Genomic DNA, 72,089 nt, shown 5'->3' with positions numbered 1-72,089 from the left:
CAGTGCTACAGTGTTCTGGCCCAACTTTACCAAACATCTTGATTATAAAAAAAAATAAAAGAAAATACAGCCGAACACCAAAAATTAGATTACCTGACAACTTGAATGCATGGGGTCCTAAAATGAGAACAACATGCGTTCTGCTTTAGCAAATGATATATTTTTTGCGTTAAAATGTTTTATTTATTCAACATACCGTTCAGGTAAACATCCCAAAATAGTATACTTTTATTTTTATATGGTCATTCTAATTAATGCGTGACACAGGTAAGGTAAAAAAAAAAAAAAAAAACACTGCAAGCTTTTTTTTTGGGGAGGGGGGGGGGGGGACTCATTGAACAATTGATTGAAGTAAACCGGTTGACGTCTGAACGCCAGGGTTGGACGAATCGGGGGTCGGGAGTGTTCTAGACGACGCCGACGGCGAGTGCTTCGACGAGCGGCGACATGACGCTCGGGGTGCACTTGTTGAGAAAATCGTCCAGGTCGAGGTCGTAGACCACGACGGGGGTGTCGCCCATGCCGTCCTCGTAGGACATCGCCATGCGCCGCCAGAGCTGCTGGGGCCCCGCAAAGGCTGCCACCTGCAATGCACCCACATCCGGGACTCTGAAGGGACACCGCACTGGTGTCGAGCGCAACAGGTAAGTACATGACCACTGCGCCATCAGCACTTCCCTTTATACGGATATTCACGAGACGCCAGACGTCGTTGTTGGCAGCGCATGCTCGGAATTAGCTCGGATTCATTGTCTGCCAAAAATTCCCCTGCGCATGCGCACACCCTTACCCCTCTTCCCGCTGTCGCCATTTTCAAAGGGTCCCGCGCGACCAACATTGATCCATGTTTGCGCGTGTTTGACGTATCTTCTTTGAGAATCGATAGTATGGGACATAAAAAGCAATGGAAACTGATGGTGCGATGCCAAAGTGTTCTGAGGGGCACAGGCATGATGGGATGCCCTTCATTTAGCTCGTGACTCGAGAAAGGACCCGTTCTCGCTAACCGAGAAAGGGACTCTCCCGTTACCCGAGAAAGGGAGTCCCGGACCCCTGCGGGCTCCGGTGTAGATGAAGTTGAACTAGGAGAAGTGCCAAAGAGTAAGCGACATAGAAAGCGTAAGAGCAAGATACTTCGGTGCAGAGGTAGAGCAGACATAACATCCATAAACATGGAGGGAGGTAGGAACAAGTTGAAATGGGAGGAGACGGAAGAGAAACTGAGACAGGAGGATTTAATGGTATTTGGGTTAGTTGAAACGCATCTTAGAGACTCGGAGCAACCCCCTTGCAATCCTGATTACGTATGGAAACGATGCGATAGAACGGAGGGTAGCACGAAAGAAAACAAGATCAAGGCGTTTTCTTAGAAAAAAAAAATTCAAGTTGGCATAGAGTCAGAAGAATGCACGGAACATTTGTGGCTAAAAGGTGCTTTATCAGGAAATTGGTACTCTTTGGATTTGTGTACCTCTGGGCAGGAGTAAATGCTAAATAGGAAAACAGTAAAATGGTAGAATAAATTTCAAAATACATTACTGAGCTTGGAGAACATGACGAAGTAATTATCATGGGGGACATGAATGCCCATTTAGAGGCCCTGGATAGGTACACGGATTCAACAGGAAACATGCTACTGGAGATGTGTGAAAGACATGACTTATGTTTATACAATACCGGTGAAAAGTGTGACGGGCAAATGACACGGGAAACGGCTAGTTTACATTCTACAATAGATTACGCACTGATGTCACATAGGATGTGTAGCAGACTAGAAACAATGGAAATAGCCGAGAGGGTTCAAGAAGCCAAGGTAGTGATCACAAACGAATTAAACTGAGCTTTACTTGGGAAGGTAACGCAGGGATAGAGCAAGACAAACAATCCCACCAAACATTTTATACATAGAAGTTGGAAATAGCCGTTAAGCAAATAGAGGAGGTAATTTCTGGGGATACTCAAATGGATTAGAGTTACTCAAGGCTAACTAAGCAATTAAAAAAAGAGCTGCCTAAAGCTTGCAATAAAAGGAGGGGGAAACGAAGAAGCAAACCTAAGAGCTGGTGGAATGATGACGTAAAGAAGGCAATCGAGAAACGCCAACAAGCTTCCAGAGAGCACAGATATTCTATATGTAATGGAGAACCAAGAAGTGCGATAGTTTTATTAAAGGTAAACGGGAAGCATCCTGCTTGATTAATGAAAAGATCCCGAACGAGGGGTCACAATGGCTGTCTAAAGTAAATAAAAAAATAGAAAGGCAGCCAGGAAGTTTTGGAAGCACTTGAATTCACCAAGTCATAAAACAAAGACGGAGCATAAGTATATTGTCATGCCTGAGGGTAATCAGCTTGAAGGGGATGAGACAATGGAATATATAAGAACAGTAATGACACAGAACTTTAAGCAGCAAGGATGCATAGGAAGCGCCTCACCAGTGGAGGAAAGTTCATGTACTGATGCAGAGGTTATCGGAGAAAAAGAATAGGAAGGAGCAGAACGGAGAGTTCGAAAGGGGACATCAACAGGTGCAGGTGGTATACCAATAAAATTGATAAAACAGGACCAAAATCTGAGGAAACGTTAAAGCCCGTTCACACACTTGCAACTGAGTACGACCGAGTGAGACCAGACCGGTTTTTAAGCCTCTTGCGACGGTGTAGGACAAGATGCGCTGCTGCGGAGCTGATCCTAAGCCCTCACAAGAGGCTTAAAAACCTGTCTCGTCTCAGCCGGTCCTACTCGGTTGTAAGTGTGTGGAGGGGCTATTAAGGAAAGCAGTAAGTAGCGTTATCATAAAGAGAACTTTCCAGGAACAATGGAGGCTAAGCAGAATAAGTTTAATATACGAAGGAAAGGGACAAACCTTACATGAGCAACTATCGTCCCATAACATTAACGCCAGTAGTCTACAGGTTGGCAATGCTGATTCTCAAGGATAGCTACAATTTGGGTTTCGGAAAGAAAAAAGAAAGAAAGTTGGAGGACAATTTATTTTCATTAAAACAATGCATCGAGGTATCACAAAAGGAAAGTAGATGGTTAGTATTCTTAGATATAAAGGGGGGTTATGACAATGTCAATCGAGGCAATTTGTGTAACACAATGAGGAGCTTAGATGTGGACGGCGGAATATTGAAATAGTTAAAAGATATTTACAAAGATAACATGGTACTAATAACATTGGAAGGAAGGAGAACAAAGCCAATAGAGGTAAAACGAGGTCTTAGACAAGGATGCCCTTTATCGCACCATTGTTGTTCATGTTGCATCTCCGAGGAATGGAGGGAAAACTTTTCATACGACAGGCAAGGTTAAAATGCAAACAGTCATTATCATGTCTGTTGCATGCTGATGCGGTCACGGTGGCGCTCGTGAGCGCGCCTGTGGTGGAGAGAGCGAAATTACGCACGCGAGCTGTTCTCTAGAGGCGCGGGGAGGACACGAGAAAGGAAGCTGGGCGGCGGCGGTCGGGAGGCGAGGGAGCGTGGCCACACAGCCGCCGAACCATGCACATCATAACATTATTTCTGACCTATTTGATCAGAGGTGTACAACATGCACGCAGAATATTAAAAATTATAAAAGAAAATTTCTACGCAAAACAAGGCTACGAATCACATCAAGTAAACGCGTTTTAGAGGCACTTTCACAAATTATTTACAAACAACTTTATATGAAATGACGCAAAATGTATCAAAATGAGTATCTTTAAATGTATACCACGAATATGTAGAAATATATGCTTAGACAATATCGTAGTTGCGTTAGTAATGCAGAAATACAGCGAATATATGTCTAAATGTAAAAACAAAAATTGCACGTCAAAACTCAGTCTTATTCGATGTAAACTTTCCCTAATCGTCTGCAGTGCATTGAACTCATTTGTGTTGTGATACGAAATATTCAGAAACATATGAGCTCCAAATGAGAAAAACGAAAACGCAAATTGAGCTAGCTTGTCTGGGTACTAGAAGCTTGTTTGCTCCGAAGGGACATTTTCTAGAACCGCCAAATGCTGTACAGCGGTTCTGCTCTATCTTAGGGTGTAGAAAGTCGTGCTGTATAGGTTATCTTTCTATTTGTGTTTCACTGCGTTGCTTCCTGCCATGAGTGCCCTACAGGCTACCGCCTCCCAGCCCCAGTTTCCGTCTATCCTCCTGCGCGCCCGCGAGCCGCCACTTCGTTATGTGCACATATTGAGCTTATCTTTGCAGAAGTTATTATAACTGCTCGTGTTACGTGCCCCATAGGGCTGCTCAAAGAACCAGAGAAAGGGGAAAAAGCAAAAACAGCTCGAGGCTCCTTATCAAGCGAAGAACAAGAAGAATCTCTGTCATCTTGGATGTTGGTTTTGCGCAGTTTGTTTGTGCAAATTAACGACAACCGGCAACACGCTTCGTGTGTTGAAGGCAGCACGTGTGACATCCGCAGCCCGCTAGCCCGGTAAATTTTGTAGGCGAGCGCGTATCAGCCTGGCAGTTGTGTTGTGTACCTTATAGCATTACCTCGGCACCTCAGTGTGTAGAGCAACGAAATTTGGCGGTCTAACAGCATCGTGTGTGTTTCCAGTTTAACAACACTGCCGGGAAGTGGCTTTGCCGAGTATTGAACATTTCATAATTTTCACTTAAAACGCAGATGTTTACACTGAGTTTTGTACTACAGCTGTCTCGAACCTTTCGACGCTGCGGCTACACGTGCCAGAGGCAGCCGGTTCTCAGAACACCGGGACGTGGAATGGGGCACCCAGTGATGACGTTAAAGAGGAAAAGGCGCAGCATTCTGGGTGGTATTGCGCAAGCGGATGTCGAGGCATCCTTTCACCTAGAAGACAAGGCCTCCCACAAACGTCATCAGAAGCGCCACCTAGCTCGCATCAGCCCCGCCACCAGCACCGCCTCGTCGAGCTTCGGCGTGTTGGACGCTTAGCGGGGGGTCTGAGGTCCACTAACGATGAGGTAATGAGCAGGCCTTATCTTCCATGTGGCTCTGGTGCACGACTTTACCTTGAAGTCGCCGCTTCTCCTGGATCCCTGGTAGGCGACGGCGCACTCGCGGTCGGTCGTCTGCTGGACCACGTCCAGCTTGCAGACCTGGTCGTAGGACGTCCTGCCCTTCTGCCTCACGGGCCAGTCGAACACGGAGTGGTTCTTGCTCGTGGCACCCAGCTGCGGCGAGCTGTCCGTCCGGTATGTGTACGGCGCCACCTGGGCGAACCACGTGATGAGAGTGGCAGACCGCGCAGGGCGAGTCGTACAGTTCTCCGTCACGTATTCAGTGACTCACGTTGAACGACGAGTTTTTTTCGAACGAAAGGCAGTCGCAAGCTTGGAAAGGGGTAACAAGCTTTTCGCCCGTTGTGCGGCAGCAGCGATTTAATGCACTGTAGACACCGACTCAACTAACCTCTTCCGAAAATTCGTTCGTTAAACCTGCCGTACGAATTGCAGGGTAGAAAAGCTACCACCTACGACAGAGTTTGAAGGTAAAGGGTAGGGCAGGCAGGGGTTAACCCATTTCCGTAAAGACTATATCCGAACGCAATCTTGGAATTACGAAGTTAATGACGCACCATTCTGAAGACGCAGCGCTTCTATCGCCGCCATTAGTACGGAAGGGCTGCCTCCATGATCGTCGGTGCGAAGCTCTTTTCCGGCAGTGATATCAGCATCAGGCATGGCGCGTGAGCGCTGCGCGAACGGGCACTCATTTGCCCGGAAGCAGCTTTACAAACCGACCATCTAGGAGGTCATGGAGGAAGTTTTAAAGTTCCCGTGTCTGCCATTAGCTGGTACTTGTCAGCGGGAGCGCGCGAAGTTGATGATGGAATTTAATTTACATTCAGTTCTGGGGAGCCATTTACAGTGTACTCTTAAAAAAAAGGGTCTATGTATTTCTCCATTAAGGGAAAGATCTTGTAACCTGTGTTCCTTGAAAATTTCGTCCATGTAAGCAGAAAGCAAAGCTCCTCTTACGTCTGCATTTCATTATGGCGGCTCCAATTGGAGTGAATTTCGTTCAATGAGGCTTAATGGGGACGCTACGTGTAAAAGGTGTTTCACGAAAGGTGGACAAATTCGATATTGTGAAAACTACGCGTCGCAACAAAAAAGGCTTGTGTCGTTTTGGTCCTGGGCCAGGGGCCCATTTAGGAAAATTACTAAAGACCGGGATATTTAGATTGTTAATTATTTTTGCGTAATTAACTTTTTAATATTGTGTTTAAAAGCATGGTTTCAATTAAAAAATTGCTCCGCATTATCGTAAAACACTAAATCAACAAATTGCAGAACGATAGAAGGCAGGCGATGTGTTTTACGGCTTTCTGGAAAACCGCACAAATTCGACGGGTTTTTAAGTTTCGGTTTGCAATCGGAGCGCATCTCGGCCACAACGGCACCCCCCCCCCCCCCCCCCCCCCCCCCCCTGAAGTGGTGGCAGGGAGCTGCTGCGTTTTTGTGTTGCCGGTATCTGAAGAGTGATTGTTTTTGGCTCATAGCTCCCTGCCAGAGCCACGTACCGCGTGCCGTGATCTCGGATTTCGTAATATTTGTTCACTGTCTCTCGCCACTGGCCCAGTGCTTTTGCGTTTCCGCATTACATTTCGAATCTATATGGCCGCAGTTTTCTTGATTCACCTAGATTTAATTCGTCGATACCGAATGTTTTGGTGGACTCGCCTGGCGTATCTTTCCCCGAGCAGGAATGCCAGTCGCCCCAAGTAGTACGATTTTGCTCTTGCCTTTCGGATTTCGTGGGTCAACCAGCCCATCTTTTTTGTCACTGCAGCGTTGGCTTTGCAGCAGTTGGCGGCCATCGAGCCACATTCCAATCTCATTTTGGTGTCTCTCGAGGAGTTTCAGGTGATCTCGCCCAACGACTGCTGCCTCATTCGCGTGTGCTATCACTGGGACCGTCAGAGTTTTTCACAATGTTCAGGGCAGGGTCAAGCAGAGTAATTGTAAGTAGATAGGCCAGGTGGCGCTAGGTACAACCCAATTCATAAGTCAAGAATATTTTGCTCGCTCGCGCCACCATTGCACTTCGGGCACCTTTATTGTACACGCATGTGCATACATTACGCGTATCACAACACGCGTAGGTATCAGCTGGACACCACACACAACAAGCACATACACATACAGCATAACATCAGCATGAACGCACACTATCCCGATTACTCCGAGCATTGCGTTTCTGCTTTTTATACTCGTCGTGTTGAAAGCACGGATTTCCTCGGTGAGCACCTAAGCAATAAATAATAATACCAGTATCTTGATTTCTACTCACTAATGCCATTCGTCGGAAGGTATTTGCAACGGACCAAGAAATTAATTTCTAAGTAGAAAGTAAACGTTCAGGCCGTAATTATTTGCGACAGCCGATAAAACAACCCGCTAAACTGCGGTTCATAGCAGACATGTGTTCGCTTCCCCGCAAAGCATGTCGAAAATTGGCTCGAAGGTCGCCAATTTTTATATCGTAGTATTTGGTTTTGTTTTTGACTCTATTTGTGTGAGGCTGCATTGGTAGTCTCGAATTAACCTATGTAAAATAGGTATTTACTCAGCTGGAAGCCGTACTTCACGGGCAGCGAAATCGCACTTCGGCCAATACGAAAGCGGCCAGATTTGCGATTTGCGGCAGCTGCTGTGTACGGCTATAGCCACGGCGTGGTGAATTCGAAAGTGAGCTCCTCGGCTGCAGAAGCCGACTGTCTACCAAAAGCTATCCGGCTATAGCGCAACGTAAATTCACCTGGCACCACATCGGTCTTTCTGTTTGATTTCGTTTAATGTTAATACTATACCCAACTGTACATGCACGTACTCTCCGTCATATTTCAAGCCTGTTCCGCCCTTCCCCGAGGGCTCAGTCGCTCTCGAGGACGCGCCAACAGGACACAGCAGCAGACAACAATTACCTTGACTCGTGCGATGGAAGCTACGGTTCAGATGAGCGTTTTAACATGACCGGCAGGTCGATCGATTGCACGTAATCGCTCAAGCGGTCTTCTTACACTCTTTAATGTAAAGCAGAATGTCAACCTCCGACGGTACGAGTATACATCATCTCATCTTGCTGTTACACCACTGGTACGCGAAACGTAGGGTGACAACGGCGAGTCGACGAGTCTTCATTCACTACGCACAACACTGTCATGGCGATGTTGGTGACGTGCGGAAATACAAAACCGCGGCGATCGTCGCTGGCACAGCTGGCACTCGGTAACAGGAAACGGAACCTAACGTAGTAGCAGAGAAGACGAGAAGGCATGTAACGCAAAGTTGGTACAACGTTGTTGCCAACTTTGTTGCGGAGGTTGTGGACGTCACCGGACGCTGCGCATGCATTGTGCGCATCACGCGGAGCAAGGAGGTGCGGAGTTACAGTGTAGCGGAGACGGCATCACCTCAGTTCACGTAGCACTGTTACGCACACTAATCTCGTCTGTGCTACACTACGTACGCTTGATCGTACACTTGCTCGTTTAACAAAATCAGTGTTTGGACTGGGAAACTGAATTACAGGCGGCCTTTGCTGCCTTCGAAGTTTAAGCAACTGAACCGCGTTTAATAAACAACGCGTGCGACATGCCAGAAGAGACTAAACCGAAAGATCAGACGGGGGAGGGGGGGGGGGGGGGGGGTGGAACTTTCCTTTTTTCCGCCCCCCCGTCTGATCTTTCGGTTGCTACCTTTTTCTCGATTTTTTTTTCTTAGAATGTGGGCGTCAAAGAAGCGCCCGGGAGACGATAATTTTAGAGCGCAGCTCTTACACGCCCGTCTCCGGCTTGAGCGGCGTCGCCGTCGGCGTAACTACGCGTTGCATTATGGAACGTTTCCTATAATGACGTCACACGTGACGTCACGTGTGACGTCACGAGGGTCACGAGGTCACTCGTGAGAACCACGGAGGTCACGACCTTCACTGTGAAGATCACGTGACCTTCACGTGACGGTCACATTACCTTCAAGTGAAGGTCACGACCTTCACGTGACCTTTACGAGGGTCACGAGTGACGTCATGAGGGAGGAGGGAGGAAGGGGGAGGAGGAGGGGAGAAAAATGAGAGGGGGAGAGGGAGGAGGAGGGGAGGAGGAGAGGGTACGGAAGAGGAGGGGCATACCCTCCTCTCCACACCCTCCCCTTCTCCTCCTCAAGAGCTGCTCTCTAATTCTGCGTTACCGGGGAATTGTAAACGGCTTTCATTTTTTTAAGGAATCAGTCGAGACTTTTTAAATGACTATCGTTTATGAAACGGAGGGGGTAGGATATAGAACGAGACAAAACGCGGTTCCACTTTATTCTTTTTTTAGTGGAGTACCACGCCACGTTTAAGCCGATCCCTTCAGCCGTATATATACAGAACAAAGGCCGACGCTGCGGATTTGGAATAGGCTAGTGTCTTATACCTTATAATTTCTCTATTGTACTCTAAACTTCCATTATGCCGACTACAGTGGGCGTCCATCACAATCGGCCAGACTTCACGGAAGTGCTCCTTGATATGGGTTTCTTTGTAAAGGGCATAGCCGCTTGTCTGCCCATGTATCTCCACTGATCATTTTCTTCCTTCTCGTACACCACATTTTTATTTCTATGTCTTCCGTCACGTCTACAAGACAAGAGGAAAAGGCCATAGACGGTAACTTGAGCACTAAAAGATACCATTAAAAAAATTATATTTCAGTTTTACTCAATTTTTTCCCATCGTCACTTTTGGCGTGGTTCCCCCACGGTGCTCGGGAAGTGGGGTCTTCCTTTCTGCCAGCAGGTAGGGCATTCAGATCGACCAACAAAGCAGTTTTCAGCGAGGCTGAAATTCTTGGCCACACAATCTCCCTAAAGTCACTGGATCCTGGGGATGTAGCGCCAAGGTCCCTGTATGGTTGCCATTTCGGTTCGTGGAATGAGCAGTCATGTCTTTTTGACCTCTCCATCGTTAGTGAGCCGATTCAAAATCGCGGTGACAAGTTTTCTTATGTATGCCCAGATTTTGCTCACACCGGCGAAACAGGCGCACGTCGTCGCAACGCCACTACGTGCGGCATCGGTGCTACATTAAAAAATATATTTTCCTGTCTTTAAATACACAAGGAGAATACTATCATTGTAAGAGATACGTGGAGACCAATATATGATTGATAAGGCGATTGAAAAGAGAGTTTTTGTAGACCGTAAGCTGCTGAGAGCGGATCCAGTGGGTGCGTACTGAATCCAGGCTTCGAAGTGACGGCACGAGTTCCCACCAGCAAAGCTTTCGAATACGGTCTACGAGAAGTCTCTATTGGCGAGGAGCGCTTTTAGTACGATGGACTTTCCATAGAGATCTTGGTGCGACTGGTTCAGAATGATCCGTTTGAAGCTTCGCAGGCTTGAAAAGACGCAAACGGTGATTTCTATGGAAATCGCCTTGAGGGACTTTGCTCGTTGCACGTTGATATCTGTGGCCGGCTAGAAAGCCAGGAAGGCAACGCCACTACTTCCTTGGGATCAAGTAACTTTCGATCTCCCTAACTTCTCTCACTAGCCACGTGGCAACTTAGCCGACTTCTTTTAAGACGACTTCTTCGCAAGAAGTTCTCTGCAACGGGGGAATCTCCTCCAGCTCAGCCATCATCCAGTGATGACATGTGACAAGTGTCCCTGGTCCATCACTGAAACATCTCGAGACAACGCGGGCTGCCACTTGTAGACTTACGAGCGGGTACTGTATACACAACTCATATTCATGACGTCACACGGTAAAGCGGTGGTGTTGGCTGTGACGTCACAGGTTTCTGCGCACGCGCAGTGGCCACAGCTCCTTTGGGCAGAGACTTCCGTGTGTTTAGAAGCCATAAGTTGGCGTCCAGCCAGAGCTCACCGACACGCTGTAGATGAACTTGCTCCAGTACTCTGGATGTTCCGCCCGCAGCTGTGCGAGTGCGCGCGCCGCCCTCTGTCGGGTGCCGTGGCAGGCCACGATGTGACGCGGGCCGTTTAGCGCGTGGGTCTTGACGACCACGTACTCGAGGAGCGGCAGGAGGGCCTCCAGGCCGTAGTCCCCGGCGTGCACCGGCGAAACCGCGAGCAGCAGCCCGCCGTCCACTTGGCCGCGGATCGCCTCGACAAAGGTCCGCAGCTGCTGGGTGTCACCGTCGTGGCCGCAGCGGCCCTTCGGATGGTCCCAGTCGACGTAGAGGCCCTGCGAAGAAGGCGGCCGTAGAGCGGCTCCTCGCAAGTCACAGCCGGTATAGGGCAGGAAAAGCTCGACTGTCCAGTTGTGACAGGCAATGGCTGCCAACCGTATAGCATTGTCATACTGCATGGTTCACTGAATGTAGCGGATAAAGCTGTCATGATTGCAACTGCCACACTTACAACTGCCATACACAACCGGATGATAAATACGTTTGGCATCCTAGACTGCGACCTTTTTACTCAGTGATAGAATAGAATGATATTGCATCGGAATGGAAGTTTGGAATCTCCTCCTTCCCAGGAGCACATAACTTTACAATAGTCCCCACCGGAGGCGATGCACTTCCGATACCGGTGCACTAGTCTCCGTATGCCGTCGGCTGAGGGCGGCTGTTGACGAAACCAACGCTGCTGCTCCAAGGCGTTTAGCCTCTTTCACCTTACAGCCTGGGCCTCGCGCCATCAGTCTTCCGATAATCTTCCAAGATCAAGGGACACCCGAAGGGCACACGGGTTCCGTCCGACGTCCAAGTTCCCGATGCAGTGAGTGTCGTCAACAGGCGCCTTCAATCATCGATGACGGCATGGGGAGAGCAGTGCACTGGTAGCGGAAATGCATCGCCTCCGGTGGGGACTCTATTGAAAAGTTACCTGCTCTCGGAAAAGAGGAGATTCTAGGCTTTGTTCAGATAAGATGATACATGCGAGTCCAGGTGTATCTTTTGTTTTATTATTTTTTTATATGTTACTCTCCAACATGTGTAAAAAAGATTGTTACTCCTCAACACGTAATAAAACAAAGAAATTTCAAAAACATAATTTTTTAAAGAGAAAAAGAAATTGGCCGCGCCGGAACGGCATATTCGATTTTTGAAGTTTTCGTTTATGTTTTGTTTGGTGACATTTACTACGCAGACTACGAATATCAGAAATCAGAAATATTCTGCACTTGTAATAGATCATACGAACTATGGAGTGATATATGTACAGCTTTGTGGAGGTTATATGCATCGCGTCAAAACGCGAAAACATAGCTCCTTTGACTTTTTGTCACTAGACTTTTGAGCCGTTGTTGATCAGCGTCAAACTTTAACCATTTTGTTCTTAGCCCGACACTGAGGAAGGAAAAGAAGAAAGTTTCAAAGTAGAAGAAAAATGAACAGTCGAGGACACGTCTCTATATAGAGACGTGTCCTCGACTGTTCATTTTTCTTCTACTTTAAAACTTTCCTCTTTTTTTTCCTCTGTCTCAGGCTAAGAACAAAATGGTTAACATCCACCAGCTCGCCTGCGCAATCACTACATTATCAAACTTTAATTGTATAAGTTTCTGCCCTGAATGAGCAATGTCCACTGCACTAGTCGTTTTAATAACAACTAAAAAAACATAAGAAAAAAAAAGTCCATCGTCCACATGTGCTCGCTCTGCTGTAGACAAGAGAGGCAAAAATTAAAACAAAATAATTAAGATTTCTTTTTAAAGTTAGGTTATATTTATTACATATTAAATCGAACTAGTATCGCTGTAGCTAGAAAATACTGTTTATTTATCACTATATGCATTTTGAAACATAGCACCCATTTTTGGTCAATTCTTCCGATTATTGAAAACAATCGAAAAACAATTTACTGCAATTTTAACAACTTTTTGTTCATGAAAACCCTGCCATACTACAACAAAAAGAGCTTAGATTTTGTTAACGAAAAATCGGCATTGGATTTTCTTCTTTTTTCAATCTGACTTTTTTTGCAATGCGACATTACTTTTCCAGTTTTTGTTTCTATCTTTTGCGCTCTGATTTGGTTGCAAAAATATGTGACGTAATTTGACGACCGAAGTCTGAGGTAAAAATAAAACTCAACCTATCTATTTGCTCCGAATACCACTGCTTTTTCTCGTGTTTAATCCGATATAAAACTTTATTGTGTCATGAATATTTTATTTTGAATACAAAACATTTGGCAATACTGAAAGCATAAAGAAGAAACGAATGGCAAATTAAAAAAAAAATGTTGGGGGATTATATTGGCGGCAAAGTTGTGAATTTATAATGTAAATGCTCCTAGTAAAACGGGTTTGATTTAAATCAAGATTTAAGTAATCCTCATTTTTGTTTTCCACCTTTGCTGTAGTCCTCATTTTGCTTTTATGTCAACCGATTTTGCGTGAGTGTTACCACATTTAATTCTGACATAGCCGGGATAGAGGAAATGCCACATTTTTATTTTCCGTTTGAAGTAAGAATTGCAACCGCTGCTTCTTAAACAAATGGTGATATGGGCAATGTGGTGTCGGTATACTACGTTAAAGGTCCATTCATATATAATTATCCAAAAAACTAGTCATGCTGCAGCCCTCTACACTGGTTATCTTTCCCCCTTTTTGAATTGGCGTTATTGAAATTATTTATATTATTTTCGTCGGGCAACGCCTGGCGTGCAAGAGGACGTTTTTGTATTTTAAAAATGAATTGTGCAAGTGAAGTGCACAATGGCCGCATGCACATAGGACAGCCCAGCGTACTTCAGTTGAGTGAACGTATTTCACTTGGGTGAACGCTCGATTCTCAGATTTGTAGGTGAGCTTTTCTCCACATTCGTGAAAAGGCTGGTGAGCTTTTCTTCGCATCGGACAGTTTTGCAGTGAGCTTTTCTCCGATGAGCTTTTCTCCGCCGCCCCTCCTATTCACTGACGTCCCAACCCATGCACGACATGTATTCAGAGCTAAGGGAAGTTTGATATAAACAAAATAAAAGTCGTTTACAACTCCCTGTAACACCGAATGAGGAAGAGGAGGGAAGGGTACTGAGGAAAGGTATACCCCTCCCCCCTCCTCCTCAGCTTCTCATCCTGCTTGTTACTCCGCCCTCCAAGCAACGTCGGCGTATCCGTGAGGTAACGTGACCCTCGTGACGTCACGTGACCCTCGTGATCTCATGGGGTTAATGTGACCTCACGGAGTCACGTGACGCCACCGGGGCCACGTGAACTCATGGTTACGCTGACGGCGACGGGGACGGCGACGCCGCTCAAGCCGGAAACGGGCGCCTAAGAGCTGCGCAATAAACAAATGAACTATAATTTAATTGTTGGGTGTAATTACCGTCTCTTGCTATTTTCCTGAGCCACCTTTTAGAGATATATAATATATTCACGTGCATTGATTTCATTCAAGGTTTAGTTATCTGTATTTCAATTTTTATAGCTTTGCGATTCGTAACAGCGTCAAACTCCGTCTGTAATAACGAAGTCTGCGCTTTCACCAAGGCAGAGATCCTCTTCTTTTTTTTTTTTTTAAATTCACGCAATGCAGTGAGTCGGGCATTCATGAGTGCCCCAATTGAAAGGGTGTTCAACGCGGCGGACGACATCTTCACCTAGAAACGAGGCAAGACTTCCAACGAGACTTTCGGGAGCCAGCTGTTGCTTAAAGTCACAAAAGGGACTGGTTAACAATAAACGTTTCCATAACACTCTTGCGTTTCGTTTCTTACCCTAGGACAGTAAGGTAGAAAGTCACGCAGCTAAAATAACGGATTACTTTTGATGGTAACAGCTCCTTACTTTGATAGAAGGGTAGTTGTAACTCTATTTAGTTACTATCTGGCATTGTGTGATGTGAATGTAATCCCCTAGATTTTGTTTAGGTAAGGCGTACAATTGCGCTCACCTCGAAGGAGTCCCTCCTGACCAGGCCGACCAGGTCGTGTGCCAGACGGGTAAGGAAAGCCCGGTCGCGCGTAGCCAGCGAGAAGCGGGCGCTGTCCCGCCAGTCGCCGCCCACCCCGAGGTAGACGGCCACCGGGGACCGCCGGTGCAGGAGCCGGCCCTCGTGGCCGAGCGAGCGCAGAGTGTCCAGGTAGGCCCCGTCCATGACCGGACGCTTCTGCTCCGCCGTCGTCCTCAGCACCGTCAGGGCGTGGACGACGACGGCCGTGCAGAAGGACAACGGCAGGTACTTGGGGTGGTAGGGCTGCCTGCGCCGGGAGTACCTGCGCCGGTCAAGGGTCGGGGGTCTCCACCGTGCCGATTCGTCAAGACCTCTCAAGAAAGGATACTCTGAACGTCCTTGACTACTGGAAGATGGGCTCAGCTTGCATACGTCGTATATGCTGGCAGCCTTGTTTGCTAGAATATGGCGATTCTAGGGGAAGGTTGTCGGGCGAACGCCACCAGGAGCAACAGTGATGATTTCTTTTGCAATCAGCGTGGCGACAGGAAGGCTCATTCAGTATGAACGTTGAACGGCCCCCAACGAGCTATACCCTGTTCACCCTTAAGCTGAGACTACAGCCAATGTTACAAGCACGAGAGCTCAAGGTCGCTGCTTTAAAGGGTTCTCCCGCAGAACGAGCACCCGCGCTAGGAATACACGTTTGAAGCCAGGAGCGCGGGCTAGCTCGCGCTTGTATACCTTTGGCTACAGTCCCAGCTTTAAGAAGCCCTCATGTGCCTCTTGTGCTTGTTTTTGGTTGCATATTATTTGCATGACCTTAATGGCCAGTTCTTGAAGTTATGGGGGAAAAAACTATTGACGACGGGCGTGACCAAAATTGTCGCTGTGATCGGCCTTCCACCATCGGCAAAAGGCTACTATGACGTCTTGAGGAGGATTATTTCTGCACTCATCGATAGATCGAGCTCTCAACTCCGACGGTGTTGATTTAGGAACCTGATGACTAGGCTTCCACGGTGGTTTTTACGCACCGTCGAAGTTGTCGCTAGCTACTAATAACATTGGTTGTGACGTCAGGGATAGGGATCATAAGAGGGCACCACCGAAACATCTCGTCGCCAATAGTGACTATTTTGCGAATAGGAACACTCTGTTCAATGGATAATTTGATTTGAAGACTGGAATACTCTTTGTTGATTTTTTATTCATCGATGTTTGTTTGCAGTCGTGGCGTCCCGGGACGTCACGTCATGGTGCCAAGTCGAAGTGTCACATCACGTCAATTGATACATGTTCACCGATTAAACTTTTCCGCTTTATTTAGTGGGTAAGTATATGCAGGGACGGACAGTCATATTTTGCGGAGCTGAGAGCTCTGCTTTAAAGGGACCATGAAATGACCTTTTTACTTTTTCCAGATAACTTTTACATTAAACCGTCAATGTCCACTGAATGCCGAACAGGCATCCGTTTTCGTCTCGGTTTATTAACTTCTACACAAAAAATTATTGAAATATCGACTTTTTCATTCTCTCCAACTGACCGCAAAACAAGCCGTGACGTAGGCCGTTTCTGGAACCGGAAGTTCTCTCGGCAGTAGGAGAATGGGAGTGTTAACGGCAACGAGTTGGGGTGCGCCGGTAGGTTTTACTGCGCTGATGTCACCGACGTATTTCCTGAATGGGCGCCTCTCATCGCCGCATCGCAGCTGAGCGAAATTCAATGATATATGTTGCGCTACAGCGACAGCATGGGACTAGTCCCATACGCCGGTATGCCTGTTGGGAAGTGCAGCGAGTCTTCCGGTGAAGACTCCAGAAGTCAACCACCCTGTCATTGTTGGCACAAACTCCGTTGTGGTTAGCTTATTTGGACATCAAGGGAGCATACGATAATGTGAGCCAGGAAATACTTTGGGGTCGGCTGAAAGAGTATAATTTGGATGCAAATTTGGTTAGGTTTCTGCAGCAGGTGTACACAGACAATAAGGTAGTTGTAACATGGGAAGCAGAAATTACACAACCCGCAGCAATAAAAAGAGGGCTCCGGCAGGGTTGTCCACTGTCGCCTCTGCTCTTCATGATATATCTCAGGGAAATGGAAAAGAAATTAGAGCAGAGCAACTTAGGTTTTGATGTGAGTTATATGGAAGGAGGGAGAAAGGTAAGACAGGTAATACCAGGACTGATGTATGCGGACGACATATTACTTATGGCAGATAACCAGGATATGTTACAGGAACTAGCCGGCATATGTGGAGAGGAAGGGGACATCTTGGGCATGAGCTTTAGTAGCGACAAATCTGGAGTAATGGTGTTTAATGATGAAAAGAGGGGACCCCTGCGGATACAAGACATTTCAATAGACCATGTAGAAAAATACAAATATCTGGGAGTCTGATTCAATGAGGGAAAGAAATATCTAGAAGAACATGAGGAGAATATAATTAGAAAAGGGAAAAGAAATTCATCTATTATGAAGCTCAAGGCACTATGGAACTATAACAGATATGAAGTGGTCAGGGGTATAGGGAAAGGAGTGATGGTACCTGGACTGTCTTTTGGCAATGGGGTGCTCTGCATGAAATCAGAGGTTCAATCAGGATTAGAAATTCGGCAAAGAAGCGTAGGCAGATTGGCACTGGGAGCACATGGAAATACACCAAATGAGGGAGTGCAGGGGGACATGGGCTGGTCGTCTTTTGAGAGCAGGGAAGCAATCAGTAAGTTGAAATTTGAACAAAGGTTGACTGAAATGGATGATACGAGATGGGCACGTAAGGTGTACAAGTATTTATACATGAAGAGCATAAACACAAAATGGACAAACCGAACCCGAAAGCTTACATTTAAATACCTACTCACTAATGATGGGGCTGAGCAGACTACTTCAGTGAAAAAGGGAGTGAAAGAGGCAGAGAGGAAAATGTGGGAGGGAAGAATGCAGGAAAAATCGACTCTAACAGTTTACAGGTCACAAAAACAGGACATACGAAAGGAAAATGTGTTTGACAACTCGCTGGGAAGTTCTTTACTTTTCGAGGCGAGAACGGGAGTTTTGAGGACGAGGGCATATAGGGCTAAATTTCAGGAGATAGACAGATTATGCGCTGCATGCCATGATGAGAGTGAGACACTTGAGCACCTAGTTTTAAGGTGCACGAGGCTTCGTCCTGTCCCTCCTGAGGGGGTAACGGGTTTGGCCGGGGCCCTGGGCTTTGCTGGCGACGATGGAAGGACGGAGGAGAAGAGGATCACAATAACAAAGAGGCGGTTAGAAGATTGGTGGAAATTATCTAGGGAAAATTGAATGATGCACAACTAACTAGCACAGCTGGGGACAGGCGGGACAGAGGAAAATTGGGACTCCCTCCCGCGTGGCTCAGGCCCAAAGTCTCAACCCTGTCCCCCAGTGGGTTGGGTGCAGGGGTAACGCCGACAAGGTTTGACCAGAGGAAAATTGGCGACTCCCTCGCCGGGGGGAAGAGGCGGGGGGTGATGTTTTTAGTTTTTTTGCCCGATCCCCCAAAGGTCAGCCTGGCGATATCCCGCACTACCTGGTGATAGTTAGGGAGGGGGGGGGGGGGGAGAGAAAATTGGCTTAGAAGGGCGGGGGAATCAAATGTTTGTCTTTATTAGACATAGGCTAGGTGGCGCAAGCTACCGCCCGATACAAAGGGTATAGCCTTTGTATCGGGCGGTAGCTTGTATCGTATTGTAACAGCTAAGCATCCATCCATCCATCCAGGGCCGGCCCGTGTCAGTCGTTTGCAAAGCGACGTAGATGGCGTTTCTCGCGGCCTCGGAGATGCAGGAGCGAGCCGACGTTAAAAAAGATACGTTTGAACTACGAGTGTCAGCAAGAGCCACGTAAATACCTGTTTACACTCGGAGCGGACGCGCGCGCTTGATGGAAGTGCTGTATTCGCGCTGTTTGTAAGCGCTTCGGGACCGTTCTTTTACGACACTCGGCAAAGAAAGGTTGGACCGGGGTTGTACGTATACCTCCCACGACCTGTTATAGCTTGACAGTGACGTGCAGTCTGTCAGAATAAAAATGGCATACCAATAACAAAGTGTACATACCGTGTTACCAAGGTAATCCACACGGCGTTTATTTCAGCTCTTTATCACACAAAACAAGAAGATAGAATCGACGAGAGTCCCTTTTCGACGAGTGTTCGTCAACACTGCCTCGGACAACAAGGGGAAGAGATTGACCTCACCTCTTAATCTAGAATTGAGGTCAGCGATCAAACTATAATACGGGAAGGGTCCACAAGGGTCGCGCGGGCATATCCCATTTAGCACGCCAGCCGGTCGTAGGCAGACGGCCTTGCGACGAAGCAACGCAGCGCCGAGTCGGAATGCCTGCTAGGCCTATAGACCCGTTCTGAGCAGCTCGCTTCGTCGGTGTCGGTGGATCCAGCGTTCTTGTTCGTCGTGGTCTGTTTTAAGTACTGTTTTCTTGCTGCTTGAAGTCGGCACGCGCGGGAAGAACACGTAGAAAAATAAACGTTCAGTCAGTCAGAGTTTTGAGAGGAAGGAAAACAAAGAAAATAAACGTTCGTCCGTCGCCGCCACCGACGCCACTCAAGTAACTGTCGGCCCTGCCCTACTGCGCACGCGCAGTAGTTGCTTCGTTTACCACACGATAGATGGCGCTTGGCTCTCAGCATTATTAAATTTGGCAATTTTCGCCACACATCTCTAATTATGCTACAAAATGTGGATCTGAATATTATTTAACAAAACTTTTAGGAAACATTCGCCGGCTATTTATTGTTTACTATCGCGGTGCTGGTGAGGTAGGCTCTTACCCAATAGGCGACGTGGATTTGGCTGACGTGCTCCATTTCCGCGGATGCATCGTAGTGAACAGGCGAAGGAAGGAAGGCACAAAAGAGTCCAGTTTTCTTTTAAAAGTTCTATAGCAAATAATTTTTTTTGGCTCCCTATTTTTCTGTTTTTGTGTTTCTTTTCACACCTTTTACGACGTGCGGTGGATGGAACTCGATTTTAAAATCATTTCATGGTCCCTTTGAAGAGCAGTCCATGATTGGAAGTTTACAAGATCTACTTTTTTTTTTTTCGCGACGCCACGAGAATTGGCGGGGCCGAGTGCACCCACTGGGACGTGAAGATGCAGAAGAGCTCCCGGAACTGTGTGTTGGCCTCGTTGTGCAGGAAGTCGAGGTCGTCTGCCGCGGCGAGCCGAGGTGCTGGGCTGTGGTCCGCCGCGAACCTCTGGGTGCACAACTGCTGCTCGCTCAGGTTCATCCACTGGAGGTCCTCGTCGGCGTTGTCTGGAGCAACGGTCTGCACCCCCCCTCAATACGCTGTTGCGCGCCGTCTCTTTACGAAAACCAGTGCGTGTGACCAATACCAGCTAAAAGAGAAGGCCTGCGCATGACGTCATTATTAGTGGATCCCGGACCCGGGATCCACTAACACAGCGTCAAAAGTTCAAGTCACTGGGCCTTTTCTATTTATGATAGGTTCAGCGATAATAGAACACGTACAAAATCATGACCAAAACCATGATGATGCAATTTTGACGCTTTCTCAGGGTCGTATTAGCCCGTAGCATCGGCAGCGTCTGGACATAAGCAGAAACTGAATATAGGTGGTATTGGTGTGATGCTACAAATTCTACAGGAAAGAGCCTGACGTCTTCGAGTTGGTGCTGCGCTGCGAAGCGCCGTGCCACGTTCTTCGTAAGGCCCAACCTTTTCAGGGGGTAGTCGCTGCCGCGAAGAGGTCGCTCTTATGCCGATGATACGCCCGGCGAGGGCATTTCATTTGTGTACCATCGAGTGTCTCCAACCAGTCACTCGACATCGAAATAATTGAGTGGCCTGACTGTTGCTCGTTGACTACAAAAGAATATAATGTGAATAAAAAATTGACTTGAACTTTTCTTAATATATGATATTCATTATCGGATGCCATCGACAGCTACAAACACAACCTGTTTCCTCGGATAAAATTGTATTTTTCCTCGTTAAAGCGCTAAAAGATGGGCCCAATTAGTGATCGTACAATTCTCGGAATTATATATTTTTTTACAAAGTATACCAAGGAAAACTATCCCAAACCGCAGAAATCGAAACCGACAGTTCGATCAGAGTCCGGCAGGGAACGGGGCACCGCTCCCTCTGCGTGCAATTCTCCGTGCCACACCGTCCAGGGGGCGCAAGTAGCCGCCCGATTCGAAGGGTTCAGCCCTATCGATCTATCTAGCCACGTGTCGTGGTACGGCCGTAACCATAGAGGTAGGAAGCTTCTGGAGGCAACTTGACACTAGCGAGGCATACGCCCTCAACGATGACCAAGACCAAGACACGCTATTGGACGAAAAGGAGAGCAGACTTGGAGCCAACAGTTGCTTTAGTCACCCTCCCGAAAGGTGACGGAAGGGTGACCAAAGCAGCTGTTGGCTCTAAGTCAGCTCTCCTTTTCGTCCAAGAGCGTCTCTCGGTTTTGGTGATCGTTGGGGGCGTGTGCCTTCACAGCGTCCCGTCGAATCCAGAAGCTTCCTACCTCCATGGCGGTAACCCGTGATAACTACGTAGCGTTGGTAACCACTGTCGTAACGTTGGGTGCTTGGAACGCGTCTCCGCTTGGTATGTTTACTGCGTCCAAGAAAGAGGCCCCTCGATTTTTGCCCCATGCCGCCATAGAAGTGTCACGCTTTCGCCGATCGTTGCAGTGTCACGGCAGCAGGGGTGGATGTGCCAGACGTCCGTTCTGCTACAGGTCGCTCTTCAATTTGACAGACCAAGGAGGCTTCGGCAGCCAGGCGACATCGTGACGATTGCGGTACACCCAAGCGTCAGGATTGCGACATTCGACTGCTTGACACTCCGGCATTTGTTGCCAATTCGGGACCACCCTAAATGCACATGCGCAGTCGGACGCTAAGCACACGAGTCGCAGACGCGTTCTGTAGTCGGGCTAAGAATTGAGTGGAAGCTCCGCCTCCAGCAGGCGCTTGTTATCTTTCACCGGGCTTCGGCTGCGGCCTTTACCAAAGGCAGAAAGCACGAGCTGGAGGCGGAACACCTTTTCCACGAGGACGCCGCCATCTTGAATGTCGTCGCTTCTGGTACGCGTTAGAGCATCGTTTTCATCTCTTTACGCCGCTGGAGGGTGTTCACAAAAAATGCGGGATTGCCACGCATTCTTGTTTTGCCTCGCCAATATTTTCTCGCATATTCCAAACTAAACGTTTTTTTTTTGTCGTCCCGTATAGGGAGTATTCACTGGACGCCATATTTGTGGGTGCTGTTTAGAGCGGATGCTCAGAACGAGCTCACATCAATAGCCTGCTAACACCGGCACTCTTAATGGTGCGGAATGCACGTTGCAAAAGAACTGTGGAAGCTCGCCATCAGCACGCGCTCAGCATTCGCGCACACAGCTATGGCCGCCAGTGAATACTCCCTGTAGGAATAGGGTACCCACGTGACTGAGAACGAAATGAAACCAAAAGCGTCTCTAGTCGTATACTGCAGTCGAGAGCGAACTGACCTGCGTGTCTTTCTCGCGGGGTCGCCGTCTTCGGGCCAGCGTGGGCGATTGGGGCAGGAGGAAGACTCCCAGCGGGATGACAATGCAGATGAAGCCCACCGACGTCACGGTCCACACGTAGTACCAGACGCGGCTGCTCGCCGCGGGCCTGTCCGCCTGAAGAGAGCGTCATTTTTGAGCAGTACACACCCTTTTCGAAATTCAGACTGGCTAACTTGGTCACAGTCATCACCTCAATCAGTGTGTGGCGTCTGTCCCAAACTACGGCGACCTTCTTGAGGCTGAGGAAGGAGGAACTTGAAGATAGTATCTAGCGGAGGATCTACGAGACCTGGTGCGTTCGAGATGTTAAAGTACAAGACGACGCACGAATTACAGGCAAGGGCTGCTTAAGCGATATTTCGGATTGTGGTACTCAATCTCATTGCACAAGTTTGACTCAAAAACCTTTTAAGGGCGGTAATTTATTCAATAGGGGAACCACCACTAAAACCAATCTAGATAGGTTATTAGGCATACAGAAGAAAGCAGTTCGTTGAATTGCAGGCGATCTCTTCACCGATCATTCGGCTTCATACTTCAAAAAGTATAAAATTTTGGATATAAAAACGCTGTATACGCTAAAACAAGCCATGAAAATATATATTACCACAACGATGAACAAAATACCTTTGCTGCAACTTATCATACTAAGACAAACCAATATGATCTGCGGATAGAAACTTGAATAAAACCCAAAATACGGACAAACTATGGCTCACAAGCATTAGCCTACAAAATACCAGAAATCTTAGATGGACATCCCTGTGTGGATGAACAATTAAGATCTTCTACTGCATAACCTAGATTCAAAAAGACCATCAAACGCTAACTTTTGGACGCCTCTGAATAGTTGTTTCTATGTGTATGAATGCATGTATGTATAAATGGTATCTATTTGGTATTCTGTATTTGTATTCGTAGTTTTGTGAGAAGCGTCTAGCCACACGCCATCCGTTATATTTCTGTGCATTCAAGTTGAAACTTGATTGTAAAACATATTTCCCTGTTTAATGTGCATATCTCAATCACATGTTTCTATGCTTGCAACCGGTTGGTCTGTTTGTATTATGACCATTTCCTTTTTTCTGCTGTGCGATGTATAAGGGTGGGGGGCCTTGTCAGGTAAAGTTTGTTTACCTTTTGCCCACACACCCGTGACTCAAGAAGTCCAAATAAAGGTTATTATTATTATTATTATTATTATTATGGGTCTCCACCTTTTAGAGCGCAGCTCTTAGGCGCTCGTTTCCGGCTTGAGAGGCGTCGCCGTCGCCGTCGGCGTAACCGCGCGTTGCATTATGGAAAACGCCCCATAATGCAACGCGCGGGTCTCACTCGTGACCCGCGCGTTGCATTATGGGACATTTCCTATAATAACGTCCCACGTGACGTCACAAGTGACGTCGAGGGGGTCACGAGCGTCCCGCGCGTTGCATCATGGGACGTTTCCCATAATGCAACGCGTGGAGGAGGGAGGATGAGGAGGAGGAGGGAGGAGCAGGAGGAGGGAGAAACGAGAAGGGAGGAGAGATGCCAGGTACCCGTTGTGCAGGCAAGTGATATTACCATTCATAAATCACAGAAAGGCAAGTAAAGAAAACATGGCGTACTGGTTATCCAAGTGGCCATTACGTGGGTACGGGCCTGTGCTGTACCCATCGAACTCCGTGGCACGTCAGACAAAGTTGGTAAACTCTGTGCCGCCAAGGTCGACAACGGATTGTTTGTGGTAGCTCTGTATCTCTCGCCCACGGCACTCACCAAATATTTCGCGCAAGAGAAAGAAAAACTTCATACCAGTCATGCAGGAAAAGATGCCCTTGTCCCCGTGGGCCTCGTGCACTCACTGTTCTGCTATGCCATCTCGGGGGAGCACGCTCAAGACTAATGCTGAGGAAATGAGAAACGCCGAGCATTCTTTGACAGAGCCGAGAGCAAGTAGAATGACATCGGGAATATGATGTGCTTCGTCAAAGTGTTGACATTAACGCTGTCTCGTTCTACCGCCTTGATCCTGCTTTCCTGGCACCGGCAGAACTTAGACAGGGTGGAGCTTCCAATGTGAGAACTACATTCCCTGTCTCTGAAAAAGCGGTGAGCGAGAATACCAGAATATATATATATATATAAGATTGAGAGGGTACAGATGAGGAGGAGGGGCATACCCTCTCCTCCCCCTCAAGAGCTGCGCTCTAATTCGGCATTACAGGAAGTTGTAAACGTCTTTCATGTTTTGTAATAGGTTCTTACGTTCACACCATCGAAACAGAAAAAAAGAATAAAGAAAAAATCGATCGAAGAACTAATCGGCATCTATCTTTACCGCGAAAGTGGCGGTGCCCGTTAATATACAGTTTCCTGACCGCCATTAGTTTCTCGATAGGGAAACGTCTTCTCTAGCCACCAGATGGCACTGCATGTTGAAAAAGTCTATTACAGCTAAAAAACTAAACTCTAATTCTTTATGTCCCTGGATAGGACATGTATGTCACACCACTCAAACTGCGTAGCTGCAACAGAGATCCATATTAAGAAGAGTTCAGGTTGCCTGCCAAACTCTCGAAAGAGAGGCTGGCACAAAACCAAGCGAGGCACAAAGGGCACCAGCTTTGCTCATGCTTGAGGAAAGGGTTGCAGCTGCAGCATACGGGTCCGCCAACCATCTGAAGCAGGATGACCCACCCGGTATGGACCACATAAGCGAAAAACCATTGTTCTTGACGGTTGGAGCTGAACTGTGGGGCGCCTCAATCTGGCTATGCTTACAGTGCCTCACTATTGCTTGCTGGCTGCGCCTTCCCTATTGAAAATTCCATCAAGGTACGTAATTTGGGACACTGACTGCCAGTCAGCAGCCTTGGTGGAACGTGATGGACCATCAGACGTCATCTGATGGTCCATCAGGTGATGTCTGACTGCCACTGCCAAGGGAATTTCATCAACAAGGGCAGCATTTATATAAGAGTAAAGCCATACGCACTCATAAATATCGCCAAATGCCTCGATAAAACAAAATGTTCGAGAAAAAAAAAAGGAAAAAAAAAAAAGCAGGACTACCGCGCATCGAACCCGCGAGTCGCGACCACTTGCGTACAAATCGGGCACCTTAACCCCTATGCTATGCCTCCGCTTTGGAAACTCGATTTGACTATTCGTCTTATACGAGATGCTTCGGCTGCAAATGCAGTTAAGCCGTCAGCGTGTTATGCAAAGCACTCGTACATCACTCGCCGTACTTCAGTTCTACTCACCTGCCATGTAGAGTACTTTCGCGTCGTAGAACGATCCTTTTGTTCGCGCGTCACCGGCCCAGTAGACCTGGTACACCTTGTCGTCTTCAACTACACCGCTAAAGTCCCTTACATCGTCGGAACTCACAACAGGCTGGGTCTTGTCGAGTAGAAATTCTACTAAAACATAAGACATTGTAGAGCCCGGGCAGGATCGACAGGTTGGAGCAAGCGGGCAAACAAAACGAGTCGAGAGCGATCGTTCATGAAAGCTCGGCGAAGTCTCTATGGACAAAGCGAAGTGTCGTGTTCGGCGCTTCGGCGGGCTTCTGATCAAGGTTGTCGGTCGGTTGCGTGTCATATCTCTAACGTCAGCGGTTTTATGGGCTCACGTCCCGAAATCGTTTTCTCGTGCATAGATTACTTTTCGTAATCATAGATTTGACGAAATAGTGGTATCCGAACGAACTTTACGTCCTTTGACCGTCCGTCTGTCTGCACGTCAAAGCTTTTTGACGTACAGTCAGAGACAATCGATGTACAGTCAGAATCGCCACCAAGACATCCTGATGACATTTCGTGGCGGCCGACTGCCCCCAGGAAACCATCAGAAAGCCGACAAGCGGAGTCTGACTGGAGTCTGACTGTCGGTCAGAGTAACTTGTTGGCCAATCAGACATACTTGACGTACAGTCAGGCACAGTCAGCGGTCCACTAGAAAACATTGACTGCCAAACAGGGTTACATTGATGGATTTTTCCTTCGGGTTGCTAGAGTATACCGACATTCTTTGGGAAAACAAGAACCACCTTTCTCTCAACGTGGCCGCCTTTTCGCCCCCTGCCTCCTGACCGGCGCCGAAAACAAACGCATACTTGATGGAACGTTGCGTGACGTTCCGTGTTCTTAACATTTTCCCGCGTCATTTCACAAGATGGATTCTCAATAACTGCGTAAATAGATATTAAACGGCTGCATAGATTGGGAGGCAAGGTGGCGATCCCGGTAGCAGACGACAGAGCTGTCCCCACTCTGCAGGGTCACCAGCCCAGCAAGCCAGCAACACTGAGGAACTCTATCCATGCCACGCGATCCGAAGCTATAGGCTGGGGTCCGGTCTCTGCTCGTGCGAGCAAACACGTATTGCAAGCCTGCCGGAGGTACCCTTACGCGCCTGGTTAGGAAATACACCGTTTTTATTTTTTTTTTTTCTCAGAGTTTAGATGATGATGATGGTCATTCCTACTTGCCCTTGCCGTGGAGTAAAGTGGTGTAAATTGCACGCTGCAATATAGTACGCTAATAGCAGTGAGGCCACCGCAATATCAGCTCACGTGACGTCAATGCAAGTCCTTCGCTGGACGCCGTATTTGAGCGCGTTGCTCTCAATGCTCAGAACGAGTTCCCAGTGGTCGTCTGCCGAGAAGGATAGTCTTAAAATTGCGTACTAGACGAAAGCGTTGCGGAAGCCCACTCTCAGTACACGTTCAGCAGTAACAGTTCCAACTCAACCATGTATGAGCGCCTTTAACGGCAGTAGGCTGACTGATACATGAGTCGCCTTTTGCCCCGTCCACGTTTGTCTGAATCAAAGGTTGAGGCTGCCCGTATAGACAAGCTGCGCTTACGGGTATCGGCAGCCATTTCTTCTTGTTGGGCGTTACCGTTGTGGTGGATCGCGGTGCGCCGAGCGGGCGCAATTGGAGATCGGCGTATACGATTCGAAGTGTCGCTTCCTGATCTTGAGCTACGGCTTCGGGACGCTCGTTTCGCTCTGTCACGGACTTCTAACGAAACGGAAGGATGTTTCTTGCGAGTTCAGAGTGGTGTTCAGCACCGCTCAAAAGTGGTTACTCTGTACAGGCTTTCGCGGAAGCTCGTCTCAGCTATATGCGACTTTCAGCGATGGGTACCGTGGTGCGACGATCGCGCGTTCTAGCTCCTATAGTTGATAGGTTTCACAAGGAAGGTGCTTGCTCCCTAGTGAAACATCTTAATTGCTTAAAAAATTTCATGGTTCAATAAGCGCATATGATCAAATAAGACCATGTCAGCACATATAAGAACCGTATAGGAACATGTAAGAACAATATAAGATAACAAGTTATAAGAAACGTTTTATATATTTATTATATCTCCTTATATGTTCTTATAAAAGTGTCATATGTGCTTATAAGAGTATTTTATGTTCTTATAAGAATCTTATATGTTCTTATATGCTCTTATTTGATCATATGCACTTATTGGATCAACACACTTCTTATACAAATTGGATTATTCACTTGGGGCTAACACGAGAATTCCTAACCCGTCGCATACTCAACCTCGCACTGCTGTTCCACGAGGATCATCCGAATGACAGCCATTTCATATAGGTGCCCAATACGCAACTTTCAGCGATGGTGGCACCGAGGTGGGAGAATCTCGCTCCCTAGCTCCGGGGCGATTGGCCTCATAATAAATGGGCTTGCCTGACGTGAAACAATGAAGCGAGGCTTTAATACTGCTCGTATCTATAGTGAAGCTATCATTATTTACGCGTCGCAGACCCGAGCCTCCTACTGCTATTCTACGACGATCGTCCAGATGACGACCATTTTCATAGGCACCAGTGCTCCCCCTATAGGTCGTTAAAGTTGCGAATAAAACTCACGCTTCGCGTTTCTCACAAGTACCATCAACCATTGTTGTGTGAACGTGCATGACACGTGCCTCGAGCGAGAGTGCTGCGCCGTCAATTGCTTTCAAGGGTCGCAAGGGATGCGGGATATGCCTGTGCGGCCTAACATTTCTACGGGCCTCGTCCGTGGGCGCATTTCACGCTACTTCTCTAACACGAACACAGGGGCTTTAGCCATAGCTGAGCGTATAGCTGCTCGCGCGTGCGGATGGCGTTCATCGAGGTCGCCGGTCTTGCGAAGTGTGAGCTCCTTCTGAGCATGGCCAGTGGATAGTGCACTAAATATGCCGTCCAGTGAATCCCTTCTATAGGTCGTGACAGTTGCGAACGGCCGCCTCTGCAGAACGGGTCCCTCGAGCAAACGGGCCCGGGTAAAGCGAGAGCGCCTTCGCGCCCCTGGAGGTTAATGGTCCTTACAAACTGGTAGCTTTCCCCGGTGGATCTGTCGCTCTTGCGGTTGCCTGGGAGTCCCTTGATCAAGGCCGACTTTGACGCCCTCAGGCCTTCTGCCGGCATCTGCTGCCGCAGGAGTGCCCGGGGGTCCGAGCCCAGGGCCAACAGCTGTGCGCTGGGAGCCCCGGCATCCGGATGCCTGGGACCTAAAAAGGTCACGGGAGGCACGTAGGGCTCCGGGCGCCCCAAGCTCAACCGGCGGACAAACTTCATGGCTGCCGATCCACGGGACTCGGAAGATGCGAATGGCGGCCGCCAACGTGAGAACGGCTGCCCTTAGAGAACATTACGGTAGAATTTCATCTCCAAGACATTTACGAATCTAGAGGGCGCCACCGTTCTGATCCGGCAAAAGACGCTTTGAAAGCCAAGGCAATCCGACATGCCTTTTTGCGCTTTCGTTACTGTGTACTAGAATATTTGGGTAGCGTTGGGAGCGGCTCGGCAACGGGAGCTCGTGAGGGCGCGTGTATTGACAGTTCGTGGCGGCGCTGTAGTCGAGTTATCCGGAAAAAATCACGCAGCCCGCCTTTTTTTTTTTTGCACTTTGAGTGGTGCACGTGTCAATACCACGATTTTATTCACTCCGTTTCACCTCATGTTGTACCGCAGCGAGGGCTAGAAGCGCGAGCTCATAGCGTTGGCAGCTGCCGTTAATGCACGGGAGCTTGTGCCGCCGAGATGTGCCCTAGAGCAAGGAGCTCGCGCATGTAGCCTTTCCTGCGGTACAACACAAGGTGAAACAAAGTATAGGGCACTTAAAAAAATCGGTATTTTCAAATTTTTTTTTTTTTTTTTTAATTTTGCGATAGGGAAAGGTTTAATGGGCCGTGTTGCAATTACAGCTTTGAAGGGAGCCATTATTAAAGGCCAACCCAATTTAGAAAGTTCGCGAACAAACAACGAGCTTTGAGCGAAAGCAACACGGCGCTCGTTTTTGTTGTGTTTGTCTGTTCCTTCTCGTTTTCTTCCTCAAGCTTAATTATCTGTACTAACCCGCTCGTTCTGTCCTGAGATATTCATCGCTAAAATTTTGCCTTTCTTCGCTTAATTAGAAAACCGCGCGCTGAAAGTGGGAATGAGGTTGTGCTGATATTGATGCGTAGAAGAATGACACAGTTGTTTCTGTACCCTCGTCACTAATTCAACAGCGTGTCTTCGGTGAACTCGCCGGCGCCACACGTCAAGACAACCAAGTCACTATTCTACGTATTATTTTCATAACGCGGTTTCTGAATCAAGCGAAGAAAGGCAAACGTTTACGATACATTTCGTGAACCTCATTGCCTTTTCGCGAATTGTCGAAATTGTGTTTGCCTTTAATAATGACTCGTTAATAAACAAGTTAACTAACAGATTTTGGTTAATTACTAAGCATTGCAACGGTTATTCACCCATTTATTTTCCGCCGAGCCCGACAGATAAAACGAAAGACGACATCCACATATCTGCCACATCCTTTTTTTTTTGTAAAATATGTAAATTTCTGTAAAGAATAAAACAAAAACACCCTGTATGTGTGCGTGAACCAGATACGCCCCCCGGGAAACCATGGGTCTTTCCCTTCGAATACCCAGCTCAGTCGAGACTTAGCTGGTTGTCAGAAAGCAGCTGTCGGTTAAATGTATTGTTATGAGCGTGTGGGTTTCAGATGGTTTACCCTCAAGAGGATAATGCGCTGCATATTGTAACCATGTGTGCGTTGCACATTGTAACCATTATTTCAATGCCGTGCTGTAAACTATTACAACTTTTTCCTTGCCTGATCTACGTGTGCTCATGTGTTCCGCTCAAAATGATGTGAAATAGTTGCTTATTATCTTTGAATCTTATGAAGCATTGCTTGTTCAGTCCACGTTGTCTCAGTCTTTGGTCTTAAGTTCAATGTTAAAACGCGTGATAAAAATTGTCACGGCTTATAAGCCATTTCTTACAAGTGAACGTCAGGTGGTCCTCGGATAGTCGTGGCAGCGATGAAGAAATATCAGATTCTCACCCCTTTGCGACTGTCGCTTGGGTGGTTTGTCGCATAAATGAACACAAGAATAAGTGACAAAAGGACGGCATTGTTGTTTTTCAAAAACAGAAATGAAGCGGAGTTGCCCTTTAAGTAAATACGTGTTCACTCACATTATTTCTTTTCACACTTTGCTCTAGGTTAAACTTTTGCATTTAAATGTTTATTTTGGGTCTATTTAATTAGTATTTTATCATTCCTATTTCCTTATTTTTTTTGCGGCCCTCAAAACTGTGAAAGACCCTAATTCGGTCCTTTAGCCAAAACGTTTGGAGATCCCCGGTAGGGCAACCACATACTGGATGGGTATGGTAGCTCGATACCTTCTCTGTCCCCCTGTCTGTGTCATTGCGGTCATCTCAGGGCAAGTGTTCTTTTTTAACCCAGAACGCGGGGTTGATGTGGGCAATTCTAAATTTCCACACACTATTCCTTCGCCAGTTTTTACGCCAAGCAAGCGTCGACTGTGTTCGACAGTTAGCTCGAACCACAGCAGGTGTTGGCTCTTAATTGCGAACAGAGTAAATACAAGAGGGAAAAGTGCAGCTCGGGATTCACGGAATTATTTTGTAGTCGTTCAGTCTGCTGTCACGAGGGCTGTATAAACTGGGTCGTTTTTAGTTTTTGTTTTGTTTTACCAATTCATATGAGCTCTTTTGCTGACTGCGGTTCGTTACGTCTGGTGTATCATCCATGGCAAGCAAAATTTCTAACGTAAGCAAACTGTTTTGCTTTGCGTTCATAGAACGTCTTTCTGAAATACTGAATATGTGTATTTTATGGTTTTGTTGATCTGTCCGTAGATACTTTCCTTCCAACTTCCTTCGCGGGGTGGGAGCGTTCGTACTATAAGCTTTACGCGATGCGTGGCTTGTCTGTGACGTCAATGCGACACGCTGGAAGTCGTTTCTACTTGCTCTTTTCGAGAAAAACAAATTCGGTGGCATGAATTGTACGCAGTGTAAGGTAATTTTCAGGCAGTGTAATTGTAGTAGCAGCGAGGCTATACTACAATCGCAGCAGATGTGAAGTCAGTTAAAGCTATGCAGAGATCATCCCAGCTTTTTGGTCTGTGCCATTTTCGGGGTTCGTTCGCTTCGCTATCTTCCGACGCAACGAAGATACGCGTGCTAACCTGTCAATTTCTAAACATTCTGAGTGTGTACACTTCTCAAAGTTGATTTCTTTGATTTCTTCTGGCGAGCAGACGGCACTATACGATGTGGTTTGTGTAGCTTGTTTTTCGCGGAGCTTGGTGTTTACCCGATACAAAACCCTCGAGCTGAATTCTTGTTGTCCCCAGTGGTGTAGTTTTCACCTTAGCCACCAGGGGTACGCCGGTTGGACATGCGCCCCATACGTGGCTCGCATTAAAGGAGCTGTGCAACGATATTCATTTGGAATGTTTTTTTCTGTACACGAGCTTACTGGCACACCAGGGACTCAAGGATACTCACACGCAACGCCATTGGCCAAGAAACTCCTTTGCTGCGGTGTAATTTCAAGGACAAAAGCGATCATTTTCATTCAATCTCTCCTTTGCAAAATTTGATGACGTAACTCGGGGATCGCAGTACACCCAAGTGACGATATTTGAATGCGGTTCATAGATTGGACCCGACCATTGCGTGGGCACTCGACTTGTGCTCGTGACAATTGCTAGCTCGAGAAGCATTCGGGTTGTGACCCGTGTCCAATCGCTGCAACGACGACAACAGCCGAGCCATAACAATGTCTGGAACTCAGCGCGTGTCCTGCGCTTTGCCAACCCCAGCGCGTGGCTATGATCAACACTGGCGGCATATAATCGGCTCCAGATCACGTGGCCGCTTGTTCTGGCTGCGAGTTGAGGGGGTGAACGCTGCTCATTTTTCTTTAACTTTTTCCTGAGTCTTCTATTGCGTGGGGTGAAAAACGAACGCGTGTTTTATAGGTCATTAACGGCAGGGATCCGTTTTAAGCGGTATTTGCGCAAAGTACAAAAATTGTTGCATTGCTCCTTTAACGTCACATCAGCTGCCATTGGGGTGGCCTCTCTGATGCCTCTTCCAATGCGTATTTATTGAGCGGAGGCGGCGGCGGCGTAACCGCGCGCGTTGCGTTGTGGGATTAATCCAACCGAGCGTAACCGCGCCTTGCATTATGGGAAAAATTTCCCGATAAATTTAGCGGAAAAATTTTAGCTAAATTTCTCGCTAAATTTAGCGGAAAATTTTCGCTAAATTTTCTGCTAAATTTAGCGGGAACATTTCTCCGCTAAATTTTTCTCTAAATGGGAGCGGAGGAGGAGGGGAGGGGGAGGAGGTGCATACCCTCCCCTCCTCCTTCTCAAGAGCTGCGCTCTAATTTCGCATTACAGAAAACTCTAAACGTCTTTAAATTTTTTTTCAACAAGAATTCACAATACCCAGCAACGCGTGGTTTATAAACGTTCATGTTCGTTTTATTGAAAATTATCAAAATCGAAAATTGATGCTTTATTCGCAACTTTCTCTAGGAAGTGTATATATTATAACATCCTTACTTACTTACTATTTACTGTTTATTGGCGCAAGGGTATACCTATGGGCCAAAGAGCGCCAGTCTATGGTGAATGCTGTGTTAAATCTCAAAGTTAGTCACTGCTACTATATTGGCTTTAAAGTAATGATGTCAGGCCAGATAGAAATAAAGATGTGAAAAGTTGACGCTGTGAAACTAATGGAGTATCAGATGAGAGAAATGCCGGATGAAAAGGAGTGTGGTTCCGTCTTAGGGAGTTCGACCAGGTTTCTAAGATGTGTGGGTACCTTGGGCACGAGTAGATATGTAGAGCAGAGAGTGTGGTATGGCAGATATCTCATATATTTCCTCATCGATTATAATGTAGCGTAATGGTTATCTCGATTTTTTTTTTGTGTGTGTGACATTACTCTTTTAAGGCAAAGATGAATACAGAGTTCGCATAATGAACATGGAGAGATAATTTTTGTATTATCGGTATCTTTCTCACCCTTTTCTATCTTAAGATTCCATAGAAAAATTGGCCCAATTTGCTGACAAGGGTTCAGTTGACATGTGGGTCCTTGTATGCACAGCGTTGACAGCCGTCACCTTCACGTTGTTCTACTTGTAAGTATATATGCATTCCTTTGGTACAATTAAGCCATGGATGCGCCACCAGCCCATAAGGGCCATAACAAATAACTTCCCAGCACCCCAAAACCACTCCTGATTATCTCAATGCTTGTATGGCGATTTAATCTAAAATAATATTTTCTGATGAAAATGAACGTATCTTGATGCGAGCTTAGCCAAATTTGTTGCGAGTATAACCACGAAGAATACCTTCATGTTTAGTGTTACTGGTACCTCACTAAGCCATTTTTTCCCCCAGAGATTATAATTTTTTTTTCGACAGCTAAGTTCTATTTTTACTTTTTTTTTTAAATAAGACCACCGTGCTTGGTTAGATTACCAGTGTCCTCCATTCTTTCAAGCTGTTTCCCTATTTTGTTTATTGTTGTTGATGTGTTACTGTATCTTCTTGGACTTCTTTTATGTGTATTGTTTTTGTTTTCGCCTGCTGAGCAGTGAAAACGGGTGATAGGGCCAAGTCAGGCAGAATCAGTCTGCCTTTTGCCCTGTCACCCTTAGACTAAATTAAACCTAAATAAATCCAATTCAATGTATTCATTATTATGTGGTGGTTATTTTATTTTGTGTAGAAATAAAAAAAATAATTTAGGAACACTTTGAAAGTATCTTTATTTTACCATGCCGGTTGGAAGAGAAACTCAACCACATGGAAAATTAGATAAATCTACTAAACACAGCACATAGTCTAAATTGAGTATATACAAACAGACTTTCTGAATTGTACCTTGCACCAATCGAAGGAAGGTGTATTTTAAGTTTAAACGAGATACCTCTAATTTAAAGACACCGCATTTTCCTATATTGTATTTCCTTGATCATATTCAAGGAAATATTTGTTGCTGTTAAATTATTTCTATGTGGACATAAATAAACTTTACTCTATAGCTGTGATCATGCTGGCAGGGACCGGTGGACCCATCATTGTTTCTAGCTACTGTAATACGCTTCAAGTGTGTGGGTCGCTCATGCTGTCTGTTTGTAATGGGGCCCGGGAAGGGTGGAAAGAGGGGGGAGGGGGGCTGATATGTGCACGGTAAGCACAACCACACAGTTTAAACCTACGCAGATTGACACATCCCGTGTCCCCCGGTATTTGTCAGCATAATCAAGCTGGTGTAAATTTTGACTTCATAAAATAGCTTTTAGCTAACCCCACGCACCTGTTTCGTCTAGTTAAAACGTAACAAACTGCTTAGCTCAGTCGGTATCACCAACATCATCGTGGATATTATATTTCAATTTCTGTGCCCATAAACAATAATTGTCTGTGATGAGGCAAACCGTAGTGCTTACGGTATCTGGCTGGGAATCACTTAGTCTCAAGTTCAGTCTCCGTTGAGGAGTTATCTTGTACTTCCGTCTTAATAATAGCCCCTACGGGTCTAGCATTACAGTTTTTTTTTGTTGAAACTAACGTATCAGCACATTCTGCGTTAAAATTATGTAGTAACCAATTGAAAATTCTTCTTACTATGCCGGTTAAGAGAGTTTCTCATGCCGCGCGGGAAACCAAACAAACCTACCAAAGACCGCACGTGTTCCAGATTCAAGCGGACGTCCTGTATTACCTCTATTATATGCCTATCCGGGACAGCTGTCATTTCAAGTCGAAAAATATTAGCTCGAAATTGAGCACACCACGTTTTCCCCGCTTGCTTTTGGTACAAAAAACTGTACGGAGTTGCGGAACGCAGCTGTTAAGCTTTAGGTACTAAATGAAATACAGCTTGAAAAATAGAGGCACGGAGTAGCCCGTACCAGGAGGCCTGTGGTGTCGCAATTTTTACGGTATGCACACAATACACACGCAGAACGATACGCAGCGATTTTTATCATTCATAATACTACAGTCAGCTTAAAAACTCTAGCTTAGCGTCAACCACGTCAACGCTTCCCCAATTAGAAAAAAAAAAGCATCTTGCTTTCTAGGCCACCGAATGTTTTTAGAGCTCGTAGGCCAAACCTTCCCGAAAGCTCACCAAAGTTACATATTAGAAAGACGTAGTGAATCAACCGAAATCGTAGAGAATATAGTTGCAATTTGGCGGTTTCATAGGATGATTAAAAACGACTTGTAATTCCTGTGAAGCCGAAGGGTGGACAGACACTCACGAGACACTGGCCGATAATGCAATTCGGTAGGGACGATTGGGACGATTATACAAGGCACTTTCGGGATTCACGGTTGGACGAGCATATCTAGAGGACGGTCGGATGCGAATGCGGGCTCTAAATGAGGTCACTGACACACTTAGATGGTGAGAAAAGCCCACACGACCGGCATCTCGCCGCTCCAGCTCACCGAGACATCGAGACTCTTAGGAACATCCAGAGGGCGCCTCCGTCCTTGCCTCCGTCGCAAACCGGAAGTTAGAGGTGAGGTAGGAAGGTTTTCTTGGCAGAAGAGGAAAAAAGAACGCGCCACTTTTACCAGATACAGGTGCTTGAAGCTAAATACGACAACAGCGCCACCCGTTAGCGACGAGTTAAAACCTGAAAGTTGCTTTATATGGCTACTGCTACAGTCACTGAATGTTACCGGAGTACCGAAACTCCCAGGCTGGAGATGCCGAAATGGCGGCACAATCTGTTTTCGTTACTGTGGTCACCATGAGCTTTTAGAAACCGTGTTTTTGTTTTGGCTGAATAACGAACAGAAAAAGCTATTTCTGTTGTGGATTTCGTTTGAGATTAGAAGAAAATTACAGGAGCGTGATGTTTGCATAAAAGTTTAGTGTACGCGGTTTTGCGACACAATGAATATTGTTTTTATACAGCCATGTCTCGCCGGTGGCTTCAGGTAGCGCGTCCCGACCTGGGTGCGTACCCGTCAAGCTCCTTGATGCAGCGCCCTCCGGCATTCAAACTGTCACGCAGTTCCCCAGCGACTGTCACCAACCACATCAGTCCACGCCATGTCCGACCGCCGCGCAAGTTCAACACCTGCAAGAAAACGCCGCGCTACTTGGGAAACAGGTGGCTGCCCTAAGACAGCGTCATTCACGTGCGCCTGAGTCCCCCGCGAGTGAAGGTCACTCTGCTCATCTGGACAACTTCAACTCTGCTGGTACCACCAAAACTTTGGAACCCCAACGTACCACTGCTCTCCTCCTTGATCATGGTCGAAGGAAAACGCCTGCGGCACTTAGTAGGAACGACCGGTCAAGTGCCCAACCACACAGGTCACTTATTTTTTATCGTCTAAAGGAACACCAAGGTTTCATTCCTTGTGGACACGGGAGCACAAGTCAGCGTGATACCACCTTCCTCGCAGGACCGGAAGTTTAAAAGCAACATATCTAACCTTCAGGCTTCAAGCAATAAATCAGTCCAGCATTACCATGTACGGACAGAAATCGTTGACGCTTGATTTTGGCGTTCACAATTTTTCCGGTGGATTTTTCTTGTTTCCGATGTAAATAGCCCTGCTTTGGGGGCCGTTCTTTTATCCTTCTTTGGTCTGCAGGTAAACATGTGCAACTCCCAGCTCTCTGATCTTGCGACTCGTCTGGCTGTAGGAAGAATAGTCGCTGCTCTACCTCGCCCACCATTCCCAACACATCTGAACAACATCTATATGAGAACCCTTTGAAAGAATTTCCTGATCTCACTCGGCCGTGCAATGTAATACGTTCTTTGAAGCACCAAGTTACTCACCACATTGTCACCACCGGATCATCGATCCACGCTCGCGATCTCCGACCATACCTCGGCAAATCTCACTCATGAAGCCACTCACTCACCCTCACTCACTTTCATCCTCACAGGTGAGGGGGGGGGGGGGGGGCGAGGGAGTTTCTGAACCCCAAAAATTCATAAATGTGAGGGTGAGTGAGGACCGTGAGGTCGTGAGGGGTGTGAGGGCCATGAGTGTGTGAGGGGTATGAGGGCCGTGAGGGCGGTGAGTGCGTGAGGGGCGTGAGGGCCATGAGTGCCTGTGGGGCGTGAAGGCGTGAGGGCTGTGAGGACCGTGAGTGCGTGAGGGGTGTGAGGGCCGTGAGGGTGTGAGTGCGTGAGGGGCGTGAGGGTGAATGAAGGGCTGAAGCTGAGTGTGGTGGTGAGTGAGGGGCAGAGGGTGAGTGTAGCTGTGAGGGTGAGGGAGGGGCTGAAGTGAGTGTGGCTGTGAGGGTGAGGATGAGTGAAAGCGATCTAAAATGTCGACCTCTGTCTCCGACTAGCACCAGAACGACTCAAGATCGCGAGGAAACAGTTTGATCTTAATGCAGGAGCCTAGGGATTATCCGACCATCTACCAGCTCTTGGTCTTCACCAGTGGATATGGTACCGAAAGTCACAACAGGCGATTGGTGCCAGTGCGGGGATTATGCGGCTCTAAATAACGGCACAGTGGCCGACACGTTCCCGGTACCTATTTTCTCAAAAATCGACTTCGTCAAGGCATATTCTCAAATACCTGTGAAGCCAATGAAATCTCCAAGACGGCAATAATCGCACCTTTCGGTTGGTACGAATTCGTCCGAATGCCGTTTGGACTCCGAAATGCCGCACAGACATTTCAGCGGTTTATTAACCAGGTCACACGGGGATTGCATTTTTGCTATGCATACTTAGACGACCTTCTGGTAGCAAGTAAGACAAAAGAACAACACCTGGAACATCTTCAGCTTCTTCTCACACGATTGAGAGACAACGGCATCGTCATTAATTATGCTAGATGCTTATTCGGCGTATCTGAATTGTCTTTTCTGGGCCATCGTCTTGACGGTTCAGGAGTGAAACCATTCTTTGACAAGGTTGAGGCGATTACCGCTTTCCCAAAGCCAACAAACGTAAAACAACTGCGAGAATTTCTCGGGCTCAGCAATATTGTCGCGAATGGAAAAGCGGCTCAACAAATGTAAACTGAAAATTAAGCTTTAATCGGCGAACTTGTGCCAAACAAATTAAAGAACGAGCGTCCAGACAGCAGAAAGGAGGGTGGCGATCTGGCAGCGTAACAGCAAGCGAGCGGAAGACTGACTAGACAAGGCCGCGGGCAGCTCCTTATCTAGTGTGCGTCCCCATCTCGAAAATTCGGCCCAAAAGCTTCGAGGAGTGCGTGTTCGAGATGAGAATGAACAGGCACTTTCTAAAAAAAGAAAGCACGATGAAATGATAAAAGTTACGTCCCGCGTAAGAATAAACGGAAATCTTCTGGAAATCCGTGACCCGAGCGTTGCTTGCTCGGTTCTGTGCGCGGATCCCCCTTCAAAAGCGCGTCGTCTCGATGCAACGCGAAAGGAAAACAAAAAAGGCTGATAAAAAATACGGTGAGACGAGATAAACATGCAGCCTCAGAGTGCTAACGCCCGTAGAACGGCTTGAGTCGAACTACGTGAACCGCTTCGGGTCGTGGCTGGCGGCGTCGAGAAGGTCGGGTTCCGTCGAAGAGCACCTCGTAGTTCAAGTTCCCAAGGCGGCGAACGACCTTGTATATAGGGTCCAAAGTATCGTTTTAACAATTTCTCGCTGAGGCTGCGGCGGCGAATAGGCGTCCACACCCACACCCTGTCTCCGGGCTGGAACTCCACGTCGCGGCGAATAACGTTCTACCGGCCAGCGTCGATATGTTGTTGGTCCTTTACCCGGAGGCGGACTAGCTGGCATACCTCTTGTGCCCGTTGGGGGATCATCTGGGCGTCGTCAGCGCCGTCGTCCATCGGGTCGTGGGGATGCATGGCGTCGAGCATCGTCGTGCACCTTTCTGCCGTGCACCAGCTGAAAAGGTGTAATCCCAGTGGTCTCTTGAAAGGCCGTGTTGTACGCAAACGTGACGTAGGGCAGCACCTCATCCCAAGCCTTGTGCTCCACGTCCAGGTACATCGAGATCATATTGGTGATGGTCTTGTTTAATCGCTCCGTCAGTCCCTTGGTCTGCGTGTGGTATGCCATGGTTCGACAGCGGTCGGTGTGGCTCAGGCGGAGTATCCCTTGTGTCAGTTGCGCCATGAACCATGAGCCACGGTCCGTAATCAAGACTTGAGGAGAGCTGTGTCGGACGGACGACGGACTCGACAAAGAAATTGGCTACTTCCACAACTGTTTCTGACGGGAGCGCTTTTGTCTGGGCGTATCGGGTGAGATAATCAGTTGCCACGATTATTCAACGGGTTCCCTTCGTCGATGGCGGGAAAGGTCAAAGTAGATCCATTCCAATCTGCTGGAACGGTGCAGTCGGGGCGCGATCGGCTGCAGGAGGCCTGCCGGCTTCGTCGGCGGTTTCTTCTGTCACTGGCTCTCGTGGCACGATGTTGTGTAGAGATGGACAGTCTTCGGGAGCTTGTGGCAGTATAGCACTTCTCACGGGTCCTTGCGAGATTCCTGCTGTAGCGAAGGTGACTAGATGTCGGGTCGTCATGGCAGGCTTGGAAGGCAGGCTTAGCCGCACGGCGAATGTTGATAGGGCACGTGAAAGGACATCGGGAATCGTTCCCCCACGTCCCTACAAGTGGTCGATCAGTGCGCGCAGTTCAGAATCATCCCGTTGGAGCGCTGCCATGCCGTTAACACTCACTTAGCCAACAAAGCGATCGTCGTGGGGGGATCGGTGGCCGAGTGGTTTAGCTCACACCAGCTCGGAGCACGTGGAGCGAAAGCTCGCGCTGCAGAACCCAGGGATCCTGGGTTCGAGCCCCACCCCTGCCCGTTTCGATCTGGATGAGCATCGTACCGGCGTGCGGTCGTGTATCACTACTGCGTGGTGCACGTTAAAGACCCCAGGCTAGCGGCTGTACCGCACTGGCTAAATTTCTCATCTACAGCTGGGAGACTCGTCGCCCCTGTGAGGCAGACCAAGTTCTAGGCTGTATAAACACACACACAACCCAATTTTTTTAAAGCGATCGTCGCAGTTCTCGTCTTTGGCGCAGCCGGTAGCTGACTGGACAAAGACCCTGGGCAGGCAGTCGGCGTCGCTGTGTTTTCAGCCTGACTTGTAGACCACGGTCACGTCGTATACTGTTGCAGTCGAAGGCTCCATCAAGTGAGGCGTCTCGATGGACCCTTCAGGCTCGTTAACCAGCATAGCGAGTGGTGGTCGGTGACCACTCGAAAACGGCCCCCGTATAAGTACGAACGGAATTTCATGATGGCTCAGACGACGGCCAGATATTCCCTCTCGATCGTCAAGTAATCTTGTTCCGCGTTCGACAACGTCCGACTAGCCTAACTAGGCAATCACGCGCTAGGTACCCCCTTGTCGTTGGACCAGTACCGCGCCAAGTCATGTTTTGCTGGCATCCATGGGGACGTCTGTTTCGGCTGGTTGATCTAATTGGCCAAGAATCGGTGGCGACTGGAGTCGTCTCTTTAGCTCGTCGAATCCCTGTTGTTCTTCTGACAATTCGAAGGTCACGGCGTCTTTTGTGGGTTGTGTGAGCGGTGCAGAAAGCTTGGCGAAATCCTGAACGAACCGCCTGTAGTACGCACAAAATCTCATATATCTTCGGACGGCCTTCTCGACGGTGGGCGGTGGAAATGCCGCTACGGCACGAGTCTTTTCGGGGTCAGGATGAACATCTTCGTTGCTCACAACGTGGCCTAAGAACTCCAGTTTGCCTTAGGTGAACCGACACTTCGTCGGCTGGATTGTGTGTCCGGCGGTCCTCACTGCTTGAAGAACGGCCCGAAGGCGTCGCAAGTGCTCGTCGAAGTTTACCGAGAATACCACGACGTCGTCCAGGTAAACGAGACTGCTCTGCCATTTGAGGCCTGCCAGTACGGTCTCCATGACACGCTGGAAAGTTGCTGGCCCAGTGCACTGTCCGAAGGGCATCATCTTGAATTCGTACAGTCCATCGGGCGTGATGAAGGCAGCCTTTTCTCGGTCCCGTTCGTCAATTTCTGCCTGCTAGAAGCCACTCTTTAGGGCCGTCAGAAGTAGTGGGAATGGCGGAATGGCGCAGCCGGTCCAGTGTGTCGTCGATGCGGGGGAGCGGATACACGTCTTTCTTCGTCACCGCGTTGATCCGCCGGTAACCTACGCAGAATTGAAGCGTTCCGTCCTTCTTTTTCACCTGGACGACTGGAGAGGTCACGGGCTGCTTGAAGGCAAGATGGTATCGCCGTTGAGCATTTCTTTCACTTGTTCTTGAATGGCCTCTCTTTCCTTTGGGGACACCCGATACGCACTAACCTTGTGTCAATGACATTTAAATAGGGCAGGACCTGGCATGACGTCATGCCCAGCGACGCCGGAAAAACATTCAATCCCAGACTGCTTTGCGCACCGACGCGCTCTTATACAACCTAAATCCAACCAAGGCTCCCATGGTCCATGGACTGCTCGCCGCTCGGTCAACTGCGTTAGGGTTAGACTATACGCCTGCTCTGTGCCTGCGGTCTGCTTCGTCTGCTCGCCTTCGCGGCTGGGTTTCGATAAGATGGGCGCACCAAAAGAAGCTTTGGTGCGAACTTGCATTCTCATCATGGCAAAAGGAAACCAACACCTTCTGGAAGCAGGGACTTTCTCAACCTGCGGTGCCAATCTCTGCGTTCGTGCGCACGACGACTGACATGCTCGCTTTCCAAAACCGCGCGGCGCGGAGACGAGAGCGTCCTATACACACCGACTTCCTACGCTGGTCAGGCAAATGTTGGGCTCCAAATCTGGCCTGTTCGACACTGATTATGTGGACGCCGACATGGAAGTATGCGGCAAACACTCACGTTGCCACGGCAATGCCATGGCAACGCGTATGTTTGCCCCATATTTTCATGGCGGCGTCCGTTCACTGAGTTTGGAAAATTGCCTGAAAATGTAATAAAAAATGAAAAGCTTTGTAAAAAAAAATACAGGAAATGAATCGCCTCACTAGCCGAGAGAATAGGAAGGCAATTCGTGGCCACGCCTACTTCCCTTCCACTTCCCTCGTGCATAGTGAATACGGACTCCACCTCCTGCCCATTATAACCTCCTTGCTTCGCGCTTTTTTGTTTTAAACACGGAATATATTTTATCAGTAGGTTTTTTTTTTAAATGATGAAATCATCATGAACGAGGGTCACGAAAAATGGACACACTGGGAGCCTTACATACTTCAGGGTTATATGCATAATCTTCGAGCCCCAGCGGGGGTCGAACCTGCGTCGGTGCGTTAGCCCTCGGACACTACAGCGAACTGCGTAGCGCAGTATCCCTGGAAGGATTGGGCTCCGGCAGAACGTGAGCGGTGTGACGTCATACAATGTGTCCGCTCTCCTCATTGACGTCACGCATTACGCGAGAGCCATGCAAGAGCAGTGCGGAGCGTTCTTTCGCTAGGTATCGCCCTGGCTAATATCTGCGGTGCACAACTAAAAAACTGCCACAAACCACGCAGAGTCTGGCTTGTGCTAGTGTCTCGCACGCCTCTGAGGCCCGCCGGACGCAATCTCACTTCCCTGCGTAAAGTTGGTGGCATGGTCGAGGGAACGAATTTTATCTTTAACGGGAGAGCGTTTAGGTGCTCGTGTCGCGAAAATGCCGGCGTCGGCGTCGCTGGGACCAAAAAAGATCCCATAATGCAACTGCGCGCAGTCATGTGTGACGTCACGACCCTATCGACCCGCTAAATTTGGCGGAAAAAGTTTCCGCTAAATTTAGCGGAAACTTTTTCCCGCCAAATTTAGCGAAACGTTTGCCGCCACATTTATCGAAAATTTTTCCCGCCAAATAGAGCGAGCAATTTTCCCACCAGATTTAGCGGAAAACTTTCCCGCCAAATATAGCGGAACTTTTATCCGACAAATTTGGCGCCAACCTTTACTCGAAAACATGTGGCACGTGACGCTGCCTACTATACCACGCACACACGCTTGCACGGCTCAGGAACGAGCGCGGGTTAATTATGAGGCTTTGCGAACGGGGCCCGATAACGCTACCGCCTTCCACTCTTAAAGGCGAAGCTTAAGCGTCCCCCAATTTTTTTTTCCTTTTCATTCAAATGAGGACATTTCGGTGTGCATACTGTTGTTTATCTGAGATTAGTATATACATAATATTTTTTCCCCTTTTCTGTGTTTTTCTGCTTGCCATGCCCCACCCCGAAGAGAGTACCGACTTGATCGTAACGGCTTTTAAGACCGAAAGAGGATATCTGCAACTGGGTGGCCTGTGGCTAGTATTCCCCTCACCTGTTCTAGTTTCATGAGAAGTTCGAGCCTCATTGGGATGGTCGACTCAAAAAGAAGATATATTAAAATGATCGCTCCGAGAACCTTCTCAGCGTAGATCTGCTGAGGTCATCCTCTCCTCACAGCGCTGCTGCCATGTGAGGGGATGAGTGAGAAACTTTCTGCGTCTTGTGCAAGCGAGTTGAGCTCAAATTCGTCCCCAACTTAGGGCTGGTTCCGGTCATTATGTGCTCACAGACTTCGAAGAAGAAATTCCTGGCGGCGGACCAGACGCTACTTCACGGAGATTTCCGTTGGAGAAAAACACAACATTTAGACAGTCAGAGCTAAAAAGAAAGCTAGGCAAAACTAAAAATAGTATTCAGTTAAAAAAAAATAATAAGAAAAAGCTACAATGCATCTTTTTTTTCTTTCTGGTCTGCGTTGCTTCTGGGTTTGGTTCTCTCAAATTATTATACTATGTTCCCTCCTGTGTAATGCCCGTGAAGACCTTTAAGGTAAATAAATAAATAAATGCCACGAAAGCCTCCTACCTCTAAAACGTGTTTCCCAAAGCACTTTATTGCGTTATTTTCTCCCTAAAAATAAAGTATACATCCCCTCCGCCAAAATGTTGTGCTAGCGGTGCAGACCAGACGCCAATATTTCAGAACAGTTGTCTTGCTCAAACGTTATACGTGTAAAGTTTAATGAGAAAATGGGGCTCTTCGGTACTCAATCAACCGCACATTTTCGTGTGCTCTGGTGGCAATAATTTTCCCATGGAGAATATTCGAAAATCGCTTCCAACTCTCGAATAAATATAATAGTTCGTTATAAAACTAATATTGGCATCTGGTTTCAACTGCAGGCGCTGTATTTGGGCGGAAACTGAGCATTTTAACAAGCCTAGTTTATTAGGGTGTTGAAAAAAAACTATTTTTGTATTGGGGGAGGAGGGGGGGGGGGGCTACTGTACATTGAAACGTGTTTGACTCTGAACGTCAAAATATGACCAATCAAAACTGCCTTACCTTCATTCAGTGCTGATGTACGATCGGTTTTACACCTGAAGCAACTTTCACGAGAGCTCCAATTGTGCAACGCTTCGAGCATACTTATGATATTGTTTATACTTATTATCGAGATATGTGGTAGAATTTGGAGAGTGCAGCTTTTAAAATGAAAAATCTACGTCTCCTCGAAGGCAATTGAGATTTGCGGTCTTGCTATATAAAAACACCCGAGTCTCAAATGCTGGCGAACCCATTATCACAGTTCACACGACAAGTTAATCCAACGATTAATTATGGTGGCATGTTATTAAAAACGTGCGACGACCAGGGACTCCTGTGTTTTTGCTTACGATACACTATTTGAATGCCACGCCCGAGTATGCTAGAACGCGTTCCCGTGTTGTTTCACTCCTAGTTTGTTTTCTGCCCCAAACAACTGGGCTGTAATTTTTTTTTATTATTTATTCTGGGGAGGCACGTATGAGCAAGCGATGAAAACAATGTTTGATCTTGAGGTCTGCCTTTTCGAATGCGTGTAAATTTAAATAGTTTTTAGGCGACTTTTGTTTTGATATGCTCTTTCGTTATTGCAGAATGGCGAATCTACAGCTCTCTATCGCGAACACTGCTATCTAGAAGCCGCAGTTCTCATTAAGCTAAGGCCGAGCAGGCCGCTCAAAAAGAGTGACCCCACGGTGCGAGGTCGAGGTGCCACCGAGTAGCGCCGTCTCTCAAAAAGTACACCTGCAGAAATATGTCATAGTTTTAGAGCATGCAGACATCGATTAATTACTTTCCTATCAAGTAGTGTGCCTTTATATAAAAAAAAAAGACTTTACAGAGCATGCTACAGCGTTACTGAGAACACGATTTGCGTTCTGTATGGGGAGACAAAACCTGCAAGTATAGGGCTAAACACTTAATATTAACTTTCGAAAGCATTGCAGAATGTTGTTTTTAAGGTATAAAATAAATGATGTTTAAACAGGCGGAGACGGCAGCGATTTTCCTTGTTCAAGAACACTGGAATACCTGGTCCGGCACCTAGTCTGTTCACCGGAAACATATCTGAGCTCATTGAAAAGGTAAATGTCCAACGATCTCACAAGTAGAAGCCATGTAACAGAAGACTGTCTTGCGGAGTGTACGTTCGTTTCCTTAATATTTATCTCGTGTTGTGCTACACTGGTTTCAGTCGGAATCGATTAGTCATCAATTGATTCGTGATTTATTATAAAGCTATTGTTAGAACCTTGTATTCAGCAACCAGCTTTGAGATAGGAATTATCTAGGAGGGGGTTCTTCTTCCAATAACATTGTTTGGTTCAGTATAAAATGAAAGTTTCACTGGATAACTGCCTAAATGGACGGACGATACTCTTCACAAAAGCCTCTAATTATGTTTAATGTTTGTAGACTTGTTGTTCCCTTCCAAATTTTAGGCGACACCAAGTGTGTCACTGAATATTTTCACCTGGTGACACTTGCTGAATAAGGTGATGATTTTATGTAAACACCTGATGTGGTTGCATCGAGATAAATATAACAAGAGGAGGTGTACAAGTACCAAAATAAGTGCCTAAAAGGTGATGAAGAAAAGGGAGGAAAGGCACAATGTACTGGCCCAAGCTGACCTGTACTCGCCTTCATAGCAAAAGTAAAGGCGGCATCTTGCTGTTGATGTTTAAGGCGGCTTTGGAAGATACAGACATACAAAAATAAACCAGTGTGGACAATCGGTTTTTCATGTCATTTGGTGTATCATTACCATGGCTGTGAATGCTTAGTCGTTAAGAGTATGGCACCAAAGACATGCGCGGAACACCTATTCGATACATCCCAGAGTGGTTTTCTCGATTGTAAGAATGAGTTTTTGTCTCGCTAACTTCCTGTCGTGTTCCAGGGAGCAGTGCGTTTGTTCGAAGAATGGGTTAATAAGTACGGAGACATAGTAGGGTAAGCTGTACTTTTTCAAACAAATATTGTTATAGCAGATTAACCCTAATTTAGGCCACAAACGACTCGATACGTAAAAACAATACTTGCTTTTGATGTTGTACAATCAGTTGTCAAGATATCAATGTGACAATCACGACTTTTGATGGATATAAGCTTAAGAAAAAAGCGGTTTAAACATGAAATGTCTTTGCTTTCTTCTCTCCTGCGCTGAAAACGGGCGCAGGTTTTACAATGGAGTCACGCCCATGCTTATTGTAAAAGATTTGGATTTGATCATGAAGATTCAGATAAAGGATTTCGGCAACTTTCACGGTAGGGGGGTGAGTTACAAAAAACGGTTTAACCGTCTCTTCAACTATTCTTTGCTAACTTACTATTTTTGTTCACTGCATTTAGGTGAATAACGCGATGTCTATATATGTTTAAACACGTTCAAGTATAGGCGTCCTTCTGTACGACTTCCACCCATCAAAAAATGAGGATAAACAAAATTGCATTTCCTAAATTTGCATAGAAATTCGTAAAGGGATATAAAAATACTCTATTGGGGACTTGTGGACATATGTGCTTAGTAGTTTACATGAGCTTCACGCCTACAGGTCACAGCAAAAATTCTCAGGGAACACCAAAAAAGCAAGCTCAAGTTAATTTATGTAGATGGAGATCGGTGGAAGGAGATGAGAAGTCTCCTGACCCCCGCCTTCACCTCCAGCAACATGAAAAAAGTGAGTGTCATAGTTTCGCCAAACCTGTATAATCGGACTTCTGGGCTATGGAAAGTTCTTGTCTAAACTTTCGGACGATAATTGCAGTAATAAGCGTAATTCTTAAAAGTGCACGCAAACCAAGTTGATACAGAAGGATATTCTACTAGGTGATCACGACAGTATGTGAGTTTATAAACAATTGCCATGAGCCAATATTTAACACATACCACAGGGAGCCAAATGTATACGTGAAAGTGTGTAAACGCTTTCACAATACCACAATCAAGCTAATTTATATTTTATGTTAATAACTGGCTTCCGCGTTTGCTATGGGCGCATTATTTCATCAATGAAATGTAACCTCCGTCTTGGCGCTTTGTGCACTCTAAGCGTCGCAGACATTTGAGCAAAGCTCCGAGAACGGCACCGCAAGCAGACAGGGACTAAGAGTATCGTCTGCTCCTGCACGGACGCTGGACTGACTTCGGAGCCAGTGCGAGGTTTTGAGGAACAGCGTCTCAACTCGTCGAGAACTGGAATGAATGGAATGCGCCAGTGCAGCGAACTTGTAATTTTCGGTGAAATTGAATGCTCTAGATTCTTATAATAATCTTTATTTTCCATTTTCAATGGTGGAGGCCGAGAAATAAAGCCGCACGAAACGCCTTGACAAGGTCTCGGCCCCAAATTGCATTCTGCCGCAGTGACAAGGCGAGAGAGATAAGAGACAAACACACACACACAGCAAAAACATTAGTCGTCTACAACAAAATGGCACGTCAACGCACGCAATTCTTTTATGCTGATAGTGTCAACGTGAACATCACTGTGAATAAAACAATTAAGCAGTTTAGGTAATCTGTAGCATAACATTTCTTTTCCTAGGTTTAATCGGCAACTAGGTACATTCCAGTATATTCAGGGTTTCGAAATTGATAATTGGGAACGCGCTGGTTTAAACCCGACAGTTCAATTATGTAAGTTGGTTACTGCACAATTCATGTTTATACTTTGTAGAAGCCCTATAATTATACATGTTGTAGATACTTAATATATTATACAATCTGAGCAGGTTTTCATTATGCGAGCAGAACGGCACATGAGCAATTGTACGTAACATTTGTTTTTAGAGTAAATATATCATCTTAAGATTTGTTGCCGTGGTAGTACCCCAAACAAGGTGGCAGTAATTTAAATGAGCAAAAAATATAGATTTATACAGTAATAATTTAACCGACCTCGGATATAGATATCGATTCCGATATACCAGACTTACAACCTTTGCTAGTTTATTTTATAAATGCTCAATATGATGGTCCCATGACATGTTTTGTGAAAACACAACGCCAAGCGTTTTGAATGACTCAACCAATTCAATATTTACCGAGTTTATAACATGTGTTCTAATGGAGAAATAACTTTATTTTTGCCTAAATATCATAGCATTTGTTTTATTAGTATTTATTTTTAAAGCGTTCTCATCGGTCCATACTCCTAATTTATCTTGTACTGTGTTGGCCATAGATATAAGTTGATGTGCCTTATCAGCAGTAAAAAGAAGCGTCGCATCGTCAGCATATATAACAAATTTAGTTGTCTGGTGAATGTTCACAATATCATTGACATAAACGTTAAAAAGGAAAGGTCCTAAAATACTGCCTTGAGGTACGCCCGATATTACCGAACACTCCTGAACTAGTTGATTCAGTTTAGGCGAATCGAACAGATTTAAAGGCAGCTACACTCTAAGGAAAAGGAAAGCGCGACTTGGTTCATTTTGGGAGCAATGGCGCTGCAACCACCATCAGTCCCTTGGGGGACTAACGGGGATGAGAGCAATGGTTCCGCCCCTCCCGTTAGCCCATCAAAGTTAGAGCCCCAGGACTAACCTTTGCTCCCTCGCATTGTTCCCTCTGGGACTAACATTTTCGCCCTTGCATTTAGAACCCTGGGACTAAATGTTGCGCACTTTCATTTAGACCACTGGGACTAGATGTTGCGTCCTTGTATTTAAACCTTTAGGACTAACCAACCGTTGATACTTGTATTTATATCCTCAGGAGTGCATGTTAGTCCTTTACATTTGATCCCCGGTCAGTATATTTTCACCCTCGTTTTTAGTCCTGTTGGACTAGAAGTTGTACTCCAGTATAGAAATGTGAATCGCGCAGGCCTATTCGTCGCTGTGCTGCGATCTCAGAAACGACATATTGCAGTTCAAGTCAAACGTAGCTTTATTGCTTCATAAATACACAACACACTCAAGGATGGCACAAGTCGAAGTTTCTGAGCGGCAGAATCCACGGTGAGTCCGAATTTCCAAGGTTGGACTTGCGTCGACAATGACACTGCGACGTCAGTCCAAACCAGTCGTGGTTCAAGCACCTTTTCTTGGGTCTCCGACAGTTCTTTTCTGTTCGCGAGGATTTTAATTACACCGACAATAAGACTAGCTAATCGCTCGGCAAAGCTATATGGCAGATACCACAATCTTAATAAAATAACAAGTAGGCGGCCGAAGTGTTGCAATGATTCACAAAAAAAAAATAAGTGAATAATTGGCAGCGGGCGCATGCTTACCACATGATTTAGAGTGGCGGCACAAGCTCCCAATAGCAACGTGAACCTTTACCGTACGGCCTACTAAAAGTCTCTCGTATTATGGTCAAGCGGCCGTTGTCAGGGTCTGAAAAACACAAGAAAGAAGCCTACAGTAGAAGTAGCGTTTCGCTCACTTTTATGAAGTAGGCGCATGCAATTGGATATCTCGAGTCATCTGTGCCACAAAACAAACTCAGCAGTCGTGGTTCCTAAAAAGAACAGATCAAAGAGCGGGATTCGTCAGTTCGAGAACGCGCCAAAAGGAAAACATATTCTCAAGCGCAGAATTAATATACCTACGCAGTAAACTGCATTCGGCTGACATATGTAAATTTAGAACGGATTCAAACATCCAAAGCGGATGCCGCGATCCCATTTCGAGGGAGAAAAATGGCGACCAAAAATCAGAGACGACCCAGCCCGTCCTGGACGTTCTTCCCGAGCCAGCGCGACGGACGAATGACGTACATGGCACGTGACACAAAGATACAGCTGATTGGAGCTCTTTATTTCTGGGCAAACGCGCTCGTTTTTCCGGTTTTACTTTTATAGTTTTTTATTATTATTTCCCTTTGCCAAGTTCCCCAATTCTCTCGGGCATTTTCTTTCTTCTTTTTTAGTTCGCATCCGTTTTGCCATGCGCTGACGTTGCGAGCGCATTGAGTTAGTTCTTTGTTGCTGATTTGGAAAGTTTTGAAACAGCGACGACGGCATGAAAGATACTATCCCTGAATGTTCTGAGTGTACCGTGCCGTGAATCAAGTTTGTCGTCGCGGATTTTGAAATCGACATAGGATTACCTTGAAAGGTTGGTCACGGGAAGACACAGAGACGAGTCCCTAGTTGTGCTCAGTTTTAGCTACTGCGGTGGCGATTTACTGTGACTACGAGACTCCGGTGCTGAAAGCGCGTCTTCAATGGACTCTTGAAGTGATTTATTTAGAGACAAAATAAATGTGTTAGTGTATAGAGATGCTATACTGTTTGGATAAATATGCATGTGCATGCACAAAGGGGATTTAGGTCCATGTGATTTGTCAAAAATCACACATCACTGTTGGCGAGATAGTCTCATAGCCTTGAAGTCAACAATAGCTTTAACTCACATTTACACACCGCATGGAGGTAAGTGTCACATGTAATGTCTGAACGAGCGTTGCGCAGTGAAGAAGTCCAGCTGTTTCTTCTGAACTTGAAGCAATAAACAGCGCACAGGAGACAAGGACACAGTAGAAGAAAACGAGTTTGATGAACACTTTCAGCCGTACTGGGCTGAGTCGCGCATGTCCCAAAGACAAGTGACATGTCAAGTATGTCTTCCTAGCGAGGAATAAAAGATTCACATGCACCCCTCTCTGAGGATAACTAGTGGCTGCTTTTGCTGGCGCACACCTCTCGGTTATTCCCTGTCAAGTGTAGATAATCCCCAGCACATGGTAGCTAGCTCGGACCAGATGGTCTCTTCGGGGGGTATAAATGGAAGTTCAGGGGACTAAATGCCGCCGTTTGTCCTTTGATGCCATCTTCTTTCTTCGAGTGTGGACTGTGTGTATAGCCAAAATCCTTCAAGTCAGAGGTGGGCGCTGTGACGTCACCAGACGCTCTCACCTCCTTTTCTTTTAGTTTCTCTCCGTATAGTTTCCCTGTTGACAGGCGCAAGGGGTGCGCTTATAGCTCGTCACCAATCGATTGATGGATGTTCTCGCGACGCAGATCTCAAGTGTGATGGACACCTGCACCGACGAGTTCATGGAAGTTGTGGATTCACTCAGTGACCAAGACAAGGCATTCGAAATGTGGCGGGTCTACCGAAAGCTTTCGGTGGACGTGATCGTGAGATCAGCCTTCGGAGTAGAATCAAACCTTCAGAAAAATCAAGGCATTACCGGTCTGAGCGTGATGCACGACCAAATTTTGAACCACGAGTTCGAGAGTTTCAGGGGCTGGGTGCCGTTTCTCTTCAGTAAGCACGTGATGTTACTCTTCGTTTTTTTCGCTCAAACTTTTGTTCCAGTACTCGATCGTCTTAACACCTTATGGTATACAGTAGGTTTACCTTTCTTCAAACTCCCTGAAGATTGTATTAAGAAAGAATCGATTTATAGAGGGGGACATTCATTCGTGTTTTTCCCTGCATTTAACGAGCATGTTTTTTTGTTTAAGCCTAATTAACTCAAGTATAATTCTTCTATCGTCTCGACGTAAAAAAAAATATTTATTAACTTTGTCAGATCTCGCAAAATGCTTAAAAATTGCTGGGCATTTTATGTTAATTTTTGGCGCGTAGAATCTAGTTAGCCATACAAACAATGATAACTTGTTGCCGCTTTCTCAGTTTTATATTGAGGAGATTGATATTGATGCATAAAAAAGTTTGCTTCAAATAAAGCTTAGAGCAAGATGAAGGGCTCTCTCAATAGACCGATCCCACCAACCGTTCGGCGCATGCGTGAATTTGAGCGAGCCACCTTGGGTGCCGCCATAACTTTAGTCCGCAGACGCGACGGAGGCGGTGGAAACGTGGAGGCTTTGCGTACAGGCAGGTCCAAGGCCTCGCTGCCGCCATTGCCTTGTACCCTCGTTGACACATAACACCGCTAGAACGAGTACAAGTGTTCCGCTTCTTTTAAAGCCTGAAAACGTATGAGTATGCTGTCCAGCCTGTTTTTTTCGATCCCCGGTGTTTGAACACGCGGCCCACTCGAAGGAACACCGGCTTGTCTCATGTTTTTACCCCAAAGTTCATTTAGAGTGTTTGTAATAGAATATTGTACAATATCACCACGGGTTTATTGAACCTCTTTTGAGCAACGAATCACGGGTCAATTAAGCCCTTATTGAGGCACGATGCTGTTCAGCGGCACGCATGTTAATGGCAGAAGGAACAACCAATGATGCGCCAACATTTGTGCCCGACATTTGTCGATGTAACTAGAAAGCCCCGCCAGATTGTTTGTTGAAGATAAGACTAGCGTGTAGTGTTGCAACTTGCAACGTAAATATTTGGTTGGTTTGCTGATAAACATGCCGAGCAACATTTGCCCTTGAGTACATTCAGATCCCGCTGGTGCTGCTTTGTAACGCATTGCGCGCTGCGCGCTTTTTTTAATTGTTCATAATTTGGTTTTCTATTCTGGCAAAATTTCAGGGGTATGTTTGTAAACGAGGCCTCAGTTTACACATTGGAAGTATGCTTCACCGATGTTACTTTGTGTCATGTTTCTGTTCGCTGCCTCTACCTTCGACTCAGGTTTTCCAACATTTGGTGGTACCAGCTCACCAGTCTCGTCTAATTATGACGTTTCAGGCGCCTCTTACCCGCGTGCACGTGGCGAGTGAGCGAGGGCTATGAAAAAGAGCTCGATGATTTCGCTCTGTGTGGTCCATTCTGGTTTACGAACTTGGAAAAACTGTAAACGTAAAAAAGCAATGGTGCAAAAAGGGCAAAGACATGTCGCATTTTTACGAATGAGTTCCGAACACGAGATGCCGCACCGGGGCGCAAACACGATCGGAGGCAAGCACGAGTTTACGTCACCTCCAACCCGGGGGTCACTCCGCGGATTCTGTCAGTTTTGTTCCATCCTCAAAAACGAGGCAATCAGAATCCGTGTGAGTTTGTTTTCGCGCACAGAACGTTGGTTACTTAGCTTTCTTGAACAAGTGAAGAACCCTTTACAGTCCCTCACTGCCTACTTGGCGAACTTTGGCGATCCATTCTTCTCTTAACTGCCGGTCCTCCGGAAAGCTATGAAACCCGACACGCCTGTGCCTGGTGCTGTTGTTGCTGGAACCAGGGACACAACACACGAAACCCGCCATAACGATCGAGCAAAAGAAAAACAATAAGATGGAACAACACTGCAAACGCTGTCTGTGCGAGGCTGGCCGTCAGCCAAATCTTCAGTGCATCTCCGCTCGCAACCGCAGCAGCCCCGCTGCGCAGGTTAAAGCTTCCACAATGCATCGTGGCAGCGGCGATGTGGCGATACTTGCTGGTGAGATCGGTTCATTGGTTTGTAATAAACTTTGCCGAGTCTCGCACAAAAGTGGCTCTCTTTCGAGTACTTTTATCTGTTTTAAAAAAAAATTTTGCTTCAATCAGTGCACATTCAATTAATAATCGCGTCCCCTTTGCAGATTGCTTTCCAGAGTTTTCCTTCATATGGAAGTTGTATTTCACGTGGAGTAAATTTTTTATGAAGTTTCCCTTGGACAAAGTCAGTTTTGGCTTGACGCCAATAATCAACATGCGGCGGTCTAACCCTGCGGCAAGTTTTCTCTGAACATTTGACATAATACGAACATTTTTGACAATATTAGTTTATATTATTAAACTTTTTTTGCTTTTGATTTGTGCAGTTTGTATAAAAAGCATGTCATTACGAAGCTTACGCAACTTTAAAAAAAGCTCGGTAGGCGTAAGCAACTATCATATAGACACAGGGAATGAAGCTCAGAAATAAATATCATTTTGGCATTGAGACATCTTGTTTGGTGAGATGTTGGTTACTGCTACATTATAGAAGAATGCAAGATGTCCTAATCGGTGTCAGAACACATGGGCAAACTGTTCGGCCAGCAGGTATCTCTAGCCCCGTCTTGATAAAGCGCTATTTCCTGATCAGGATCATCTCTTCATGCGCTTTTATAAAAAGCAGCAACTTGAAAATTTTGTGTAGGGTTTACGTAATTTAATAAAATCATCAAAATCTTTTATTCAACGGTTCGGGCAAAATGCGTGTTGAACGGCTAATGTTTCCGTTCAGTAGAAAACATTCTTGTATAAATCAGAGGAACAGGACATAAGTTAGGAGTCGGGTACGATCGGCAGTTTCTGAATGTAAACAAGCCGAATACGCCCAAATATTGAGGCTGACCATAAAAAAAAACTACCAGTTATCAACATCAAATAACGTTAATAATATAAGACATTACGTGACGCCTGTAAAACAAATCGTATAACAGAGAAGTAAAAGACGTTATTCCCGTAATGTCATTTTCTTTTCTTAGCTTTTTATTAACTGAGCCGATACAAAGCCTCAAGAATAAATGAGTACGGTGTCGTACAGTTGGCTCAATATGAACGACCAGGAACAACAGCACGTTTGTTGTCATGAAACTGTTGTTGATGATCAATTATGGTAACAGCATCTTTAATTATATTTTTTATTAGGCTCGTAGAGAAGACCTGTTGCAGCTCTTGCTGAATGCAGAAACTGAAGAAGGGGCAGCTGTGAACGTCCACAAGCTCACAGTTGACTACGACGGCGACGTGTCTAAGCGTGAGATATTCCATTTAATTAATTACGTAATATATTTTCAACAAAAAAACTGTAGCAGCCATCACACAAAGTCTGACGTAAACTGTATACCGGCTACGTCAACACATGTCATGAGTGACTCAACAATTATCTATAATATGGAAAACCGACAAAAGAACCTATATTCCAACGTAATTGTATGTGCAAAAAAAAAATTATGAAGCGCGCTACATATGCTGTGAATATCAGAGATCGTTGTAAACCTAGAAAAGAAACATAAAAAGTGAGTAATTAAAAATACCGAAGCGTGTTTAAAAATAGCCACGAAGATTCGCGGCTTATCACAGTAACACTTCTGGTTTTGTTATCTTTCCTCTCTTATCAGCTACCCTCTCAATTGTTTTCGGACGATAAGTAGATTCGGCAACCTTGCCTCGCCCTCAGTGTCATTGATTATTGTTACCATTTAGCACTGCGGAAATCCGGAACCGAGGAGCACTTCTTAATCATAATTTAATACCTGTGACTGTGGTGCAGAAAAATGAAGAAACCTTCAAGTCGAAGAAAAAAGGCTACAATAGGAGAACGTCTTAAACGCAGCTAAAGTCATTTATTAATCTCGCTCCTCATATTCACTCAATGTTTACGTTACCGACCTCTTCAGGGAGGCGCTCTTTGTGGACACGGCTACCGAATGACCTTTTAACGTCAAGACACTGATACCGGTAAACATCTGTCCGGCCATATCTGCATAACAGCAAATAAGGCCGGGAGATCATAGAGTTATTCGCCAGGAAGAGCGCCAAAATTTTTTTCTAATCCCTCACTATTTCTGGCGAAGACTGAAGGTGAATTTCTCAAATCATAGATGACTCTGTCAACCTGACTTTGCATTTTATCTTATCGTATCTATCCGCTGTCCTCTCTTGAGTACTTTCCCTTTCCCCGATATTCCCGCATTGCATCGGTTGGTCGCTTTTGGAATTCCACTATGTCCGTTGCTAGTCGAAAGATGTGGTTGTGTCGTCTTCTCCTTGTTTATTGAGGCGAAAGCCTTATATGCCTCATCGTTCAGACGACCTTCAAAGTCCTTGGCGAAAGCAGGTCGGCGACACGGAAGGTATCAAAACGTTTACGTGACCACTCAGGCGAATTAGAGGCAATAAAATTAAGAAGAGCGACAAAGCGAATTAAGAGGAATCAAAGTGCATTAAGAGGAATTATACAGAAGTATGGAGTAATTAAAGAGAATCTCAAAAAAAGAGAATGTGAAAAAACAGAACTTGAAACAAAGTAAATCAAGTGTCCGTCTTTAATGCATCGGCGCTCGGGCTTTCGCCTTCAAGTCGTCTTAAGGATACCATCAGAGACCCTGTGAATTCTTTCTTCAATCTTGACCCGCACCAATACGCTTTTGGTCCGTTAATTAACATTTATCTAATCTGTCACCTTTTCCTTTGACTCGAACGTCTCTTAATGTTTCCACACCCCAGTCTCAGGTGTTACATCACGCTTACTTATCCGCAGCTCGCCCTCACACTCGCTGTTCTATGAGCGCATTCTTCTCGTATTTCTTTGGGTAATCTCGCACGCTTCCAAATTTTGGCGTTGCGGGGCACTCGGTAAACATTTCCGTGTTTTGACAGCACTTGAGGCCGTAGAATGAACGTGCCTGGAATGCGGCTTCGACTGGTGTGTTTAACGCCCTTTCCTGCCTGCAGACATCAAAAGTAACCCAAAAGTGGCAAGAAAAACAAAAGTTACAGGAGCCGGTTTGTTACGATGTTGGTTGTCACACTCCTTGTGGTCGCTGCTAGGAGCCGGGGCAAAAAAGTACCAGCAAACACCAGTGTCGCTGTCGTCGCAACGTCGCTACTCCTGGCTGCCGAAGCTTCCGTCGTCTGTCAAGCTGGAGAGCGACCTGCAGAAGAACAGGCGTCTGCCACATACACAGATGCTGCTGTCACACCGCCAGGATCGCGACGGCCCCAGCATGACTCTTTGATGACGTCATCAGGCTGAAATTGAGGGACTACTTTCGAGGGCGCGGTAGACGCGCTAGTCGGAAACGCGTTCCAGGCAGCGTACTACGGCGTTGCTCTGAACAAGACTAGTGGGGTACACCGACCGTGCACGTAGCATTTTTTGGCTTTTGAACTTCCGTAAGGCGAGAGGAATGAGTTCCCTACTCAAAGTGATTGTCTCGATATCCGAACAGTCCTCGTTACACCCGATGCCAAGGTGAGCGGTCGAAAGCGAAGGGTCCTATCCAATGCCGAGGTTGAGGCCAATGCGCAAGTCTTCCTCATCGCTGGGTAAGCTGGCGTCGATCGTGCTATTTTTGAGGAAACAAACTATACAAATCGAGGGACTTGGCGAATTTAAATGTAGCCAACTTAAAAAAAAAAAAAAATGTTTGTAAAACAAAGCAGAAATTGTTTGGAATGACGTAATTATTGATTAAAATTAAGTCCTCGGTCTGTCCCCTTTCTCGCTCCGAGCGCGGGAGAGGGGGAAAGCGGCAAATAAAATCGGGATTAATGCGAAGGTGCAAGCAGGCTGGGAAAGAATGACGATAATAATCCCCGGAGAAAAAGAACACGGAGCTGAGTGATCATGTTACATTTGAAAACGAGCGTGTTGGTTAATAGATACAAATCGTGAAAGAATAAAACAGAGAGGACGAGGACGGGAACAGGACATCTTTCAAAAGGTGTCCCGTTCCCGTCCTCGTCCTCTCTGTTTTATTCTTTCACGATTTGTATCAGTGATCATGGTACAAGGAACTATATGCAAATGTTATTTAGGGGCAGGAAGGGCGGGAGTCACCTTCACTATGACACCTTCTGGTGCCTGATAATCTAAAAAGAGACTTTCGTTTTTGGCACTTTTAGCTGCATTCAATCAACACTACGAAATGTTTCTGTAGAGGCTATCGAGTAGTTATTGTCTCGGAATTGCTCATATTTCTGTCGTCTACTAAAGGTTCGTTGTCACAAATGGCACAAATAAAGCCTTTAAATTTTCCAAATTGTTTCGAGCTATTTTCTCTTGTACGACACGAGCCTAATTTCACTTTATTTATCGTCGTGACCAGTTTCAAAACGCCTTGATTGAGTGTATTGTTTTGTAACAGCGCCGCTTCGACCTCTAACAGGAAGACATTAGTGATGTCGTCGGGACGCCCGCGTCCAATTACAAGTGGAGGGCTGGTTCACCGGAAGCTTTGCGGCATTTTCTGCGCGTTTGATTTCAAATTGAAACCGTTTTTTCCGAGTAGTGTAGTTCTCCGGGTTAGAATTTTGATTTTTTTCTTAAATCGAAACTTTGCGCCCTGAAAGTCCAACGCGATCTTGATACTCTTTAGCTAATGGCTGGTGTTTTGGGCTCTAAAGCTACAATCTCTCTGTCCGCAGTCGATAAGACTGTGGTTTTAGCCGTTAAGAGCGCCCAAGAATAAGTCTCGAAGCGATGTGTGAACACGATAAGCTGCACCCTGGGTTTTTAGGCTGTTGGTGACTCGCTGAAGTGACAACTCCAGGGCCACAAGGCGTCGCCTGTTATCATCACTCTTTGTTCTTATGCTAATGCTGTCATCCGATGGGCTGCGAAGCAATAATAAGGTGCAGGGGTCTCTCCGAATCCTGCCTTTCTGAAACTGACAGTGTCTGTAGTAGCGGCAACATTGAAATCTGTTTACCCAGTCATTATTGTGAGAGTCGCTATACAGCGTATTTTTGTATATGTTTCGGTTTCAGCTCTGAAACATCGGGCTTGGCTTTAACGTTCACCAGCTACCTGCTGGCCAAGTTCCAAGACGTCCAAGACAGACTAAGAAGCGAGATAAATGCCGTACTGGAGAGAGACGTAAATATTTTTCCATTATTTCTTGGATGGATAAGCATAGTTGCATTCCAAAAACAATTTTCCCGCACTATTGTCCTAGACCCACCCCTCTTTATCTCCCCATCCCTGCAAGGGATGGGGAGACACACACAAGCAAGGCTGTGCGTTGCGTGCTACATCGCAGTGCTGTTGCCAAGGCGAACCTGGGCCGGCTTGCTCGAAGCAGAGTCTCAGTTGAGACTGCTCAAAGTAAGCGCTGTCAAGGCTAGCGCTCGAGCTTAAGCCGAGTCTCAGACGCTCGCGCGCCCGAGCCTTGGCAGCGCTTTCTTTGAGCAGTCTCAACTGAGACACTTCTTCTAGCAAGCCGGCCCTGGTTCGCATTTTATGAGTCGGCGACACGTACCTCGTCGTTTGTGGCGACTCGAAAATAAAGCCCGGCCAAACCTAGCGTTCTATACTTCGTTTCAGCTTCGGTCCAGACGCAGCCAAAGCTACAAGCGCGAGCTCCGGGCTTGCAGCATCTCTGCCAAGCATGCACGACTGTTCTGGACCACATGCTCGCGCTTGTAGCATCGGCTGCGTCTGGACCGAAGCTGAAACGAAGTATAGCAAAGAGGAATGCGAAATTCGCGCCTTTTGAGTTTGGACACCTCAGCATTGACCATGTCCTTTCGGTACTCCGTATTTCCTCCGTAGCAGTTTCCTGTTTTCTTTCCGCTAGCCTTCTCCGCCCTCTCTCACCATATGTGCGAGCGCAGTCGCGTAACTTTTATGGCTTTGTGTTCAGACCGCCATGTGGTGTGAATATCTGATTCGCCCGAGAAATCTGACGAGCGAACCTGCCGCCACAGTGTTTTGTTGTAGCCACAAGTTGCCGTCAATTTCGCAGAAGTTGCCGATTCTCCGATTATTACACCGTTCACACACTTGCAACCGAGTAGGACGGAGAGCGACAAGACAGGTTTTTAAGCCTCTTGAGACGTCTTAGGACCGAACGCGCTGCTGCGGAGCTAGTCCTAAGATGTCTCAAGAGGTTTAAAAACCGGTCTTGTGTCTCTCCGTCCTACTCGGTTGCAAGTGTGTAAACGGCGTAGTGTACCACGATGTCAAAGCTACTGGGGCGAGCGCGTTGCTTTACCTAGCGTCTCTCGCGCGGGAGCACGTGCAAATGGACAGCCAGATCAAACTCACATCAGCAGCTAGGACAACGCTGTACATACTGGCGGCCATAGCTGTGTGCGCGACTGCTGAGCGCGTGCTTATGGCAAGCTTCCACGGTTATTTTGCAACTTGCATTTCACACCATCGAGATTTACGGTCTTGGCAGCCTATTATTGTGAGCTCGTTCTAAGCATGTGATCTAAACAACGCCCTAAAATATGGCGTCCAGTGAATACCCCCCTACACATTTACGCAGTATCTTTTGCAATGTTCTACTACGTTATGAGGACTTACGTCGAGTTACAATGTCGAGTCTTGGGGACATCCGTGCTTGGCATGAAGCTTTGCAACCAACTTAATGAGTAATAGCTTCACACCCAGCAAACAAAGCCCAGAAGTTGTTGTGGTTGTATCATATGGGCCGTGTTCAACATTTACGCGATCACGCTTCTAATAAAATATTTTGGACCTTGGAATTCTAAAACCTCTCTGCATTCAGCGTCGGTCTATCTGTGCTTTCGCGTGATAGGACACTCGGGAATGACTCGAATCACTCCAGCAGGATTTGAAACACAGCATAGTGATCAAGTCCTATGGGAAAGGCCTTAACAAGGCCGTATACAGAGGCAAAAAAAATGTTTGTTTTTGATCAAAGCATTACCACGAAACTTTATTTGCGCTCAATTTTAGAAGATATTTAAAGAAGTAGTCATCTGCTTATAGACATATCGTTTTTATCCTTATAGCTAGGCGAACGGACGTTGTTGGAAAATTATTGAAGATATCCTTACCTAATATTTGGCTGGCCGGTTATAAGTTGGGCTGTCTTAGCGAGCTTTCGCAAAAGTGTCTGTTAATGTGACGAACGACTGCAGCGGTAAGTGCCACCTGGTGCTCCGTAAATTACATCGCAGAAGGCCTAATTTCCTTCGTATTTTAATGTTTCAGGGAAGCTTTAACTACGACAACGTCTTCAGAATACGCTACTTGGATCAAGTTATCTCGGAGTCGTTGAGGCTCTACCCCCCGGTCACCGGGTACAGTGAACTTTGTTTACATTAATCCACACAGCGTTCACATTATTTCACACTAAAGGCCCGCCCACAGTCTTGCGATCTCTTAAAACTTTAAAACCTCTTACAACAAGAGGACACACTGGCGCCATCAATTGGGTAGCAGCGTAAACTTGGCGGTCTGGCGTATTTTCTATTTCCCTCGCACATTATCCTTTCTTTCTTGGCTCGAAAAACTTTTGTCAACGTTATAAACGAGCCTTTCTTATAGGTATTACGCACATTTGACCTCGGAAATCCCGCAAAACCTTCGCTCTTGTGAAATGCAGCTCCAGGGTCACCGCATAGATGGCGCCAACGTGCCAGTGTGTTCTCTCGTCCTGAGAAATTTTAAGAGGTTTCAACAGGTCTCGTTTCTCTCGGTCGTACTCGGTTGCAAGAGTGTGAACGGGCCTTAAAAAAGCGAAAACGCCATTATCACAAAACGTAAAATCGTACCTCGAAAAAAAAGAAAAAAAAAAAAAGAAAAGAGAAAAGATAACGAATATGTAGGACAACGTTCTTAGAAATAAATTAGTAGAAAGTAAAAAAGGGTGAAAATAAAAAGTTTCGGTAACTTTTGACATTTAGCATTTTGTAGGAAAATACATGAAACGTTTCGGTAACTACTGATATTTAAGCATTTTGGAGGAAACTATAGCTATATCTTAGGTACACGTTGAAGTTATAAATTTTCTACTGTTGGTTTTCTGTCCCGTGATGTCGATGAAAGTATAAATTTTCCTCTTTTATTTTCAAATGCTCGATTGGGTAATGCAAATTATAACTTACGTTAAAAGTGTTTATTTATACTAAAACCAAGAAAGAAAAAACTCGCAAATAGAGTGTCCGTATTAGAAAATAAAAGACGACTAATTTTACGTCCTACCAAATGATCACGAATGCTTAAGCCAGACGTGGTACAATCGTTTTCTAAAAACAAACAAAAACACACACACACACAAAACACGATTATACAAGATTAATCAGTTTCATTGTCAACAAGGCGACCAGCAACTACCAGTAATTCACGGTTTCCTTCCGTGAGCCAGATTCACCACGAGGACTTGCCAGCACGACTACGAATACAATGGGCTTAAGATTCCTGCCGGAATGAGTATTCTGATTCCACCGTATCACCTTCACCGGGACCCGAACTTGTGGACTGAGCCGGAAAAGTTTGATCCCGACAGGTGAGCCCGTAAAATCCTGAGTTCCCTCGCTGAAGACAAGGGAGATATGAAAGCGCTGTTCCCATGCAGTTCCCAATAGGGAGTATTCACTGGCGGCCATAGCTGTGTGCGCGAATGCTGAGCGCGTGCTGATGGTGAGCTTCCACAGTCCTTTTGCAAGGTGCATTCCGCACCATCAAGAGTGCCGGCCTTAGCAACCTATTGATGTGAGCTCGTTCTGAGCATGCGCTCTAGACAGCACCCACAAATATGGCGTCCAGTGAATACTCCCAATAGAGGCTAACGTGCCGTTGCTCCGTCGAACTTCACACGGATCCAAGCGTTATCATCGTGCCAGTGATTAAGGTTTATGTTTTGAGATATCTGCTCATGCAAAATTTAAATCCCACCTAATTAAACGCCATTATGTAATTATCACTTCCCTCGTGTTACCCAAGGTTATGTTTTGGATCCTTTGCTCTTCCTGGTTTATATAAAATGCATCGTTTAATGCACTCATAAAAATATTTGCTTTATGCTGATTCATTAATTATTCCCGTGATGTTAGCAGTTCACAAAATGAGCTAGACCAAATGTCTCTATGATGTGACAATTGAAGGATGAGCATAATAGGGCATACCCATGCGACTAACGTCGCATGGGTATGCCCTAATATGATAAACAACGTCCTATTCTTTCTTTCTACATTGTAAATAATGAAATTATTAGGGTTGCTGAAAAGCTGAATACTTGGGCATTGTGCTACCTAGTGACTTAGCGTGGAATAGTCTCGTTGTAATAACTCTTCTAAAAGCTCTACGCAATCTCCTAGATTTTCTTAATTAATACGACAAAATTGTAGATTGTCTTCACGCCAAATACAGGGAAATTTGTATTTCATGTGTATTCGTCGATGTATTGTATACGCATCGGTCGTATGGTGCCCCACCGCAATATTTATTAAATAAACTTGAAAGAATAGAAAACTAATGCGGTAAATTTGTGGAAAAAAAGATGAATTTCGAGCTAGTCTTCCAAGCATGAAAGACGTTTTACTTTGCGAGTGACTTGTAATCTCACTCCCTGCAGTTACGCATGACGGCGATGCAGATTTCTTAGTAAATAAATAAATGCGAGTGAAGGCTCGTTCACACATATGCGTTTGATTGGATTATGACTTATGTTGCCATGGCGACAGCAGTCATGACAGCTGTTGCTATGGCGACCCTCGCAACGAGCCAACGGGGATCGAGGCGCTGTGTAAGCGTAACGCAGTCGACGTAAATGTCTGAACGAGCCTTGAGTCGTCTCCAGGATCGCAGCAAATCTCTTAATTTTTGCCGTCGGAATGTTTTTCCCCGAGTCAGATTCAGTGCTGAGAACAAGAGAGGCCTAAACCCAATGGCTTTTCAGCCTTTTGGTAACGGACCCCGAAATTGTGTGGGAATGCGCTTCGCCCAACTCGAGATGAAACTGACCCTGGCAAAAATGCTGTCCAAGTACAAGCTTCTGCTGGACGAAAGACATGTCAAGGTATCTGCGATCTATATTTACCTTTATTTAGAACATCATCGAGGTTAAAAAATACGGAACTCTAATTTGGAATTATAAGAATACACAGGTAGCGCAGTTCTTTGGGCAAAAGTTTGGTTTTTGTCTGGGTATTTAGGGCGTATAAAAGTCCGAAGAAGCCAAGATAGACCCACATGTGGCATTCTTATGCCATAATCTGGGAGTCTTGGCCCTAATTGGCCGAACACGTGCCAAAGTTAGGTTTCACTGCTTGTAATAATCGCCGAACAAGTTGAAGAGTTAGGCTTCACTTCTGGTTGTTTGGCTTTGATGCATGTACATTTTGCCATAAAGTGCCAAAAAGGCCAAATTTAGGCTTAACAGATGGTTCCTCGCGTGGCTTCTTTGACTCAAGTCTGGCACTTTGGCAATTCTGTGGCGTGTCAAAGCAAAAACCAAAGAAAATTACTCTTGCAGGTACTTACTAACGCCTTGGAGGAGAACCGTATTAGGCCCAAAGTTAAACGCCGTTCACACATTTGCAACCAAGTAGGACGTAGATAGACCAGACCGGTTTTCAAGCCTCCGTCTTAGGACCAGCTCCGCAGCAGCGCAACCGGTCCTCGTCACAAGAGGCTAAAAACCTGTCTTGTCTCTCTCGGTCGTTCTCGGTTTAAAGCGCCGTTCACATATATGCGACCGAGTGCGACAGAGAGAGACCAGACCGGTTTTTAAGCCTCTTGCGACGTGTTAGGACCGGATGCGCGGCAGCGGAGCTGGTCCTAAGAGATCGCAAGAGGCTTAAAAACCGGTCTGGTCTCTCTCGGTCGTACTCGGTTGCAAGAGTGTGAACGGGCCCTAAGGCCCGTTCAAACTCTTGCGACGTCTTAAACCGGGTTCCTTAAAACCTCTTACAACGAGGACACACTGGCGCCATCTATTCGGTACCAGCGTAAACGTTGCGGTCCGGCATATTTTCTATTTTTCTCGCGCACTATCCTTTCTTTCTTGGCTCGAAAAACTTTTGTCAACGTTATAATCAAGCCTTTCTTATAGGTACTACACGTATTTGACCTCGGAAATCCCTCAAAACCACTGATATCTACTATAGGGGGCTGGATGGCGCTTAGCTGCTCTCCAAGCCGGGCGCAAGTGAAGCCACCGGAAGTTCGATGCTTGTCCCGGAAGTCGGGCATGCACTGGGCTTCCTAGTGCATTCAGTCGGTATTTTGGACCGTGCTTTTTTGTGTCTTTGATTGGGTTATAATAATCTCGCTCTGAATTAAATCCCGAGAATGAGGCATTTGAACTTGGGTCATGTTCACACTCGATCAACTAGAATCTCAAAATGTTTACATTGAATGGCTTCCCATGATACTTCTCGGGTCTGCATGCGCTCTAACCACGCAAGGAGCAGGCTCTCCTGAGGGAACAAGCGAAAATAGAGCGCCCCCGACGCTTTTAGAATCAGCACTCGGAAGGGTTACAAAGCCTGCCAAGCGCTCACTTCCGGGACAAGCCGCTCACTTCCGGTGGCTTCAAACCTGTTTGCTCAATGCGCCATCGAGCCCCCTCTAGTGGAGATCAGTGCGCAAAACCTTCGCTCTTGTGAAATGCAGTTCCAGGGTCACCGTATAGATGGCGCCAGCGTGCCAGTGTGTTCTCTCGTCCTAAGAAATTTTAAGAGGTTTTAACAAGCCTCCGTCTCTCTTGGTCGTACTCGATTGCAAGAGTGTGAACGGGCCTTCAGAAGTGTGTGAACGAGCCTTTAGCACAGTATAGGATTGCCGAACTTGTGTCAATCTGGGCGATTCTCATGCGTGCTACCTGGGTCGTGTAAGCACGTTTCTTTGTATTCCAATATATTTAGCTAAACGTTTTAATGCCCTTGGTCACAATAAACTGCTTCTATTAGTGCTACTGTTAGAAACCTGCGGCAGCAACAAAATGAAGCTTATTGGCAAAAAGACTGATGTAATACCGGATGCACCTTTTGGTGGTTACACGGCGCTTCTATTTTCTGTGATGCTGAAGGGTTACTTAGTATTTTATAAGACGTAAGTTTGTCCGGTCAGGGCCCTTGTGTGCAGAACCATAAGTGCCTGACATTTCGCTAACTTGAACCGTAGAACACGCAGCAAACACGCGTGTCAATAGGGAGTTTTCGTAGATCGTTTTCGCCGTCCCGCAAGGCCCTCCGCAATCCGCTACGATAGCGGGAACTCCACAGTCAAGGCTATCGGCGCGCAGGCGCAGTAGCGACTTCTTCGGTGCGGAACGCTTAGCGGAGGGGGTAGCGCGGTCTACGAAAACTCCCTAATAGGGAGTTTCTGTATATTGTTTTCGCCGTCCCGCAACGCTATCCGCAATCCGCTACGATACCCGGAACTGCACAGTGAAGGCCATCAGCGCGCAAGCGCAGTAGCGGCCTCGTTGCGGAGGGATTAGCGGAGGGGGAAACGCGGCCTACAAAAACTCCCGAGTCTCTTCTGTCGCATTACCTTCGACGGAACTATACTTTGTTTCACCTTAAAGGTGCACTAAAGGCGTTTCTGAGATCGTCTGTTTTATTGGCTTCGAGAAAAGTTTGCAAATTATATATATATATATAAAAGCCTGTGACTTTGCGCATGATGCGCCTTTAATTGCAGCGCTTTCACCCGTGGCTCGAATAAACTAGGCCTGCATGCTGAATAGAACACTGTTGACTTGGTGCTGTTGACAAATTGTTTTTTGTTTTTTTTGTTTTTTGTTTTGTTTTGTTTTTTCATAATTCGGGCACATCTCCTGAAGCATGAAAAAACGGACCGTTTTAGAGGTTTCTCGATAAAAACCACTCACTTGGATGTATCTGAGGACGCTCTACAACTTCTTCATTGGAACTATTGCTTTGAATTGAATATTTAAAAGTTCCATAATTAATTTTAATTAATTAGTTAATTGGGCAAAGTACAACATTTGGTTTCGTCTTCCTAAAAAACACCAACATATTTTTAAACCTTGGCTCAAGTTACGCGGGATACCCTGTGAATACCATGCAATATGAAATATAATACACAAAAGAGTTCTTCTGAAATCAAATAATTTTGATTTTAATTTTATTTCAGGAGGATTGTCTCAATCTGGGATCTACCTTGATTTTCTGCTATCCCCAAGATGGGGTCTGGTTGAAGCTGGAGAAGATCGGAATGTCCTCTTAGCCAAAGACGTTCGTGCCTAACCGGCGTTTGTTTTGCCAAAACGGCATGAAAAGTGTTTTTGTTTATGATTGTCATTCAGTGTGTTCGTATTTTTCATTTTGTCTTTCAAGCTTGGTCAAACGCGAATATGTTAGCTGTGTCCGACAAAAGAATTCGGGGTCGTTCCTCATCCTGTACGAATTACGCGCTTCTATTCCTTCTTCCCCAACCTGCCTAAACTGCCTAACAACTTCATGATCAACCGTATTAGTATTCGTTGTTTAACATGCAAAGAGTGTGGGCCAATCATATTCAGGCAAATAGTGGAGTTGTTTTTCGTCTAAATTATTTTAGCACGTTGTATACGAGCAGCGACACCAGACCTAATGAAGCTTAATTAGTGGAAAGTTCTTGTCCGGTGTCCACGGCACAAATTTGCTGAAATAGAATGCAAGCATTTGTTAGATACATTGTTTTAGCCAACCAATTTAAGGAAATAAAAAAGTGGCGGCGCTTTTGTCTTTTTAAACGAGAATTTTACCCTGGTAAAAGTCCCCTTACTAGTTACCCGTTCATCCATCGACGTGGATGGCACATCAACAGCGCATCTAAAACTTCGGCTAGAATGCCAGAGTCTCCTCTTTCGTTGTGAGTTTGCAGTCTGTTGTTTGTGCCCAAGCGCTTGTGCAAACAAAATCTCTGAAGTACTTCTGGTTCTCGCTTCATAAACAAGGAACATAAACTTAGACATTCGTCAGTCCTAGGGTGTTAGGGATCGCTGACTTGGTAATGAGAACCAACGATCTTTAGCTAACCCTAAAGCGACTGCTTGGTTGCTCGTGGAATGGAAAGGTGATTCCGCTCGCCTTAACTCTTTGAGATGCAAGTGACCCATAGGTCCCTCATTTTCAAAATTAAAAAAGCAAATTTGTCAGAATATCACATTGCAGCTGGCTACAAAGTCACCAAAAGCCCATAAAAAAAACAGGTTTCCACAACAAGCCACTGCTGTTTATCAATAAAGTAAGTGTGATTCTAGGCAAATAGTAAAAAATAGTCGGTCTGAATCAGGTTTGATATAAAATGAACTAAGCCTAACGCAAATAAAAAAAAGCATTACTCGTTCTATGTGACTTATATCTAGAAGTCCCTGTCATTGGACACATATGTCCCAAAGAGCTGGGTCTGAACATTTTTTTTTTGTGCTTGAAGTTTGTTGTGTATTGTCTGTGATTGTAAGATCGAAGTAGAAACAAGAATTTACCACTTTGGGACTAATAAGTATATATCTTTCTGGCGTTCGGAGGCTCTTTAAGAAAAAGTTTCGCGAAGGCCCGTGACTTCCTCGTCGATGAGGAATAAACATATCAAATATGGTTTGCGGACGACAGTGACGACGAAACAGTGTTACAACTAGACGAAGCGGATTTGAGGTTACTAGCGAAAAATGCTGACACCGTTGGCACAGGAATTTCCACTGAGCTCCACAGAAGTTAGTAAGCAGTTTCCCTTTTGACTAATGGCGGCCATGAAACTGCTTCTCATCGGGCACCGTCACTCTCGCATGTCAATGGCAGAAGAAAACTGGTTTTTCGATCACGTCATAATTCGTTCCTGATTTGCTTCAGTTTCGATAGTGTGAACGTAAGAAGCGGTGTCTTGAAATAAGCTCCTTGATTCAATTTTTGCCATCAAAAGGCTTTAGGGTCAAAATTGGGCCAAGAGGCTAATTGGAGCACACTCCGAAACGAACACACGCACACGTTGTGTCTAATACGCCGAGGTGTACTAGCGTCTCGAACGTATAGAACTTTCTATCGCTCATGGCCAGGGCAAAAATGCTGAATCACGGAGCAGTGGACCCATGCGCAGCGTCTAATATACCGCATAGGAGAGCTACAGCGCATGCTCAGAAGGCATTCCACAGCCCAGCAGACAAAGGTGGCAGCTCGCGGAAGTCAATTTTCGCGAAGGTCTGTACGGGTCTCGTATATCCTTCGTTCGAACTTCTTCTTTCGTCAGCCTCAAGAATGCTGCACTTACTTTGTGACTGATGCGATACACTGAGATGATAATAGTGATTAAAGCTGACAGTCTGAATTTCGAAACGGGTCTATGACGTCACGAGAAAGCTATGTAACGGTTGAGTTGATGGCTCGTGGCGTTCAATTGCGCTCCATGGTGAGGCGAAAGTCGAGAGGGCATCTGAGGGAGTCCCCACAGCGAGCCGCTCCGAAGACAAACGGGGGCCGATCCAGAGCCCCGAACATGATCGCATCCATCATGCGCCTGTTTCTCAGAGCCGGCGCACGAGACCCCCAATTAGGGGGGCTCTTAATTGATATCCTTCGCACAGAGCGGCCGAGACCCCGAAGGCCAACGTTTATTTGTCGACGGGGTTCGCACCGGCGACCGTTGGGATTTCAGTGTTGCCCAGGCTTTTTGTTTACTTTTTAATCTTTTTGTAGTATTTAATCGCTCGTTCAAACCCGTTTCCGCAGCGCCATCGCGAGTCCAGTTCAGATATTTGCCGCCGGCAGGCGCTACAAGCATCCCGTTTGCAGAGCCGTTTATACTGAGAGAGTTTGGCCTTCTTAAGGAGATTTTGGCAGTCTGACAACCACAGCAGCGTAGTCTGACAACCGGGGGATGACTACTTCCGTCCGCCATATTGTGGATCTGCCTCATAGGAACTCTACGCGATTTCACAGGAATGAACAAGACAAAGAAGTAACGCCATATTGTGTTATCGCGAAATCCGCTGGTTCTAGCGGCCAACAAGCTCCGCCCATCGGCCAAACTCTCTCAGTATAAACGGCTCTGCCCGTTTGCGTCTGACTGGGTTTGTGGGTTTGGCTTGAATCTGCGCGCAAACGCGAATTTTTTTTCCGCTGATTTTTTTTTTTTGTTTTGTTTTGTTTCTGGCAGATTTAGTTAAATTTCTTGGGAAAATATTTTTTTCTATTCCATATTCGGTAACTTGCTGTGAGCTGGACTCACAACTCAGCGCCACTTTCGACATTGTAAGAGTTTTCATCGTAATTATTGAAATGTACCCCCGAATAGAATCGATCCTTTCCAAAAGTTCGTCAAGCAACATTGGCAGTCGCGATTGATTGGACACGAAGCGCGCGACTGGATCCGAGTCTTCGCCGAACGCTGACGCCACACTCGTATCCAATACGAGCCGAGCCGAGTTCACGCCAAAAGCAGACGCACGCAGGCCTCGCGTCCAATACGTGCTCAGACTATGTGAGCGAGCAGTGACGGACAGGCGCCGACGCGGACTTTCGAAAAGGGTCTATTATTTATTTTCGGCGTCGGTCTACGATCCCACTCGGAATAAAGCTTAAGCTGAAAACGTGAGTTAGTTTCAATGAAGAAGAGTGAAAACCGCTAAATCAGTCTATCTTAGAAACTTTTGGAGCGCGTAGGAAGCGCGGACAAGCGCTAAAGTTAACATTCGTGTGACATGCGGAGGATTAGCTTCCTGCTGTACGGGAGGTAACTTTGGTGCGCCCCCGAGTTTCCCACGAGCTTCCAGTCGTTCCAGGATATACTGATAGGGTGATTTTCTATTAGCGGCGAGATGTTTTGGTGGCGCCCTCCTACTGTTCCCCCTTGTGACGTCATTACCTTGCAAACAACAAGTTCGATGGTGTTTGTAAATAGCATGGTGTAAGCTTGAAATCACCGCGCTCTCAAAAGCACACTGCCAACACCGTCAAAATAAAAGTTCTTACATTCCTCTTATTTCCGTCCATGATAAATAATTTTCTGGCGTCATAGTCAGCGTTCGGCCAATCATGGAAGGCCGACCACAGCGACGCTTTCGGTCGCGTACGTCGCCAATTATGCTCAGCATGTTCCTAATTAAAACCATATGGTTATTTTTACTAATTAAAAAGTTAATTAAGGAAGTTTAGTTAATTATCCAACTTATCGCAGAGATTAGCCACATTTATGGTGTCCCCCTGGTTGTATAACGCACCTGCCCAAACTGCATTAGTATTTATGTATTCACGTAAATACTAATGCGAGTATTTACGTATTTTTTTGAAAATAAATCTGCTTGAATTAAGATGAAACACCCCGTATATATATGTGTGTGTGTGTATATGCCCAAGGCGCAGTAGAAAACATAAGTTGAAAAGCAACGGACGAATTTGTTCGGAAGTTTCACTGAGAGGACCGGTTCTCCCGAGGAATGTCTTGCGAAACCGTCGAATACATTCGCTCGTTGTTTTTCACCGTGAGATTTCTACTACGTCTGTGCGTATACCAGGAAAGCTGAAATTGAGAAGACTCGAAGCCTGGGCAGTAAAAAAAGAAGTGGCTATGCTATGAAGACGTCTACCTACTGTGTATTTATTGGAGCGACGTTTAGGGCGGGCATCGTTCCACTTCGAGTTTTGACTATATATTTAAATAAAGTAGTTTTGCGGCTCGGAGGTGGGGCTTCGAGGTGATAACCGTTAAGCGGGCAGCTGTAAAAAAATGTCTTCCGGCACTGCTTTCTTCTCGGCGTTGCCGTCGCTGCGAATTGTTACGGCATTAGCATCGTCTGCTA

At 46.2% G+C, this 72,089-nt stretch overlaps 1 protein-coding gene across 1 annotated transcript; it reads left to right on the top strand.

Annotated features, from left to right (window-relative positions):
- Window positions 1-33,875: 33,875 nt before the first annotated feature.
- Window positions 33,876-67,540, top strand: LOC8023118 (cytochrome P450 3A4). The gene is made up of 14 exons (XM_029982789.4): window positions 33,876-33,931; window positions 46,055-46,151; window positions 46,970-47,022; window positions 47,249-47,345; window positions 47,625-47,750; window positions 52,047-52,296; window positions 54,474-54,604; window positions 55,510-55,618; window positions 57,816-57,912; window positions 59,356-59,464; window positions 61,553-61,641; window positions 62,709-62,849; window positions 64,196-64,361; window positions 67,448-67,540. The coding sequence occupies exons 1-14, from the start codon at window positions 33,876-33,878 to the stop codon at window positions 67,538-67,540; spliced, it is 1,614 nt and encodes a 537-aa protein (XP_029838649.2).
- The last annotated feature ends 4,549 nt before the right edge of the window (window positions 67,541-72,089 follow it).

Source organism: Ixodes scapularis, unplaced genomic scaffold (genome assembly GCF_016920785.2).
Source record: "Ixodes scapularis isolate PalLabHiFi unplaced genomic scaffold, ASM1692078v2 PGA_scaffold6__148_contigs__length_123643588, whole genome shotgun sequence".
Lineage (NCBI taxonomy): Eukaryota > Metazoa > Arthropoda > Arachnida > Ixodida > Ixodidae > Ixodes > Ixodes scapularis.
The sequence above is the reverse complement of the archived record's forward strand: the minus strand, read 5'-3'. Positions and strand labels throughout refer to the sequence as shown.

Excerpts from the sequence above, each read along its gene's own strand:
- LOC8023118 (XM_029982789.4), top strand. The coding sequence starts at position 33,876 with ATGTGGGTCCTTGTATGCACAGCGTTGACAGCCGTCACCTTCACGTTG. Across the intron at positions 54,605-55,509 it reads TGCGGCGGTCTAACCCTGCG|GCTCGTAGAGAAGACCTGTT; the intron begins GCAAGTTTTCTC and ends ATTTTTTATTAG. Across the intron at positions 61,642-62,708 it reads CTCTACCCCCCGGTCACCGG|ATTCACCACGAGGACTTGCC; the intron begins GTACAGTGAACT and ends TCCGTGAGCCAG.